Source organism: Bubalus bubalis, chromosome 5, assembly GCF_019923935.1.
Source record: "Bubalus bubalis isolate 160015118507 breed Murrah chromosome 5, NDDB_SH_1, whole genome shotgun sequence".
Classification (NCBI taxonomy): Eukaryota; Metazoa; Chordata; class Mammalia; order Artiodactyla; family Bovidae; genus Bubalus; species Bubalus bubalis.
The window spans coordinates 132121849-132189123 of NC_059161.1; the positions used below are offsets into that span (position 1 = coordinate 132121849).

Consider the following 67275-nt stretch of genomic DNA (forward strand, 5'->3'; position numbering starts at 1 on the left):
ACTCTTGGAGGAAATCATAGGTAGAATATTTTTCACATAAATCACATCATGATCTTTTTTGGTCCACCTTCTAGAGTAATGAAAATAAAAACAAAAATAAACAAATGAGACCTAATTAAACTTAAAACTTCTGCACAGAAAAGGAAACCATAAATAAAGCAAAAAGACAACCCACAGAATGGGAGAATATTTTCAAAAGAAGCAACCAACAAGGGATTAATCTTCATAATATATAAACAGCTCATGCAGCTCTATGTCAAAAAAACCCAACCCAATCAAAAACTGGGCAGATGCTCTAAATAGACATTTCTCCAAAGAAGACAGATAGATGGTCAAAAAGTACATGAAAAGATGCTCAACATCACTATCAGAGAAATGCAAATCAAAATTACAGTGAGGTATCACCTTACACCAGTCAGAAGGGCCATTAACATAATGTCTACAAACAAGTGTTGGCGAGGATGTGGGTGGGAATTCCCACTGTTGGTGGGAATGTAAACTGGTAGAACCACTATGGAGAACAGTGTGAAGGTTCCTTAAAAAAATAAAAATAGAACTACCATATGACCCAGCAATGCCACTGCCGGGCATACATCGGGAGAAATCCATAGTCTGAATCAACACGTGTGCCCCAGTGTTCACTGCAGAACTATTGACAACAGCCGGGACCTGGAAGCACCTAAAACCCATCAAAGAGGAGCAGAAGATGTGACACGTACATACAATGGGTATCACTCAGCCATAGAAAGAATGAAGTGATGTCGTTTGCAGTGACACGCATGCCCCTAGGGATGATCACACTAAGTGAAGTAAGACCGAGAAAGACAAATACTGGATGACATCGATTATATGTGGAATCTAAACAAGTGGTACAAATGAAGTTATTCACAAAACAGAGACAGAGTCACAGATGTAGAAAATAAACCTAGGGTTCCCAGGGGAGAACGGCGGAGGGGAGGAAATTGGGAGACGGAAACTGACATATACACGCTGGTTGTTGCTGTTGTTCAGTCGCTGAGTTGTGTCCGACTCTCTGTGACCCCATGGACTGCAGCACGCCAGGCTTCCCTGTCCATCACCAACTCCTGGAGCTTGCTCAAACTCATGTCCATTGAGTCGGTGATGCCATCCAACCATCTCATCCTCTGTCGTCCCCTTCTCCTGCCTTCAATCTTCCCCAGCATCAGGGTCTTTTCCAATGAGTCAGCTCTTTGCATTGGGTGGCCAAAAGATTGGAGCTTCAGCTTCAGCATCAGTCCTTCCAATGAATATTCAGGGTTGATTTCCTTTAGGATTGACTGGTTTGATCTCCTTGCTGTCAAGGGACTCTTAAGAATTTTCTCCAGCACCACAATTTTAAAGCATCGATTCTTCAGCACTCAGCCTTCTTTATGGTCCAGCTTTCACATCTGTACATGACTACTGGAAAAACCATAGCTTTGACTTTAACTGCTCCTAACTCTGTATGTCTCTAACTAAGTTTGCTTTTCTTCCCCCTAACTCTGTGGAGCTACACTTTGCACTGATTTTCCTTTCTGCTAAATACATCCTGTATCTGGTGTTTACCCTTATAATACTCTTCTGCTTGTAGTTACATATCAGAAAGAAGGCCACCAAGCCCCTAAACTGCCAGGCTCAATTGCTGGGTTACTGACTACTGATACCAGTTTGTGCTGTCTTTGAAACAATGCAAGAGGAAGATATCAAGATCCTAACACCTTTGTTCCTCATCACTGACTTCTGACTACAAGCCCTCATCTTCTATAAGCCCCTAGACACTTCAGGAACCAGAGATCAAATTGCCAACATCCGTTGGATCATCGAAAAAGCAAGAGAGTTCCAGAAAAACTTCTGCTTTATTGACTACGCCAAAGCCTTTGACTGTGTGGATCACAATAAACTGTGGGAAATTCTGAAGGAGATGGGAATACCAGATCACTTTACCTGCCTCCTGAGAAATCTGTATGCAGGTCAAGACGCAGCAGTTAGAACCAGATATGGAACAACAGACTGGTTCCAAATTGGGAAGGGAGTATGTCAAGGCTGCTTATTGTCACCCTGCTTACTTAACTTATATGCAGAGTACATCATGCAAAATGTCAGGCTGGATGAAGCACAAGCTGGAATCAAGATTTCCAGGAGAAATATCAATAACCTCAGATGTGCAAATGATATCAGCCTTATGGCAGAAAGCGAAGAAGAAATAAAGAGCCTCTTAAAGTGAAAGAGGAGAGTGAAAAAGTTGGCTTAAAACTTAACATTCAGAATACTAGGATCATGGCATAGATAGGGGAAACCATGGAAACAGTAAGAGACTTTATTTTGGGGAGCTCCATAATCACTGCAGATGGTGACTGCAGCCATGAAATTAAAAGATGCTTGCTCCTTAGGAGAAAAGCTATGACCAACCTAGACAGCATATTAAAAAACAGAGACATTACTTTGCCAACAAAGGCCTGTCTAGTCAAAACTATGGTTTTTCCAGTGGTCATGGATGGATGTGAGAGTTGGATTATAAAGAAAACTGAGCACCAAAGAATAGATGCTTTTGAACTGTAGAGTTGGAGAAGAGTCTTGAGAGTCCCTTGGACTGTAAGGAGATCAAACCAGTCAATCCTAAAGGAAATCAGTTCTGAATATTCATTGGAAGGACTGATGGTGAAGCTGAAGCTCCAGTCCTTTGACCACCTGATGCGAAGAACTGACTCATTTGCAAAGACCCTGATGCTGGGAAAGATTGAAGGCAGGAGCAGAAGGGGGCTACAGAGGATGAGATGGTTGGATGGCATCACCAACTTGATGGACTTGAGTTTGAGCAAGCTCCGGGAGATGGCGAAGGACAGGAAAGCCTGGCATGCTGCAGTCCATGGGGTGTCAAAGAGTCGGACATGACTGAGTGACTGAACTGAACTGGTTGAGCTCAGGCAGGATGGGAAACTATCAGGCAATCCTCCTTGAAGATCCCATTGTCATCTTCCCAGTGAGCAATTCTTTATATCCTGCTGCCCTGATTCCCTCACTCCCTGAGGAGATCTTCTACAACCCCCAGAGGTTATGGAGACTATTTACCTGGGTCAACTGGATCTGTCAGATAAACCTCTGAGCAATGCTGATTGGGACCTGTTTGGGCAGGAAGGTCAGAGATATGCAGGGTATGCAGGAGCAATGAAGAGAAGTGAAAGGCAAAGGAGAAAAAGAAAGATATAGCTATCTGAATGCGGAGTTGCAAAGAATACCAAGGAGAGATAAGAAAGCCTCCCCCAGTGATAAATGCAAAGAAATAGAGGAAAACAATAGAATGGGAAAGACTAGATCTCTTCAAGAAGATTAGAAATACCTAGGGAACATTTCATGCAAAGATGGCCACAATAAAGAACAGAAATGGTATGGACCTAACAGAAGCAGAAGATATTAAGAAGAGGTGGCAAGAACACAGAGCTGTGCAAAAAAGATCTTCAAGACCCAGATAACCATGATGGTATGATCACTCCCCTAGAGCCAGACATCCTGGAATGAGAAGTCAAGTGGGCCTTAGGAAGCATCACTATGAACAACGCTAGTAGAGGTGATGGAATTCCAGCTGAGCTATTTCAAATCCTCAAATATGATGCTGTGAAAGTGCTTCACTCAATATGCCAGCAAATTTGGAAGACTCAGCAGTGGCCACAGGACTGGAAACGGTCAGTTTTCATTTCAATCCCAAAGAAGGGCAATGCCAAAGAATGTTCAGACTACCTCACAATTATACTCATTTCACATGCTAGCAAGGTCATGCTCAAAATACTTCACACTAGGCTTCTACAGTATGTGAACCAAGAACTTCCAGATGTACAAGCTGGATTTAGAAAGGCAGAGGAACCAGAGATCAAATTGCCAACATCCACTGGATCATCAAAAAAGCAAGAGAGTTCCAGAAAAACATCTACTTCTGCTTCATTCAGTTCAGTTCAGTTCAGTCATGTCTGACTCTTTGTGACCCCATGGACTGCAGCATGCCAGGCTTCCCTGTCCATCACCAACTCCTGGAGCTTGCTCAAACTCATGTCCATTGAGTCGGTGATGCCATCCAACCATCTCATCCTCTGTTGTCCCCTTCTGTTCCTGCCTTCAGTCTTTCCCAGCATCAGGGTCTTTTCCAATGAGTCAGTTCTCCGCATCAGGTGGCCAAAGGATTGAAGCTTCAGCTTCAGCATCAGTCCCCCCAGTGAATATTCACGATTGATTTCCTTTAGGATTGACTGGTTTGATCTTGCAGTCCAAGGGACTCTCAAGAGTTTTCTCCAACACCACAGTTCAAAGCATCATTTCTTCAGTGCTCAGCCTTCTTTATAATCCAACTCTCACATCCATCCATGACCACTGGAAAAACCATAGCTTTGACTAGACAGGCATTTGTCAGCAAAGTGATGTCTCTGCTTTGTAATATGCTTTCTAGGTTGGTCATAGCTTTTCTTCCAAGGAGCAAGCGTCTTTTAATTTCATGGCTACAGTCACCATCTGCAGTGAATTTGGAGCCCCCCAAATAAAGTCTCTCAGTGTTTCCATTGTTTCCCCATCTATTTGCCTTGAAGTGATGGGGCTGGATGCCATGATCTTAGTTTTCTGAATGCTGAGTTTTAAGCCAACTTCTTACTTTTCTCTTTCACTTTCATCAAGAGGCTCTTTATTTCTTCTTTGCTCTCTGTCATAAGGGTGGTATCATCTGCATATCTGAGGTTATTGATATTTCTCCTGGCAATCTTGATTCCAGCTTGTGCTTATCCAGCCTGGCATTTTTGCATGATGTACTCTGCATATAAGTTAAATAAGCAGGGTGACAACATATAGCTTTGACTTACTCGTTTCCCAATTTGGAACCAACCTGTTGTTCCATGTCCAGTTCTAACTGTTGCTTCTTGACCTGCATACAGATTTCTCAGGAGGCAGGTAAGGTGGTTTAGTATTTCCATCTCTTGAAGAATTTTCCACAGTTTGTTGTGATCTACATAGTCAAAGGCTTTGGCGTAATCAATAAAGCAGAAGTAGACATTTTTCTGGAACTCTCTTGCTTTTTCAATGATCCAACGGATGTTGGCAATTTGATCTCTGGGTCATCTACCTTTTCTAAGTCCAGCTTGAACATCTGGAAGTTCACAGTTCACAAACTGCTTCATTGACTGTGCTAAAGCCTTTGGCTGTGTGGATCACAACAAGCTGTGAAGATGAAGAGTTGTGTAGCACTGTACCCCTACGTGCACAGCTGCCTCTGGGGAGTTTTCTCAGGGTTGATGGAGGGCCTTGAAGTAGCAGGTCTGTAAATGCAACTGAGAAGGGGTCCTGCTCCTTAGGAAAGAAAACAGGAACTAGTGGAAATGTAAAAGTCCCAGAGGCATTGGTGGGGAGCAGCAGGGAGACAGAAGTGTCCCTTGGGTGAGGACGTCAGCGGCCTGTGTCTCCAGTCCACTGCCATCCTGGTGTGGGAGGCAAGCGCCCGCTTCCCGCAGACCAGAGGAGGGGGCCTTGAGAGTTGGGTGTGTGTGTGTGGGTGGGACTAGGCTGGGGAGGACTCAGGAGGCTCCAGCCTCAGCCGATCTGACTGTGCTGCCTCTGGGGAGGGTCCCCAGCAAGATCCCAGAGGATCTTTGTCCATGTCCAGGGTCCAGGCCATTGCGGCTGGGAGACCAGGTTGCCCGGGTGGGAATGAGCCTGGGGCTCTCTTGGCCAACTTGTCACTTGGACCTCTTCCGTGGGGTGGCGCCCTAGAGACAGCAGAAATGGGGGATCTGCCTCCTGCCGCACTTTGGCCCTGGGAGGGAAGACAGCAGGTGGACAGCGTTTTCTGGAGTGGGAGGAGACAGGGTCCAGGGTTCACAGAGAGGAGCAGGAGGCCCATGTGTGCTGGGAGCCGGCATATTGCATATTGAGTGAGGATCTGTAATAGCTCAACTGGAATTCTATCACTGCCGGGAGCCAGCTTGAGGCACTCCGCCCATGACAAAGGTCATGAGGAAGGAGGCTCGGCATACGCAAAGGCGGGATCGAGCCTCAGGAGTCCCCCTGGAAATTCTCGAGCATCTACCCCCAAAACCAGAGTCTGCCTACTTTCTGCTTTGTGCTTTCACCTACACCTCTGACTTTATGGGGGGCTGTCTCTCACTACCTCTCTCTGAAAAAAGAGTTAGCTTACAGCTCCAGTTAATAATTCTTGGATGTGACAGTGTTTAACCTACAAACTCCTTTGGAAATCCTCTAGCCTGCCTGAATAGGTTTTTCTGGCCACATGTGATTGTTCAGAGCCTCCCAACTGTGAGAGGCAGGAGATGTTCTAAACTGCCTAAACACAGATTCCTTTGAGTAGTTAAAAGATTGATTAGAAAATGTATTGGTGAAGGGTTTTTCACTTGTTGGGCCAATGTTTGCTGCTAAGTCTCCATACTCCTTACCTACTGTGTCTTTGGCAGTGTATTGATTGATATAATGGGTGTATAGAAATGTAAAATGCCGCTTTGTCCAATGCTTTTTGGAAGGCTGGCGCCTGACTTTGGAATAATCACCTTTAGAGAAAGATAAGTTTCTTAAAATGTTAACAGGCCTCCGGGCCAGAAGATGATGTCAATCACCTGAACTTTTGCATATGATAAGTTTGCAGGAAGAAAGCCTGGCTTGCTGCATGACTCTACCCCTTCCCCCATTATCCTCTATGCATACCTTAAGGTATAAAAACTACTTTGGAAAATAAAGTGCGGGCCTTGTTCACTGAAACTTGGTCTCCCCATGTCACTATCTCTCCCAAATTCCAGCTGAGCGTCCATCTGGAGCGCGGATGTCCTCTGCGACCATTTATTTGCCTGGGCTTCTAAGACCCACTCGAGAAGGTGTCTAAGGCGGGGCACCTTCCGCTATTCGAGAGGGCGCCTGCGGCCTCCGTGGTCAGAGCTAACCTGGTGTCACGGGTTATATTGATTTTCCGCGTAAACCAAGCCACTCAGCTTCTTTTCTCCACTGAATTTTCCTACTGAGCTATCCTTATTTCAGCCGCTTTTCTCCACTGAATTTCCTCACTGAGCTATCCTTATTCTATTACTCTTTGTATCCTTAATTAAAGTGTAATTAAGCAGTTATTCCCTGACCCTCGCCTAGCCGTCTCTCCTTCGAATACCCCGGCAGGTGGCGCCCGAGACAGGGACTTCGAAGGTAAGCTCCCTGCAATTAGGGTCATCAGCCCTTTTTGCTCCCCCGTTCTCGGAACAACTGGGTCATCAGCTCTCTTGTTCCCCCACGGAGCAGTTTGGGTCATCAGCTCTACTGCTCCCCCCTCGAAACAGTTTGGGTCATCAGCCTTCTGTTTCCCCCCCGGGACAATCTGGGTCATCAGCCCCTATTGTCCTTCCAATGTTCGGGACGGCTAGGACCCCACTCAAGGGTGCCGCGGACCCCCCTGTAGGATAGACAGGGCTGAGGAGTGGGAAGTGTTGAAAGTGTTGAAGACTTAGAGAAAACGGTTTCTGAAGTTAAAAGGCCAAAGAAAAGCCTGATCTTTTAAAAGCTAAAAGCTTTATCTTCTATTATACTTAATTTTCTGACATGGGTAACACTGAAACTAACAATGGCAACTCTTTATACAAGTAATCTTCAAACTGATAAAGAGGCTACTGTTAATTTAGATACTTGGGTGAAGGTAAAAAACAACTAAAAACTTATGCTATAAATATGATTAAAAATGTTCTGGACCCTCGTCATGAGGCTGTGGGATAGCCTATGGGAGAGGCTATAGCGGTAGATGGTAGTGGGTCTCCACCTTCTGCGCAGATCATATTTTCTGCCATTGACAAAGGAAAGGAGGGAGACTGTGCTCTACCTCCCGAGGAAGGAGAGGGCTTACAGGACGCTGCGGCCGGGCGCCCTGGCGAGCCCCCTCCCCCTCTACACAAACCTTTAAAAATTTATCCAACAATTTCTGATTTAAGACAGCTACCCCACCTCCGCTTGCACCTCCCAGGGCCTAAAAATTCCCCAGTTTACATCCAAAGTCTCCCAGAGCATTGCCTAAAGCTGAAAAAGATAAAAAAGATTTTTTAAAACAAAGGAGCTTTTAAAGAATACACAATATACAGAGCCTGCTCATTGCAGAAAAACCCCTCGGGGGGCCTCACCCAAGCAAAAAAAAAAAAAAAAGTGAAAAAAAAAAAAAAGGGAAAGAAAATAGAAAAAGATCTAGAAAAAGAGCTAAAGAGTGAAAAGGAGAGGAACGGAAAAGGAAGGAATCAGGGAACGCATCAAGATAGAAAAAGGAAGTTAAAAAAGGAGATACAGAGAAAAAGATAGAAAAAAAAATTAAAGAAGAGAAGAGGGTAAAGAGAAAGAAATGAAGGAAAGAAGGGTAGCGAAAAAAGAAGGGTGAAAAAAAAGTGAGAAAGGCAGGAAGAGAGAGAGAAAGACAGTAAGAGACACTGTGACCAGGTGCCCTGGCGAGCTCCCTCCCGCTCTGCGCAAACCTTTAAAAAACAAAAAACTTATCCACCACTTTCTGATTTAAGGCCATCGCCGCCGCCTCCGTTTGCGCCTTCTAGGGCCCAAGAGTTCCCCACTTTGCCCCCAAAGCCTCTCAAAGTGTTGCCTAAGCCTGAGGAAGATAAAAAGTTTTTTAAACAGTGGAGCTTTTAAAACAAGACTGCATGCACAATATGCAGAGCGTGCTCCTTGGAGAAAACCCCCTCAGGGGGGGTCTCACCCAGGCTAAGAGAAAAACAGTAAGGGGATTTAACAACAATATTAACCCTTGACTAGCTGGTTACTCCAATTCCAATGGGAGTGGCTGGCCCCCTACCTGAGGGCATTGTAGGACTTGTGCTAGGGCGTAGCTCGATTTCTTAAAAAAAAAAAAAAAATAAATAAATAAAAAATAAAAAAGAGAGAAAAGAAAAATTTAGGTGGTGCATGGTGTAGTAGATTCCGATTATATTGGAGAAATTAAAGTTTTGATCTCGCAGCCTACCAAAACTGCAAATTAATAAAGGTCAAAGAATAACACAGTTTTTGCTTTTACCTTATCAGACAGGAAAAAATTTGACTTCTCAAGCTAAGAGCCACAGAACATTTAGATCTAGTGATCTAGCCTTTTGGGTGCAGGAAATTACAGCTCCAAGGCCTTTAAAAGATCTTTTAATTCAAGAAAGTAAAATCTCAGGGCTATTAGAAGCAGGAACAGACGTCTCTTAACATTGCTGGGAAAGACTGACCCAGCTCCTGGCCAACACATACTGAAAATGAGTTGGTGAGATTAGAAAAAGTGGTATGCAGGGTGGGAATGCTGTAGAAAAAAAAGGTGAGGGAGAGTTTAAAACCTTGAAGAGTAGTGAGTTCCCCGTTGCTGGAAGTATTCAAACAAAGATTAGATGGTTACTTGTCATCTAAAAAGCTATAGACCAGATTTAGTTTACAAAACGATAACTGGAGAAGCTTATAAAGATGTTGTACAACACCTCTTTACTTGCTTCTCATATTTAGGTGCCAAAAGTTTTAAAAATTGATAATGCCCATTTAAAGATTGTTTACTAACTTTAAATGATTTCCAAAAATTATTAGGGGTTATTAGGAGACAGTAATTGGATACACCCACATTTAAAACTGACTACTGCAGATTTAAAGCCTTTGTTTGATTACTTAAAAAGCGATCCTAATTCCAGTTCTAAGAAAAAGTTGACTAAATGAGACAGAGTCAGCTCTTGTTAAAGTAGATGAGACTTTAAATGATCAGTTAATTACAATTAATATTACTAAAAGATGAGATTAAATTATTCTTGCCAAAAAACATATACCTACAGGGTGCTTGTGACAAAAAGGCCCATTGGTTCCATCTACCAGTGACTCCAAGAAAAATAGTTTTATCTTATCCCAGCTCGGTGGCACAATTAATTATAAAAAGAGGGAAAAAGTGTAAAACTTTTTAGAAAACAAGTAACAAATATAGTAATTCCATTTAATAAGGATCAACTGCAAGTCTTTTACAAAATAGTGATGATTGGCAAGTTGCCCTGATAGATTTCAGGAGTCAAATTTTGTTTCATTTGCCCTCAAGCCCCCACAGTAGTTAAAAGTTCAAAAATGTTAGATTAGAAGTTTGAGGATACCTGTGAAACTTTCCAACCCTATGTAGTTCCTATGCTCCCCTTTACCCTATGGGGGAGGGGCGTGCTGTCTCAAATAGGAGATACTCAGAGAAGGGTTTTCTCAATTTCTTAGTCATCAACAGGCGATACAATTAACAATACTTTATATGTTGTTATAAATACATAATATAAATATATTTGCATAATTACAGTTTGCCTAATTAGGTATGGGTATAAATAAAATATAATAAAGGTATACCTAATTCTATTATAGATCTATACTTAATTAATTTGTATGCTATATATGCATATTATATATATACTGTATAATTAAATATATATTGCAGTAATATAATGTGTGAGTGGCTGATATTAATTGGTATAGATTGATGTGCTGTGATGGTATATGTTCTATATACCATATAATTATATATGTGTGACATGTATTATTGCAGTGCATTGGTTTGTGTTGGTTGGTATTAGCTGTGTACATGTTGTATTGCTGTAGTATATATATTAATTAATATATTAATTATAACGATTAATTCAAGTATATTGATTTATATATATGTCAATAAGTTGATACTTGTTGCCATATATAAATACATATATAAATACATTTTACATTTAGGTATATCTGTATACTAAAATGAGATAAAGAGGTTATACATTTATTATTTAAATTTATACAGAGACCTAAACTAAACATTAGACCTAAATTAACATATCTTTAAATTCATGTTGTTAAAATGTAAATTTTAAAAATTAAAAAATTAAATTGACAACTGCTTGACAATTCCTTTGCCATAAAACCCCCATAGGTGTAATTGGGGAAGCCAGACAAAAAATTGGTTTTATGGCAAAACGGCCCCCTAGAGTGGGTCCATCTTCCTGCTCAAACTAAAAAAGTAGCGGCTTCTTATCCAAGATTGATAGCTACTTTGATATTAAAGGAAAAAAGTGGAACATTGAATTATTTGGTAAAGAGCCATCAGAAATTGTAATTCCATATAATAAAGAACAACTTGATGTGCTTCTAATGTTTGATGAAAATTGGCAGATTGCTATAGGAAACTATTTTGGTCAAAATTTTTACATCATTTTCCTTCACATGTTTTGCTGAATTTTATATCCAGACATCCAGTTAATTTTCCTGTCAGATATAAACAATCTCCTGTTCCAAATGTTCAAATAGTTTTTACTGATGGGTCAGCAAATGGTAAAGCCTTCATAGTTACTAAAAATCACCAAAAAGTTTTAAAAACACAAAAAACTTCAGCTAAAAGAGCTGAAATAACAACAGTCATAGAGGCTTTTGCTATGTTTGCAGATGAGGAATTTAATCTTTACTCTGATTCTCAGTATGTGGTCAGGCTGTTTACACACATTGAGACTGCGGTCCTGCCTGAAAATAAAACTACCATATTTCATTTGTTAACTAAGTTACAGCAACAAATTTGGAAAAGAAATAAAATATTTTTCATTGGACATATTCGGGCTCATTCCAGATTGCCCGGCCCTTTAAATGCCTTTAATGATTTGGCTGACTTGTTAACCAGAAATACAGTGGCTACTGTGATTGAGGAGGCCAGAGCCTCTCACTCACTTCATCATCAATACGCTACTGCCTTAAGGTATCAATTCCAAATTCCCAGAGAGACTGCTCGAGAGATTGTGCATTCTTACTTACACTGCCCCACTGTTTATAATAGTCTACCTATGGGAGTTAATCCTCATGGTCTCAAACCTAACGTACTCTGACAAATAGATGTAACTCATGTTTCTTCATTTGGAAAACTGTCTTTTGTTCATGTAACTGTAAATACCTTTTCTCACGTTATTATTACAACTGCTTGTACCGGAGAGACAGGTAAAGATGTGATACAACATCTCTTTACTTGTTTTTCATATTTGGGCCTGCCAAAAGCTTTGAAAACTGACAATGCTCCTGCTTACACTTCTAAGTCTTTTCAGAAATTTTGTATAAAGTTTCAAATTAAACATAATACAGGCATCCCTTATTACCCACAGGGACAAGCCATTGTTGAAAGAGCACATCAAACATTAAAAATCCAAATTCAAAAACTAAAAGAAGGGGAGTTTAAGTATAGTTCTCCCCATCATATCTTGCAACATGCTCTTTTCGTAATAAATATTTTAAATACTGATTTCAGCCAGAACTATTGCAATGCTTCGTCATTGGTGCCTGGAGCAATTAAATGCAAAACCATTAGTCAAATGGAAGGCCCTCTCAGGACAATGGAAGGGTCCTGACCCATTATTAACTATCGGTCGAGGATGTGCTTATATTTTTCCACAGGATGCAGATTCTCCAATTTAGACAGGCTGATTCACCATGTTGCAGACCCCCAGACATCCAGTTCACCCATTGCTTCGATCACAAAAGAGGAGCCCGCCAGAAGGGGAGGCAAGATAAACATCGAGATCCCGGCGGGACCGACGGGGCTGCTGCAGCGCGAACTCCAACCAGAAAATAATTCTACTTATTCTGATTTGGCTTGTCTACCCTCTCCTTATGTTTTTCTCTTTACCAACGATTCTGGAAAACTTAATGTACATGTGACTTTAAACTGGTGGACCCAATGTAGTGACCTGTGAATAATGTATGCTCTCATCTTGTTTAAACCCTCAATATAATGTTTGCTCCTTTGTAGTGTTACAACGTCCACCTTATCTTATAATGTAACCACTTATTGATATAACTATAGTCTTGCTGTATTACAACAACTTCAGGATTTAATGCGATTGCGACGATTTGTGGGCTTACTTATTTTAGGAATATCAGCTTTAATAACCGCAATTACTTCTGTTACTGTGGCAGCAATATCATTGACTCAACAAGTGCATACTGCCCAATATGTTGATACCATGTCTAAAAATGTTTCACTAACTCTAACAACACAGGAAGCTATAGATAGGAAATTAGAGATGAGAGTAGACGCCTTAGAAGAGGCAATAATGCATATTGGGACTGATTTACAGGCTTTAAAAGTGAAAATGGCTTTGTCTTGCCACGCTGATTACCGGTGGATATGCGTGACATCTTTAAAGGTACATGAGACAGATTATGAATGGGAAAAAATCAAAAATCATATCTCAGGTGTTTGGAACAGCCCTGACATTGGCCTGGACTTAGGGAAACTTCATAATCAAATCTAGACCCTGAAACACTCTCGACTGGATTTTACCGTCGCTGGAGCAGCTAATGACTTTTTTCACACCTTCTCTAACTTTTATTTCAGGAAAAAACATTCTGTCTAATATCCTTGGATACATCGCTGCTGGTGCTTTAATTTTGCTTCTCATATTCATTCTTCCTTGTATTGTCAGGATTCTTCGGCAGAACATTCAGAAGCTCGCGACTGAGCTACATCTGGCTGTTTTAAGAAATAAAAAAGGGGGAGATGCTGGGAGCCGGCATATTGCATATTGAGTGAGGATCTGTAATAGCTCAACTGGAATTCTATCACTGCCGGGAGCCAGCTTGAGGCACTCCGCCCATGACAAAGGTCATGAGGAAGGAGGCTCGGCATACGCAAAGGCGGGATCGAGCCTCAGGAGTCCCCCTGGAAATTCTCGAGCATCTACCCCCAAAACCAGAGTCTGCCTACTTTCTGCTTTGTGCTTTCACCTACACCTCTGACTTTATGGGGGGCTGTCTCCCACTACCTCTCTCTGAAAAAAGAGTTAGCTTACAGCTCCAGTTAATAATTCTTGGATGTGACAGTGTTTAACCTACAAACTCCTTTGGAAATCCTCTAGCCTGCCTGAATAGGTTTTTCTGGCCACATGTGATTGTTCAGAGCCTCCCAACTGTGAGAGGCAGGAGATGTTCTAAACTGCCTAAACACAGATTCCTTTGAGTAGTTAAAAGATTGATTAGAAAATGTATTGGTGAAGGGTTTTTCACTTGTTGGGCCAATGTTTGCTGCTAAGTCTCCATACTCCTTACCTACTGTGTCTTTGGCAGTGTATTGATTGATATAATGGGTGTATAGAAATGTAAAATGCCGCTTTGTCCAATGCTTTTTGGAAGGCTGGCGCCTGACTTTGGAATAATCACCTTTAGAGAAAGATAAGTTTCTTAAAATGTTAACAGGCCTCCGGGCCAGAAGATGATGTCAATCACCTGAACTTTTGCATATGATAAGTTTGCAGGAAGAAAGCCTGGCTTGCTGCATGACTCTACCCCTTCCCCCATTATCCTCTATGCATACCTTAAGGTATAAAAACTACTTTGGAAAATAAAGTGCGGGCCTTGTTCACTGAAACTTGGTCTCCCCATGTCACTATCTCTCCCAAATTCCAGCTGAGCGTCCATCTGGAGCGCGGATGTCCTCTGCGACCATTTATTTGCCTGGGCTTCTAAGACCCACTCGAGAAGGTGTCTAAGGCGGGGCACCTTCCGCTATTCGAGAGGGCGCCTGCGGCCTCCGTGGTCAGAGCTAACCTGGTGTCACGGGTTATATTGATTTTCCGCGTAAACCAAGCCACTCAGCTTCTTTTCTCCACTGAATTTTCCTACTGAGCTATCCTTATTTCAGCCGCTTTTCTCCACTGAATTTCCTCACTGAGCTATCCTTATTCTATTACTCTTTGTATCCTTAATTAAAGTGTAATTAAGCAGTTATTCCCTGACCCTCGCCTAGCCGTCTCTCCTTCGAATACCCTGGATCAGCCGGGGCTGGTCCCCGGCACATGTGGACCTCAACTGAGGTTCTCCGCCCAAGACAGGGCAGAGTCAGCCCTGCCAACATCCAGGGTGTGGCTTCTCCACAGGACGTACTCAAAACCAAGGCCCAGAGTGGGGCTGAGTCTGAACAAAGTTCATAATCATAGACTTTCACACAACAAAGTGCATTTAGTAATATAAAGCTTATGAAAGCGACGTGTGTCGGAGGAAGCAAATTACCTGACGAGAAGCACAGTTCCACCATCCACGTGCTTGCTTGCGCAACCGCTCAGTCGTGTCTGACTCTTGGTGACCCCATGGACTGTGGCCCACCAGGCTCCTCTGTCCATGGGATTTTCCAGGTAAGGATACCGGGGTGGGTAGCCCTTTCCTCCTTCAGGGGATCTCCCCAACTCAGGGATTGAACCTGCATCTTCTGTGTCTCTTGCGTGAGCAGGTGGATTCTTTACGACTGTGCCACCTGGGAAGCCCCTCTACCATCCACAGGAAAATATAAATATCAAGTATTAAACCCACTCTGCTGGTATCTTACTGCATTTTTACTTGGTTGAGATAAAAATGTATACATGTTTACAGTTATGTCTTTTTCACTTAACAGTATGAGAAGCATTTTCTTATGTTGTCCTAAACTCTGGTTTGAAAGCACCATTTTTAATGGCTGCTTAAGCAGCATGTGGATACACCATGTTTGCTCAGGTACTGCTCTACTTTTTAATGTGCTTATTACTTATCCTTCTATCTGGCTGTACCAGGTCTTAGTTGGGGCATGCAGGATCTTTCATTTTTGTGGTGGCATAAAGGATTTTTAGTTTTGACATTTGGGTCAGGGGTCTAGTTCCCTGACCAGGGACGGAACTCAGGGCCCTTGCAATCAGAGTGTGGAGTTTTAGCCACTGGACCACCAGGGAAGCCCTTTCCCTATTATTGATCATCTAAAGGGGTTCTCATGCTGCCCTGGTGGCTCAGCTGGTAAAGAATCCGCCTGCAATGCAGGAGACCTGGGTTTGATCCCTGGGTTGGGAAGATCCCCTGGATAAGGGAAAGGCAGCCCACTCCAGTATTCTGGCCTGGAGAATTCCATGGACTGTATAGTCCATGGGGTTGCAAAGAGTCGGACATGACTAAGCGACTTTCACTTTCGAGTGGTCTATACTTTTTGCTCAAAGGACATATTAATGCATATTTTCAATATTTTGGATTTTTGTTAGGATAGTTTAGAAAAAGTTAATTGATGGACCAAAATATAAACACTTTTTTAGGCTTTAGATGCTTATTGCTGGACTGCTTTCCGAAGAGCCACACTGGTTTCCTCTCCAGGCAGGACTGGAGGAGATCTGCCCTCACCCTCTGTCCTTCACTGAGAGGAACGTCCGCGGTGGGCCAGGCCAGGGCTCCTCCTCCTGGCCCTCCCCCCGCAGGAGATGCTGCCTTTCCCACAGGGGCCTCAGGTGGAGGTGCCTGAGCAGCAAGGCTGCTGGATACAAGTTTCGTTTCCCCCAGACCCTTGGAAGGCGGGAATGAGAAGAGGCAGCGTCTCTGGAGTGTTGAAACTGGGAATGCCAAACGAAACCATGAGAGAGAGGGCAGCTTGCTGACGCTTGAAGTGACGTCTGAGTGGGGGACTAGTACGCTCTGACTGTCCTGAGCAGGTTGAGTCAGGGTTAGGGTCCTTCCACCTTCCTCCTAGGGCTTCCCCGGTGCCTCAGCGGTAAAGAATCCGTCTGCCAATGCAGGAGATGACGGTCCCATCCCTTGGTCGGGAAAATCCCCTGGGGAAGAAAAAATCCCCTTGCACTATTCTTGCATGGGAAATCCCACAGACAGAGGAGCCTGGTGGGCTACAGTTCAAGGTCACAAAGAGTTGGACACGACTTAGTGACTAAACAACAACGACCTCCCTCCTTAGGAAAAGTGACCACACTTCCCAGGCTTCCGTGCAGTAAGGTGTGGTGAGGTGACTAGCCAGGTGACTAACCACGGGCGGCCGGGATGCCCCTCCTTCATTTGCTCTCCTGGCTGTCTGCAATGTTGTGATGTCTGGGGCTTGAGCAGCCATTTGGAACCATGCAGTGGATCCATGTGCTTTCGGTGACCAACGAGTTACTAACCAGTCCTGGTAGCACTGCCTCCAGATGTCACTTGTGGGAGAGACAGGCATACAGGCTTGTTTAAGCTGCTACTTCGTGGGGTCTTCTGTCACACGAATAACACATTTGTCCAGACTCCTCCTCCAGTCTCACAGTTCTGTGCTGCCAGTTCCTTCTCTCGCCTTTGCCACCTCAGGGTTCGGTCCCTGCTGCCCTCACAGTCTGCCATGGGGTCCCCCAAACAGACACGTGGGCGGGGCCAGGTTATCCCGGTGGAACCGGGAGGAGCCCTCATCCGCGGGTCTGCTGCGTGGGTTCCCTGGGCTGCACAATGTGGTACTCCAACCTCCCGACCCCCGGCACACCCAAGCGGTCCCTGCTCTCCTCCAGCTGCCCCTGTGCTGCTCAGCATGTCCGCCTCTTCTCTCTCCTGACCCCCTGCCTTGCAGCTGCCAGAGCATGGACACCCTCCCTCCCTGTTGGGGGCAGTCCACCGTCCCCCAGGACAGTCTCCCTCAGGTGGCCCAGAGCTGCCTCCCGCTGCTGCCCTGACCACGGGTGGGGTACGGCCCCTCTCAGTCCTTCATTCCTGACCCCCCACCTCCTCCGGCTAGCAAGTGGCTCCAGGACCCCCGGGCTCCCCATCCTGGCCCTGGGGTGCACACAGCAGAGATTCTGGGTGGGGCAGACTGTTTTCTTTCTGGGGTCTGTCTCATCTTCCACCGTCCCGGCCCCACTTTCTCCTCCAAGGGACTGGACACTAGACTTGGAGGGTGGGAGGCTTGGTGCCCCAGAGCGGCCTGGGGACGGTGCGTCCAGGCGTCCTCAGGGAGAGTGAAGGGAGCAGGGAGCAGGGTTATTGGGAGCCGCTCCCCTCCCCCAAAGGATGCCGATCTAACACTTACGGCAGAGGAACGCCCCTCTGCAGGTGAGCTGGGAGCCTCCGGTGGGCGCCGGAGGCCCCGAAGGTGTCCCTGGCTCCGGGGCTTGGCGGAGGGGTGTGCCTTCCGGCCGGCGGGCACGGGCCGCTCCCGACGGCGGCACAGGGACCCGAGGACGAGGAGGGCGGGGAGAAGGGAGGGGTGAGTCCCACGCGGAAGTCAGGTAGGACCGCTGGGCGGCCTCCAAGCCACACTCGGGTTCCCAGCGGCGCTGGGGCTGCCTCGCCTCGGGACCCTCCGACCCTGAGCCCAGCGCGACCACCGGCATGCGGGTGAGTCCGCGCGAGGCCACGCCCGCCGGGACAGGCCCCGGCCTCCCGCCCCTCCCGCCTCCGTCCCCGTCCCCTGCAGAGCGGGAGGGGGCCGGCAGGGGGTCGTGACCCCCGTTCCCCCGGGGCTGGGGCAGGACGGAAGAAAGCGCTTGCCTCCTGCGCCGGGAGCCCCGGGGAGAGCGGGGTCAGGTGGGGGGCGTGGCCACCCCCGGGCGCTGAGCCTGGAGCCGGACCCCAGACCTCGCGGCTCCGTCCGGCGGGTAGGGGGCTGGGGAGACCCAGGGTGGCCGGCAGGGCCCTCCGCTCCTGGGGGTTCTGCCTGGGCCGGGGTGGGAGTCGCTGAAGGCTGCTGGATTCGGAATCTGGGGGCAGAGCAGGAGAGCGTCCGGGAGGACTTCCTCTCTTTCCTCCGCCAGGGACGAGGTCTCGAGGCCCGGGCAGCCGTGGGTGGCCGGGAGGAGACCCGAGCTGAGGTGGAGAGCGAAACCCGCCTCCCCGTCGCCCTCCTCCGGGCGCTCCCAGGTGTGGGCCAGGCAGGCGGCCTCGCACTCCGCCTCGGCCATTCCAGGGCTGTGGAGCCTTGGCAGCTGAGGCTGGTTCCCAGGCCAGCCCTGTGCTGGGGGGAAGGGAGCCTGGGGCTGGGGTTGGGGGGTGTGGAGGGAGCTAAGGCAAGAAAATCAGCCTTTGGGTAAAGACAGACACAGACAGCAGAGAGCTCCGCCCCGGCGGATCTGAGCATCTCCTTCCCCTGCCCAAATCCCTTCCATTTCCCACCCCCACCCCTGGCCCCAGCTGCAGTCCAAGTTCCACCGCTGCCTGTGCAGCCCTCTGGTCTCAGTTCAGTTCAGTCGTGTCCGACTCTGTGACCCCATGGACTGCAGCATGCCAGGCCTCCCTGTCCATCACCAACTCTCGGAGCTTGCTCAGACTCATGTCCTTTGAGTCGGTGATGCCATCCAACCATCTCAACTTCTGTCGTCCCCTTCTCCTCCCACCTTCAGTCTTTCCCAACATCAAGGTCTTTTCCAGTGAGTCAGTTCTTCACATCAGGTGGCCAAAGGATTGGAGTTTCAGCTTCAGCATCAGTCCTTCCAATGAATATTCAGGACTGATTTCCTTTAGGATTGACTGGTTGGATCTCCTTGCAGTCCAAGGGACTCTCAGGAGCCTTCTCCAACACCACAGTTCAAAAGGCCTCTGGTCTAGCTTCTGCTAACTGCTGATCTCACCTCCTGGTGGTTGCCCTCAAGCCCTTTATGCTTCTGCAGAGCTGAAGTGCTGAGCACCGAGGCTTTATGCTGTCAAGTCCCTGAGTCTCTGTAGCAGGTTCTTGGACACCAGCTGTGTGCTGCCCCTCAGGCCCTGTCCACACTACCAGGGCAAGCTCTGGGCTGCCTCCCCTGCCAAGCAGGTACCTGCCTCTCCAGGCCCGTGTCCACTCACGCTGGGCACTGCCCGTGACGGCTGCACTCACAGCAGGCCGCATCTGGGATGGATGGCCAGACAGACTTGTGATCTGACAAATGAGATGGATGGACAGTGGGAGGCATGGTGGGAAGGAGGGGCCCAAGGGGGGAGGGAGGCAGATGACAGGACTTGGAATCCAAGGGAGCTGGGACTTCCCTGGCGGCCCGGTGACTGGGACTTGGTGCTTCTGCTGCAGGGTGCATAGGTTTGATCCCTGGTCAGGGAGGTGAGATCCTACATGTTTCATGGTGTGGCCCCTGAACGATGAGGAACCAGAGCCAGGTTGGGGGATCGCACGTGTGGGTAGACCTCTCCACGTCTGAGCTTGGTGCTGGGGTGGGCGGTCCCTTTGCTGAGTGATGAAACCACTGCTTGCTGGTAGGGCCTAGCCAGGGGGCCGTGGGTGCTGGCTGGGCTGTGGTGTGACCCTAAGCCTGAGGCGGGCTGTGGATGGTGCGGGGAGGCCCCTGCCTGCTGCGTGTGGCTGGGGTGACGTCGTGTGCTCCAGGTAGGCTGCCCGGCCAGAAGGGTCGGGAGCTGGGGGGCAGGCACACCTGCACAGCAGTCCCTGTGCCCTGCTGGGACCTGCAAGCTGCCTGGGGATAGACAGACAGAGTGTGGATCCCCAGGCCTGGCCCCCACACCTGGGCTGGTCTCCCGGGGAGCTGCAGCCTCTAAAGAACTCAAGCAGGCAGTGGGTGGGTCGACTGGGGCTCTGGCCTGGACTCAGTCCTGGGCCTGGCCCACTGGGTGCGTGGCCTGCAGGGAGTGGGGGCTGGAAGCTCCAAGGGAGGACAACGGAGAGCCGGGTGCCTGGAACCTCCCCCATCCATGTGCGCAGACTTGCTGGGAACCTGCACATGGGTGGGGCTGGGACCCCCAAGGCCAAGCGGGCCCGGGGAGCCTCTGACCCTGCCTGGGGTCTGGGAGCCTGATGGGCACACGTGGCTTCCTGGAGGTGGGGCCTGGTGGACGGGGACAGCAGAACCCCCAGATAGCTCACCTCAGGTGCACCAAGCAGTCAGGTTGGCTGGAGGTGGGGGTGACTTTAGGGGAGCCTGGTTCTAATCCGTGAAGGCCTCTCTCCCTGGAGGACAGGTGGGCAATGGACAGCCTGATCCTGGAGCCTGGGGCCCAGGCAGCTGGCCTGGGGATGGGGCCGCTGGGCACAGAGCATGCGGGCACCAGACGTCCGGACGTCGAGTGTGGGGTGGCTTGACAGGATGGGGCAGGGGACTTAGGCCTGGCTACTGCTGCTCCTGTGCCTGCCGGCCCTTTCCCTGGGGGGACCAGGTCATGACTGGGGTGGGGCTGTGTCCCAGTGATGGGGGACAGTGCCTGTGGGACCCCTCTGGTCCAGGTCACACAGCAGCCTCCTGGGAAGGCTGACTCCCCTTTTCCAAGAGGCTCTGGGTAACGCCCCAAAGTCATGTGATGTCTCTGGGGAAAGACAGCTGCCCCAGCCTCATTTCTGGGTCCACTTGAGGGTTAGCCTCCCGCTGCTGCCTTTGGGAGTCCCTCGGGGATGGTCCTCCCCAGGCTCCCTCCTCCTGTCTGGATCCCTGTGCTGTCCCTCCCCACCCGGGGACCCTGTCTCCCCACCCAGGTACCCTGTCTTCCCACCAAGGTACCCTGTCTTCCCGCCCTGGGGACCCCATCTCCTCACTCAGGTACCCCATCTCCCCACCCCAGGTACCCTATCTTCCCGCCCCCGGGACCCCGTCTCCCCAGCTGGGACCCCGTTTTTCCGCTGCTGGTCCTGCCCACTCTTCAGCCTCAGGCTCACGTGAGGTAGCCTCTCTTTTCAGCCTCTGTGGGCCTGCCGGCGAGGGACCCTCAGAGGGTCATCCTGCAGGGGGTCCAGGCCCAGCAAGCGTAGGCCTCCTCCTGGGTCCGAGGTCGAGTACGTGAGGACCCATTTCACTCACGAATTTGTCTCACATGATGCTTCGCTCCTACAGTGGGCAAGTCACAGGACTGGCTGCTGGTGACAGAAATGCGCCAGCGTCCTTCGTCCCCATCTACGTGAGACCTGACTCCCTTTGCTGAGACAGGCCCCCAGGAAAGCGGGACAGAGGGCCAGGCAGGGGCTGCACCGGGGCACAAAGACCCCGGCATCCCGTGCCCTGGAGTCGGCCATTTTGTGGCTGAGACAGAGGGGAGAGAGGGGGCAGACCCAGGCCTGGTTCTGGACCCAGTAGTTCTGGGTGTGTCTGGGGGTGGGGAGTTGGGGTCGAGTCCTGGATTTAGTGAAACAAAATAAAAAACAGGTCCTTAGTAAGCTGAATTTCACACACACAACAGTATTTTTTTTTTTTAGTATAGGTTATGTCCCGTGCAATAATTGGGACATACTTATACTGAATGGTATTTATTGTTTATCTGAAATTCAAATGTGATGGGTGGCCTCCGTTTTCTCTGGCAGCCCTCAAGAGCGGACTGGCTGGAGCAGTCCAGTGAGGCTTTCTGGAGGAGGCAGGAATGTGCAGGGAGGAGAAGGGGAGCGGCGGGGGGAGCCTCAGGGCAGGGGCTGGCCAGGACGCTGGGCAGCTGCGATGCCTGGGGGGGGGGGGGGCGGATTGCAGGCTTGTGAGCCGGGCGGGGCTGCCCAGGGGCTGGCGGCGGGCCCGCGGTGGGATGGGGAGCCACCAGGCCCTTCAAGGAAGGCAGGGGGCTCCAGCTGACACAGCTCTCAGTGCCCCCAGGCCCTCATCCCAGGCTTCCTGTCAGCTCCCCGGGGAGCTGCTGACAGGGACACGGCTGGGGGCCTCTCACTGGGCACATGGGCTGGTCAGCCCTTTGCCGGGGCTGCAGGATGCTACCCGCGTTGCGTCAAGCCCCCCAAGGCTGGGAGATGTGGGTTCTTGCCTGAGGGCACAAAGCCTCAGCCCCTGCTGGGCGCTTGGCTCTGGAGGCGGTGTCTTTCCCCTGCCTCGGCCCCTGGGGCTCCCCCTGATGACCCACCTGCCTGCCTGCCCTGGTCCCCCATCTCCTGTGTCCCCCACTCTCTTCAGCCCAGTGGCTCTTCCAGAGAAGGGGCCCTGGGTCACTTTGTCTTAAGCCCTCCTAGCCTGTTGTCTGCTCTTTGGGAATCAGTGAGGCCTTAAGACACCCCTCCCACCTGGATGCCAGTCCCAGCATTTTCCACTCCCCTACTCCTGTGTGTGCTTAGCCGCTCGGACCCTGTGCGGCCCCATGGACTGCAGCCCACCAGGCTCTTCTTCCCATGGATTTCCCAGGCAAGAATACTGGAGTGGGTTGTCATTTCCTCCTCCCGGGGACCTTCCCGACCCAGGGGTGGAGCCCACGTCTCCTGCATTGGCAGGCAGGTTCTTTACCACTGTGCCACTTGGGAAGCCCCCGACTGCTACTTGTGCAGTTTTTGCAAATCTGTAAGTTTTCCTAAAGTGTCACAAAGACAGTGCAGGGCCTGCCGTGCCTGTTGCCTGGGGCACTGGTGCAGGTGAAGAGCCTGACTCGGCCTGGACTCACGTCACCGGCTTTTCCGAGTGTATCATGCAGGCCCCCCACGGCATCATCGCCGCATCCCCACGGCCCCTCCCATCTGTGATGGCCTCTCCGTCCCCCTTGTCCTTGGCTGCCTGACTCCGGGGTCTGCTCGCTGGGGCTCTCCTCCTGCTGGGATGGGGCCGTGGGCTTTCGGGACCACGAGCTGCTGCGTGCCATCGCCTGGGCTGTCATCTCCCAGGTTGCGGGCCTCTGCCAGGGTCTCCTCTGCAAAGTGACTTGTTTTCTGTTTCATACTTTCCTTGTTAGTCGCTGAGTCCAGGCCACCCTCAACAGGGAGGATTTCACCTCCCGGAGGGAGGAGCATAGAAGGACGTGTGTTCGTTAGGGAAAGTGAAAGTGAATGTGTTAGCCACTTGGTCGTGTCCGACTCTTTGCCACCCCATGGACTGTAGCCCACCAGGCTTCTCTGTCCATGGGGTTTCCCAGACGAGAATACTGGAGTGGGTTTGCGTTTCCTTTTCCAGCGGGTCTTCCTCACCCAGGAATCCGCCCACGCCCCTGCGTCTCCTGCGTTGGCAGGTAGATTCCTTACCGCTAGTGGCGCCTGGGAAGAAACTGATGAGAGTTTGGATTATTCACACAATTCTGGTATGAAATGTGCTAGTGTGAGCACCTTTGTCTGACTCCAAAGGGGGCCAGGGGGCAGGTCTGCGAGGTTTCTCAAACGCAGGCGCCAAGGCGCGCACAACAGCAGCACATGGGGGTCCTGCTGAGTCACCCTGGCTTTTTTTTTCCACATAGCTTATTTTCAATATTATGATTTTCAGGTGATGTACAGTATTATGTCACATTCAATATTTTATAGATCACCAGGTTTTTTTTGGTCGCAGTGTGCTTGCAGCGTCTCAGTTCCCTGACCAGGGACTGAACCTGGGCCCCGGCAGGGAAAGCGCCGAGTCCTAACCACTAGGCTGCCGTGAACTCCCACACCTGGATGGTTCACACTGTCTGACTGTAAAATGTTTGCTGCCAAATGGGTGGACGGCGATGCCTCCTTGGTCACCTAGCCTGCATTTTCCAAACGGTTTCACGTTCGCGTTCCATGTTTTCACCTTCTGGGTGCTCCTCTTCTGTGAAGTGTCCATTTGCATCTTTGGCCCATTTTCACTGCGCTGCCTGCCTTTTCTTATGAATTCAGGGTGCTCTTTGTATGTTTCCAAACAAACCTTTGCCAGCCATTTGTGCTGCATGCACGTGGCCCCACCAGAAACCATCCCTTTGGTGCCAGAGCACCCAGCCTGGGAGGTGCTCTATTGTGGCAACGAGTGCCAGCCTCTGTTCCGCATGTGCTTCACCCCCAGGGAGAAGAGAGTCTCCGGATCCTGGTGCCGACGGAAGGTGAGAGCCTTCCACTGATGGACATCAATACTTGTGAGGTGAGCCTACGTGAGCCCCTCCTGGGCTTGGTCCCACTCCCCCACGCCCTGCACCCGGCCTGCTCTGGTTGCCAGCCCTGGGCCCCATGCCTCTTTCCTCTAGACTGAGGCCCCTGAGCTATGGGACTATGTCTTTGTGGTCGATCGTCGCACCCAGAGAAACCCTCGGCAGGTCCAGCGGCAGCGGCAGTTTCTGGAAGAGCTTGAGAACCAGGGCTTTCGCTACAAGGTGGGAGGGCTGAGGGCCCTGCCTGGGTGCAGCAGTCACAGGGGGCTGGGTGGGTCCCAGGAAGGAGTCTGGGGAGGTTGCCTGTGGCCTCATGCCAGAGTTGGAGGGGACAGACTGTTGGCCTTGGATGAAGGGGGAGGGTCCCAAGGTGGAGCAGAGGGTCCCACGCTGCCCCCAACCCTCAGGCAATGGAGGACCAGGAGAAGGAGTTCTTCGGGATCCGAGCTAACAATAGCATGTTTGACCGGTACTGGAGACTTACGGAGACCGAGGACACTGTCCCCAGAGGGGAGCTGTCCAGGCCAACTTCCATCCGAGCCACCAATAGGTGAGAGGCTGGCCCACGGCAGAGCCAGGTGGACCCCTGCCCACCTACATGGTGGTCCAGACAGGCAGCAAGGCTCCCAGGTGTGGTCCTGGGGCAGAGGGCACAGGGGGCAACCATCTGTGCCTTACTTACCATGCCTGTAATACTGGAAAATGTGCTTGAAGGTTACATCTGTGACTGTGTCCCCAGATGCAGACCAGAAGCCAGCCTTAAAGGGCGGGTGGCATTTGGAGAGGCTGGGAGGACTCTCCCGGTTGTCCCTCCTGGGTTCTGAGGTCGTCTCCCTGGATTCAGTCTCCACTTCTTTTCTCCAGACTGAATGCCCTTCTCTGGACATCTGTCCCTGCCTCCCAGGCACCCCACACCTCCTCTCTCTCTCTAGGAACCTGCTTCTCCCCACTCTGATCCTTTAGCCCACCAAGCCAGTCCACCTGCCCTCCCCACACCCTGCCTCCAACACCTTCCTGGTCCTAGCCCCAGCCCTCTGAACTCACCTGGGGCCAGTCAGGGAGGTCAACAAAGAACACTCTGGGAGTCTGGATATGAGGCAATGGAGGGGGGCTTCCTGGGAGCTCAGAACTGGCTGGTTTAGGAGGACACATGCGTAGAGGCACCTTGTTGGGGCCTGGAAGGAGCAGGCTGTGGGGAGGGCCCTGGGACACTTGGGAGGCTGTGTCTCATAGGAGATGTTCCAGAGGAGCAGGATCAGATGTCTGGATGTGCCACCTCCTGGCTGTGTGGCCTTGGCCAAGTTACCCTCTCTGAGTTTCAGTCTTCCATAGGCAAAATGGCTCACAGGGGTGTAAAGAGGATTTATTTGTGCACATAAAGGGTGTGCTCTGAACATGTTGGGGCTCCAGGTGGGAGGTGTGATTGGAGGTGGGGAATCCTGGATGAAGCTGGACGGCTGATTGTAGGGCTGAGCATGGAGCCCTGGGACGAGAGAGACCACCCTGAGGGCGGCCCACCTTGCAACCACGGTACAGCTGAACCCTGGGAGGATTCGAGGAGCTGTACTCCCAGATGAGTCCTGGATTCTGAGCTCTGGTCAGGCAGTCCCAGCTAGTGGTCTGGGGGCTCTGCCAGGTTGAAGAGGGGCCTGGAACCTGGCCAGATAGAGGACCCTCCTGAACCAGCTCTTGTGTTCTAGAATCCGAATTGTCGACTTTGTCCTGAACAGCAAGATGGCAGCGGGTGGTAAGGACTGGATGGGCAGGTGGCCTGTGCTGCAGCCCTCCAGGAGGGGCGTCGCATGGGGAGAACGGGACAGGGTCCTCCCTCATCCCCGCCCCTTCTGACCCAAGAACCCCTCTGACCACCAGACACGCTCCAGGATTTGGTGAAGGATGGGGTCTTTGAGGCCGGGTTCCCCCTGCACAAGGTGAGGGGTGGGCTGGCTGGGAGAGGCCCTGAGGGCAGGACTTGAGGCAGGAAGCTCCCACTGTGTCTCACCTGTGCCCAGGGGGAGGAACACCTAAAGAAGAAATGGGCCCGGTGGAGAAGCATGTTCCAAAGGCAGCCAATTAGTGATATCAGGTACTACTGCCCTCGCGGACACACCTGTGCCCCCCGCAGGCAGGCTGCCCCTCTGTAGATACACCCATGCCTGCAGCAAACAGCTGTCTGGCGAACCATTTAGACATACATTTAGGTGCCCTCGGTACACTCCTTGCCCCCAGCATGGCAAGCTTCACCCAGGCGTTGGCCGTCACCCCTGGTGGGAGTGGCCCTGACGGGACGCTGTGCCCGTAGGGACTACTTTGGAGAGAAAGTGGCCCTGTACTTCGCCTGGCTCGGCTGGTACACTTACATGCTGGTGCCCGCCGCAGTGATAGGCCTCATCGTCTTCCTGAGCGGGTTTTCCCAATTCGAAGCCAGCCAGATAAGGTGGGCGGGGCCAGGGAAGGGGCGGGACTGAAGCTGATGGTGGGCGGAGTCAGGGAAGGGGTGGGCCTGAAACAGGGTGGGTGGGGTCATGGAAGGGGCGTATCTGAAGCTGATGGTGGGGCAGAGTCAGGGAAGGGGCGGGACTGAAGCTGAGGGTAGGCGGAGTCAGGAAAGGGGCGGGCTTGAAGCTTAGGGTGGGTGGGGCCAGAGAAGGGGCGGGACTGAAGCTGAGGGTGGGCGGAGTCAGAGAAGGGGCGGTCCAGGGAGGGGCCCCTCCAGGGTCCACAGGAAAGCCCGGCGGCCAACTCGGTCCCTGCGCCCTCAGCAAGGAGATCTGCAAGGCCCACGACATCTACATGTGCCCTCGCGGAGATCACAACCGCAGGTTCCAGCGGCTCTCAGACACGTGCGCCTATGCCAAGGTTTGCGCGGGGGGGGGTGCCCAGCGGGTCCTCCCGGGGAAGGGGAAGCCTGGGCCGGGGGTTGGGGGGAAGGCCACCCCAGCCCAACGTGCCCCTCCCTCTAGCTCACCCACCTCTTTGACAACGAGGGCACTGTGCTGTTCGCCATCTTCATGGCGCTGTGGGGTGAGTCGCGCGGACCTGGGGCCCCCTGAGCAACACAGGTAGACACGTCCCTGAGGCCTCTGCTTTCTGGCGCAGCCACCGTGTTCCTGGAGCTGTGGAAGCGGGAACGAGCCCGAGTGGTCCTGCAGTGGGAGCTGTACGGGTGGGACGAGGACCAGGTGAGGCCGACGGGCGGCTGGCTCGGGCCCTGAGAGGCTGCTGAGTCCGAGGGGTTCCGTGTCCAAGGGCTTCCCGTCGAAGGTTCCCATGTCCAAGGGTTTCCTGTGTCCGAGGGGGTGTCCGTATCCAAGGGCTTCCTGCTTCAAAGTTTCCTGTGTCCGAAGGGGTTCCGTGTCCGAGGGGTTCCGTGTCTGAGTGGGTTCAGTGTCCAAGGGGTTCTTGTGTCTGAGGGGGTCCTCTGTCGGAGGGAGGTTCCCAGGCCCCAGGGGGTTCTGCGTCTGAGGCAATTCCGGCATCTGAGGCCAGTTGGGTGCCTTCCACAGGAGGAAATGGCTCTGGGGCTCCTAAGCTGCCCGGACTACCAGCCGCGGCTGTACCAGCACTCCTACCTGCGGAGCACCGTCATCCTTCTCCTGTCACTCTTGATGGTACTCCTGGGCTCCCGTGGCTGGGCTGGAGAGCAGCTGGGGCAGTTCCCTGAGCCCTGTCCATCCTGCCTCCACCCCAGATCTGCCTCATGATCGGCATGGCCCACGTCCTGGTGGTCTACCGAGTCCTAGCTGCTGCCCTCTTCAACTCGGCCCTGCCTTTCTTGGGGGAGCAGGTGACCACGGCTGTGGTGGTGAGCGGGGCCCTGGTTCACTATGTGATCATCCTCATCATGACCAAGGTAGGGGTCGGGGCAGGGGAGGGTGCGGGGCAGGGTGCGGCTCCGCCCAGGTCCAAGGTGAGCCCTATCTCCCCTCCTACAGATCAACAAATATGTGGCCCTGAAGCTTTGTGACTTTGGTGAGAGACTGGCTTCTCGGGGAGAGGATTCAGGGTGGAGGTCTTGGAACCCTGGGGTGGGGAAATGGGGCCCACAAGAGGCCAGAGCATCCTGCCTGGGAGACAGGTGAGGGTCCCAGGTGACCCCAAGTTTTTAGGATATGGACAGGCTGGGCGTGGGCTGTCATTGGGGGGAGAGATGAGGGAAGGATGGCCCCACATCTCATTCCAGAGAAACCCAGGACCTTTTCAGAGCGAGAGAGCAAGTTCACTATCAAGTTCTTCACTCTGCAGTTTTTTGCTCACTTCTCCTCCCTTATCTACATTGCCTTCATCCTGGGCAGGTAAGGGCCACCGGCTCTCACATGCCTCCCTCTAACTTCTTTCTCCCACCTTGGAAATGGAAACACATGTTCTTTTTAATTTTTAAAATGAATCAAGCTCAAAACACGTGGAAACCTAATACAGAAATGTGTGAAAGAAGTGCACAGTCTACCCCCAACTGTCCAGTTCACGTCCCCAGAGATGACACTGTTTGTTGCATCTCCCCAGATATTTTTACACATCTAAGCTCACACAGACACACCTATCTTAAAATTCTTATGTGTTTGTTTCGGCTGTGCTGTGCCTTTGTTGCTGTGCACATGTGCTGATCTGAGGCTACTCTCGAGTTGCTGGTGAGGGCTTCTCCTTGCTGTGGCTCCTGTCGCAGGGCGTGGGCTCCAGGCACATGGGCTCAGGAGTCGCGGTGCACCGGCTTCATTGCCGTGGTGGCGTGTGGAATCTGCCTGCACCAGGGATTGAAACTGTGTCCCCTGCGTCGGCAGGCAGATTCTCAACCACTGTGCCACCAGGGAAGTCCCAGATACACCTGTTGACATAAGTGGTTTGTCACATAAATTATCCTCTCTGCCTTACCCTGAAAGCACACAATAGGTATCTTCCATGTCCGCAAGGGTGGTGAGGCTTTGTTTTTAAAACCATACATGAGCATTCCTTTGAGAGATGTTCTTGAATTTATTTAACCACATCAGTTGGTGGACATTTGGGTTAATTCCAGTTTTGAGCTTTGTAAGTAAAGTGGCAGTGGGCATCTCATATACCAGGCACAGGCACACACTTGCTCTCACCTTCCAAATTAGTGAAGTTAACATTTTGATTCAATCAACAGACATTTTCTTGTCTTTTCAGAAGAAAATAATTGCTCCATGTGGTCTCTGTGTTTGCTCAACTTTTTTAAGTTGCATTGTTGTCGTTCAGGCGCTAAGTCATGTGCGATTCTTTGTGATCCCCATGGACTGCAGTGTGCCAGTCTCCCTGTCCTTCACCACCTCCTGGGGTTTGCTCAGACTCATTAACCCCGAACTCTCTAGTGGAACTTTGAAAACAGAAAACCCCTCCCAGTTCATTCAAAGACATCGTGAGGTCCTTGGAGAGGCCTTCCGTCTGTCCCCGTCTCCGGGCTCTGCTTGGCCTTCCCATCCTGGTGAGCCCATCCCCCTCTGCTAGGGAGGACCCCAAGTTTTCCAGTGGCTTCCTGAGAAAGGGTGCGCAGGAGATGATCCGTGCTGAGTTCCTCTGTATTGAGGACCTGACCGAGCGACTGCTAGAGACAGGATGCTAAGTTGGATGTGGTTTTCCTCAGACTCGAGGGATAGCTTTGTTGGCTTCCAGTGTTCCGTCCCACGGACCTGACGGCAACGCGACTCCGACTCTCTGCATCTTCTCACTATCCTCCATCTCCGGAAACTTCTTAGCAGTGTGACTCGGTGGCTCTTTCTCACTGCACGTTGCTGCAGTACTTCATGCCTCTGTCTTCCACACCAGCATCTCTGTCTCTACTGGACGGCCTCCACCACCACACAGACGTGCCCGCATCTCCCTTTCAAACGCCCTTCTCCCTGTCGTGCCCAGTTCCTGGCATCCCCAGCCCATGCTTCTCCCGCCCCACACCAGGGCCACCTCTGGCCACTGACTGCTGCCCTTCTCCTGGCCTCTAAAGAGCACTTGACCCAGAACCCTGGTCCCTCAGACCCCGCTCTTGCCTTGCTCCCTCTGCTTCTGCCCTGCCCTGTCTCAACTCCTGTGCTGGCCAGGTATGCAGAATCCATGCTGATCAAGTGGAAAGAAATTACCCGGTGCTCGCTGGGCCTGGAGCCTCAGGTCCTTCCGTTTTAGTGATTTTCTGATGTGTCTGATAGCCCCCTCCTTTGGTTCCCTCTCTTCCCGTCTGGGAAATTCTTTTTGTTTGAAAATCAGATCTTCTGAATTGATCATCCAATTTTCTTTGCTTTTTCCTTCCATCCTTGTCCCAGTTTCTCAGAATTTTTCTTTGAACGCATTACTTTTGCTTATGTTCTTAATTTCAGAGCACTCCTTTCGATGTTTCAGGGTCTTTACAGCCTCCTCTTCGTGTTACCTGGACACCAGGGTTTCTCTTGTCTGAGAACGTGGCCTCTTTTCCTGCTACTCTGCGTTGCTTCTGTTCCTTGCAAGTGTTTTATGCTCTTTGTTGATTGGTCTCTGATTCTGGTGTTAGAGACCGTCCTTAGACGTCTTTTATTCCTGGACACATGTCTTTAATTGAGAAAGGCATGTGCCAGTGTGCTCTGGACCACGTGTCTCCTGGTGGGGCCTTTTGTTCTGTCTGTACCCGAAGGGGAATCCCTGGTGTCCTGCCTGGAGGAAGGAGGATGCCTTTGGTATGCTGGGAGCCCAGCTGGGGGAGGGACAGCGTGGGGTCTCGGTGTCCATTGGCTCAATCCTGAGATCTGAGTCTTTGGTTGTTCAACCTCCTGGAAGTGTCTCTGTCTTTTCGCTTGTGTCGGGGGATTAGAGGTCAGATAGGAGGCCCAGGGGTTCAGCCAGGCCTGCATCCCATCCAGCGGGTGCCCCCGCCCACCAGAGGGGCCCAAGTCCTGGGTGCTCCGGGCGAGGTGGGGCTGCCGGCTGCTCGGATGTCAGCCCCGCAGGTTCGATCCAGCAGGATGTGTCGACTGGGCTGCAGGCCTCTTCAGTTCCCTCCCAGCTCTGAGGTGATGCCTGGCCGGGGGTGTCGGCAGCCAGCCATTTCAATTGAAAGTTGGGAGTGCACGTTCATGTGGAGATGAGCATTGCTAAAGCAACCTCCAGAAACCCTGAGGTGATTCACAGAGACACTCGCTCTGTGTGTGTGCATACCCCCTGCTGATCTGACGAACAGAGGCTTCTCATCTTTCAAGGTGCCTTATTAAAACCTATTAGTGAGAATCCAGCTTCTTCCCAGATATTTATTGGTCATTAAATTTGTTTCTATAAACTGTTCATATCATCTGAGCATCTTCATAATCTCAAGATCAAATGGATTCTCTTTTGACGTTATCAGTTTCTTAAAATCATGTCATATTTTACTTTGCTTCTTATTTGACCATTTCTTTGTCGTAGAGCTCTTTATTTTTCCCGTTGTTTCCAGCTGCCTTTTCCCCCTTGCGTGTCTATGGCAAACTGCTTGTTGCATGGAGTCCCTTTGTCCATGGGACCCTCCTTGGGAGCCCTGCCTTCTCCCACACTGGCCTGGTTGCTCTCAGCGCCTCCTGTACATCTGTCTTCTTGGGACTTGGGTTAGGACCATCATTTCCTGATTCCCAAGCCTCCTGCTTTCTTGATTTTTGCTTTCATTTATTCTGAGAAGGTATATTGGAAAGGTAAATTTTCTGAATTCTTTTATGTCTCAAGGTGTCATGGTCTACCCTGGCACATGATTGATATGGCTGGGTAGAGAAGTCTAACTTCAAAACAGTTTTCCCTTCTAGAACTTCAAAGACATTGCTCCTTTGTCTTTGAACATGCAAAATGGATGATGAGAAGTATGCAGAAAATCTGATTTTTGTTTTTTCCTAGTTGACCTAGATTTTTTCCCTCTGGTAGAGGGATCTTCTGTTTAAAATTAGGGTCTTCTCTTTAAGAAGGGGGACACTCGGGGTGAGTCTTTTCTTCCTGCACTGTGCTGGGCAGTTGTTGACACCTTCCGATGAAAAAATCATGTCCTGCTTAAGCTCACTAAATTTTTTTCTTTTTAATCTCAGATTTTTTAAAAAAACCTCCCCTTGCTTCCTCTTTATGCGAGTCCTGGTCCTCGCGGGCTGTCCCCTGTGCGTCTGCCTTTTTCTCTCATATCGTCCATCTCTCTGTCTCACCTCCTCACGCGTCTGCCTTTTTCTCTCATGTCGTCCGTCTCTCTGTCTCACACTCCTCACGCGTCTGCCTTTTTTTCTCATGTCGTCCGTCTCTGTCTCACAATCCTCATCTAGGAAGGTCCTTTCACTTTGTCTTTTTTGCCTTCTGTTGTTTTCTTCTAAGAATTTTAAGACAAAGTCTTAATTTTTAAGAGATTTTTGGTCTTTTATTACCCTTATAGTGTCCTTTTCTTGTTTCCATAGACACAGTACTTTCTTGAAGATATCAATGTTCTTTTTCCCCTTAAGTTTTTTTCTTTTAAGTATTTGTTTGGCTGCATCACGTCTTCGTTGCGGCCTGTGGGATCTAGTACCCTGACCAGGGATTGAGCCTGAGTCCCCGGGACTGGGGGCTCAGTCCTAGCCGCTGGGCCACCAGAGAAATCCCATTTCCTTTCCTCATCTCATTTCCTAAAGGGTCCATCTTCCTGTTCCTTTACCACAGTCTTTCTCTGTTATACAGCTGCTTTTCCTCACGGCTGAAGATTTGCAGCCCTCCACTGACTTTGGATAATGAAGGACTCAATTGATTTTCCCTGGCAGGATGGAATATGTCTTTATAATAATAACTCATGTCATGGATGCTCACACATTCTATTCTAAGTCATGTTTGTCATCTCTAATCCGCACAACAGCCCTACGAGGTAGGGACTCTAAACCCCATTTCACAGATGGGTTGACGGAGAAGTTACGAAGCTCTCAGGGTGACATAGTCAGCAGGCGGAGGAGCAGATGAGGCCCGACTCGGTTCCTCCTGTGTGCCGTCCCTGCACGCTGTGCTTCCGGGTGAGGAGGTGAAAGCCTAGGCGATCTCTCGTGTTCCTGTGAAGGCAGTTTACAATATTTTTAAACACTCAGATCTTTGATCCACAGGAACTGGTTCTGCTGCAAGGGGCACGGGAGGGAAGCTTGTTTTGTTTCCAAGTGACAGCCAGCTGTCCCCAAACCATCTGCTGACTGTTCCATCACCACCACCACCTTCTGCACACACCAAGTCCCATCATTTGCCTGAATGTTTCGCTCTTTCTGTGAATTCTGATCATTTTAGTCTAGTATTTTACTGTGTAATTATTACTCTGTTATGCTTTACTATCAGATAGGACTAGCATTAATTTTCTTTTTCTCTTCTTTTTCACTTTTCCTTTTTTGTAGTTATTTACATGTTCATTCTTCTAGGTGAACTTTAATTTTTGTGAAACTCCATCAAAATTCTGTGGGATTTACCTTAGGATTGCAGGGAAATTATACATTCTTTTAGGGAGAACCGGCATACATACTGTATTAATTTTCTTTTACCACAATTTAGTAGCTTTAAACAATACACATTATGGACAGTTCTAGAGGCCGAGTCCAAAAAGGGTCTTGCTGGACTAAAGTCAAGGTGTCAGCAGGGCTGCGTTCTGTCTGGAGACCCTCGGGGAGAATCCACACTGCTGTTTTTTTCAGCTGCTAGACGCTGCCTGATTCCATGGCTCCTGGTCCCTTCCTCCTGTGTCTGCAAAGCCAGGGGTATCAGGCTGAGCCCCGTTCATTTTGTCATGTCTCCGACTCTCCTCTTTCCTCATTTAAGGACTCTGGTGATTAAAATGGGCACACCTAGATCACCCAGGATTCTCTGTCCATTTTAAGGTCAGCTGATTGGCAACCTTAATGCTGCCATGTCATATAACATAAGCCAGGAATCATGATGTGGACGTCCTTGGGGGGCCTGTCGTTCTATCTGTCTCAAGCATGCAATCCTAATTTTTTGTATCAAAGAACAAGGCTTCTCTATTCAAGTCTTGTTTTGATGTTCTTTAGCTGTCATGTGAGCTCTGATCTCAGTTCCGTCGCTCAGTCGTGTCCAACTCTTAGTGATCCCATGGACTGCAGCACGCCAGGCTACCCCGTCCATCACCAACCTCCAGAGCTTGCTCAAACTCATGCCCATCAAGTTGGTGATGCCATCCAAGCATCTCGTCCTCTGTAGTCCCCTTCTCCTCCTGCCTTCAGTCTTGCCCAGCATCATTTTCTTTTCTAATGAGTCAGCTCTTCGCATCAGGTGGCCAAAGTATTAGAGTCTCAGCTTCAGCATCAGTCCTTCCGATGAATATTCAGGACTGATTTCCTTTAGCATTGACTGGTTGGATCTCCTTGTAGTCCGAGGGACTCTCAAGAGTTTTCTCCAATAACACAGTTCAAAAGCATCAATTCTTCAGCACTCAGCTTTCTTTATAGTCCAACTCTCACATCCATACATGACAGTTGGAAAAACCATAGCCTTGACTAGACGGACCTTTGTCAGCAAAGTAATGTCTCTGCTTTTTAATATGCTGTCTAGTTTGGTCATAGCTTTTCTTCCAAGGAGCAAGCATCTTTTAATTTCATGGCTGCAGTCACCCTCTGCAGTGATTTTAGAGCCCCCCAAATAAAGTCTGTCACTGTTTCCATTGTTTCCCCATCTGTTTGCCATGAAGTGATGGGACCAGATGCCATGATCTTAGTTTTCTGAATGTTGAGTTTTAAGCCAACTTTTTCACTCTCCTCTTTCACTTTCATCAAGACGCTCTTTAGTTCTTCTTCGCTTTCTGTGTCATCTGTATATCTGAGGTTATGGATATTTCTCCTGGCAATCTTGACTCCAGCTTGTGCTTCATCCAGCCCAGCATTTTGCGTGATGTACTCTGTATAGAAGTTAAATAAGCAGGGTGACAATATATAGCCTTGACATTTTTCTTTCCCAGTTTGGAACCAGTCTGTTGTTCCATGTCCAGTTCTAACTGTTGCTTCTTGACTGGCATACACATTTCTCAGGAGACAGGTCAGGTGGTCTGGTATTCCCATCTCTTGAATTTTCCATAGTTCATTGTAATCCACACAGTCAAAGTCTTTGGTGTAGTCAATAAAGTAGAAGTAGATGTTTTTCTAAGTAGAATTAGATGTTTTTCTGGAATTCTCTTGCTTTTTTGATGATCCAACAGATGTTTGCAATTTGTTCTCTGGTTCCTCTGCCTTTTCTAAAACCAGCTTGAACATCTGGAAGTTCATGGTTCACATATTGTTGAAGCCTGGCTTGGAGAATTTTGAGCATTACTTTGCAAGCGTGTGAGATGAGTGCAGTTGTGCGGTAGTTTGAACATGCTTTGGCATCGCCTTTCTTTGATTGGAATGAAAACTGACCTTTTTGAGTCCTGTGGCCACTGCTGAGTTTTCCCAATGTGTTGGCATACTGAGTGCAGCAGTTTCACAGCATCATCTTTGAGGAGTTGAAATAGCTCAACTGGAATTCCATCACCTCCAGTAGCTTTGTTTGTAGTGATGCTTCCTAAGGCCCTCTTGACTTTACAGTCCAGGATGTCTGGCTCTAGGTGAGTGATCACACCACCTATCACGACGTTATCTGGATCATGAAGATCTTTTTTGTACAGTTCTTCTGTGTATTCTTGCCACCTCTTCTTAATATCTTCTGCTTCTGTTGGGTCCATACCATTTCTGTCCTTTATTTTGCCCATCTTTGCATGAAATGTTCCCTTGGTATGTCTAATTTTCTTGAAGAGATCTAGTCTTTCCCATTCTATTGTTTTCCTCTATTTCTTTGCATTGATCACTGGGGGAGGCTTTCTTATCTCTCCTTGCTATTCTTTGGAACTCTGCATTCAGATGGGTATGTCTTTCCTTTTTCCCTTTGCCTTTCGCTTCTCTTTTCTCAGCTATTTTTAAGGCCTCTTCAGACAACCATTTTGCCATTTTGCATTTCTTTTTCTTGGGGATGGTCTTGATCACTGCCTCCTGTACAATGTCACGACCCTCCGTCCACAGCTCTCCAAGCACTCTGTCTGTCAGAGCTAATCCCTGGCATCTGTTTCTCACTTCCACTGTGTAATCGTAAGGGGTTTGATTTAGGTCAGACCTGAATGGATTAGGTGGCTCAGACAGTAAAGCGTCTGTCTACAATGTGGGAGACCCAGGTTCGATCCCTGGGTCGGGAAGACCCCCTGGAGAAGGAAATGGCAATCCACTCCAGTACTACTGCCTGGAAAATCCCATGGACAGAGGAGCCTGGTAGGCTACAGTCCAGGGGGTTGCAGAGTTGGACACGACTGAGCGAATGTTATTCTTACCCTTGAATGGTCTAGTGGTTTGTGTGTGCAAGCATGTGCCCACAGGCGTGTCTGGGCACAAGGCTCACATCCGGCCGCTGCTCACCTGTGGGGCAGGTCTGCTTCCTTCCCCTCCAGGGCCCATTGCGCCCCAATTCCCACTCTTGTCCTGCCACCTCCCTCAGCCTGGCTGTCCTTCACAGGATCAACGGTCACCCCGGGAAGACGGTGCGCCTGGCGGGGCTGTGGAAGCTGGAGGAGGTCAGCCTGTCCCGGGTGCCCTACTGCCCTCTTCCCGCACTGCCCCCTCTCCTGGCCTCTCCCAGTGCCCCATGCGCGTGCGCACCTCCCACGCTTATCCCTGCAGTGCCACCTCAGCGGCTGCATGATGGACCTGTTCGTGCAGATGGCCATCATCATGGGTCTGAAGCAAACGCTCAGCAACTGCGTGGAGTATCTGAAGCCGTGAGCACCCCCTCCCCTCCGGGCGCCGCCCACCGCAGGGAGTCCGGAACCGCAGGACGCCCCGCCCCCCCCCCCACGCCAGCCCCGCTGCTCCTCCCCGTTCTCCCCCCGGGTTCTCCTGCCCCTAGGTGGCTGGCGCACAAGTATCGCTCCTTGCGGGCCCCGTCTCAGGACCCCGAGCTGGGCCTCTGGCAGCGCAACTATCGGCTGAACCCAGTCTACACCTTCAGCCTGTTCAACGAGTTCATGGAGATGAGTACGTGGGGTGGGGCTGGCGGCCGAGGGGCTGGCGGAGGGGCTGGCGAGGACGCGCAGGGTGACCGCCCCCGCCCGCAGTGATCCAGTACGGCTTCACCACCATCTTCGTGGCTGCCTTCCCGCTGGCCCCGCTGCTCGCGCTCTTCAGCAACCTCGTGGAGATCCGCCTGGACGCCATCAAGATGGTCCGGCTGCAGCGGCGCCTGGTGCCACGCAAGGCCAAGGACATCGGTCAGGGGCCGGCCAGGAGCGGGGCGGCCAGCGCGCCAGTCTCCCTGGAACCCCAGCTCTAAGCCTTGGGGGGCAAGAGGGGTCCTCACCCCGCGGTGGCCCCCAGCCCTTCCCAGGGTCTGCCTGGGTTGGGGGTTGAGCCCAGGCCCCAAGAAGAGGAGGGGCTGGCATGCCCCCACTGCCCCCCATCCCCAGTCGGGGAACTGGGAAGCAGGTGCAAAAAGGCTGGACTCTCAGAGCAGGAAGCTGGGGGAGAGATGTCCAGCAGCTGGGGGCAGGGACTCGGTCATCTCGGCTGGCCTTGCCGGGGCGGATGGGGTCAGGGATGAAGCAAGGAGATGGAGTACTGGACAAGGCAGCAGGAGAGAGGAAGGCCTCTGTCCCAGGACCAGTAAGGGGGTCTGCCCCTGCCCTGGGTGGGGGAACCTAGGAGGCAGAGCAGGCCTGGGGGGCAGCTGAAAGGTTCAGGCATAACATGGGGGATGGAGACCTGGGCCCCTCCCTGTCCATGTCAAGAAGCAGGGTGCAGGAGAGTGGCGTTTGCCCTCTGCTGGCCTTGGCCCAGACTGTCCTCATCGGGGGCCCGGCAGTCTCCACAGGCATAAGTGTGACAAAGCCCTTGGCCATCCGGGCTCCCAGCCTTGGGGAATCAATGGGGCCAGGGGAGGAGGCTCGTAGGCAGACCAGGCCTCTTTCCCTCCTGCGGCCCAGGGACCTGGCTGCAGGTGCTGGAGGTCATCGGTGTGCTGGCGGTCATTGCCAATGGGATGGTCATCGCCTTCACGTCCGAGTTCATCCCCCGCGTGGTGTACAAGTACCGCTATGGCCCCTGCCGGAGAGGGGCCCAGTCTGAAGTCGAGTAAGGGGATGCTGCCATACAGCCCTGGAGGGTCTCAGACTGTCCAGAGGCCCCTGCAAAACTGGCCCCACTCCAGGGGAGCCCAGGGCAGGGCTTGATGCTCCCAGTTTCTCCTGGGGTGGTCTGCTCCCGCCCTGTGCCGACCTAGAGACCCTGGGTGGAGGCTGGGAATGCGGACTGGACCCTAGGAGGGCATTAATGTCCCAGAGCTAGCCATCTTCTGAGCAAGCGCTATGGGAACAGCTCCCCTTCCGAAGTCAGACGCTTTGTAGGGTCTGCACACTGTCCTCATCCAGCTCTTCCAGCCCTGTGGGGGACTGGGTCTCCAGGGGTCTCTCCCAAGAAGGCTCCCCCAGCCCCTGCGAGTCCCTTCAGCCTCCCTGAGGGCCCGTCTCCCATGTACAGAGGTGGAGGAGAGGGTCTGCACTGTGGCCCACCCTGATGGCCCCCACCACATTGGGCCAGATTCGAGCCAGCACCCCGGAAGCCTGAGGGGCCACACCAAGCTCCTGTCCTCTGCCCACAGCTGCTTCACCGGCTATGTCAACCACAGCCTGTCTGTGTTCTACACCAAAGACTTCCAGGATCCTGCCGAAATCGAGGGCTGGGAGAATGTGACCGAGTGCAGGTTTGGACCCCCACCCCCTGCGAGCACCCTTTGAACTCCTGACCCCTGACCTCATCTGCTCCCCACCCCAGGTACCGGGACTATTTCTCTGCTCAGGACTCCAACTTCTCAGAGCAGCAGTGGTTCCTCCTGGCAATCCGCCTGGCCTTCCTCATCCTCTTCGAGGTGAGTCAGCACGGCAGGGACCCTGGAGTGGGGCAGCTCTCTGACCCTTGGCGCCCCTGTGCAGCCCTCCTGACCTCCCCTCTCTGCCGTCCCCAGCACGTGGCTTTATGCATCAAGCTCATTGCGGCCTGGTTCGTACCCGACGTCCCACAGTCGGTGAAGAACGAAGTCCTGAAGAAGAAGTACCAGAGACTGGAGCAAAAAAGGTGGAGAGGCGGGGCTGGCTGGGAGCGGGGAGGGCTGGGGTGGAACCACTCAACCCGTTTCCTGCCTCCAGCTGCAGCCCCAAGAGCACAGACGTGTAGGGGACCCGGAGCAGGTGGTGCCCGGAGCCCACGACTCCGGAGCTGCCACCACCGCCTCCCGCCCCAGCCTGGCTGGCTGTGTGTGGGGAACTTTAAGAAGACCCAAGTGTGTGGGGGGGCCCTGGGAGCCCCTGTGTGTTTGGGGTGTCTGCGAACTGCACCCTTGTCCGTGGTCTGTGAGGCCTGTTCCATGTGTTAGGTCTCAGGCTTGGTACTGCCTGACTTGAACTCTCAGTGGCTCCTGCCGGCCCTAGAAGGGGAGGGCGGGCAGGGCAGAGGCTCCTGCGCAGCCACAGTGCAGGGGGGCTGGCCTCTTTCCTGGGCTGCCCTCTGACTTCTGGGCCCCAGATCTTGCCCCACCCCCTGGCTCCCTTCAACCAGCAGAATTTTCTATAATAAAATAAAAATTTTCTGTAGATTTCTGGGTCTCTCTGATGGATTATGTCTGCCCTCAGGGCTAGCAAGTTTATACTCAAATCCTTTCACATGCTAGCAAGGTTATGTTCAAGATCCTTCAAGCTAGACTTCAGCAGTACATGAACTGAGAACTGCCAGATGTACAAGCTGGGTTTTAAAGAAACAGCGGAACCAGAAATCAAATTGCCATTTGTTGGGTCATTAAGAAAGCAAGAGCCTTCCAGAAAAACATCTACTTCTGCTTCACTGACTACGCTAAAACCTTTGACTGTGTGGATCACAACAAACTGGAAAATCATTAATGAGATGGAAGTACCAGACCACTGTACCTGCCTCCTGAGAAATCTGTATGTAGGTCAAAAAGCAACAGTTAGAACCAGACATACAACTGACTGGTTCAAAAGTGGGAAAGGATTCTATCTAGGCTGTATACCATCACCCTGTTTATTTAACTTATATGCAGAGTACGTCATGCAGAATGCCGAGCTGGAATCAAGATTGCCGGGAGAAAAATTAGCAACCTAAGATATGCAGATGATACCACTTAAATGGCAGAAAGCAAAGAGGAACTAAAGAGCCTCTTCCTGAAGGTGAAAGAGGAGAATGAAAAAAACTGACTTGAAACTCAACATTCAAAGAACAATGGCATCCAGTCCCATCACTTCATGGCAAATAAAAGAGGAAAAAGTGGAAACCGTGGCAGATTGTATTTTCTGGGGCTCCAAAATCACTGCGGATGGTGACTGCAGCCATGGAATTAAAAGATGCTTGTTCTGTGGAAGGAAAGCTATGGTAAACCTAGAACAGAGTATTAAAAAGCAGAGACATTACTTTGCCCACAAAGGTCCACACAGTCAAAGCAATGGTTTTTCCAGTAGTCATGTATGGATGTGAATTGGACCATACAGAAGACTGAGCACTGAGGAAGTGATGCTTTCAAATTGTGGTTCTGGAGAAGACTCTTGGATTGCAAGGAGGTCACACCAGTCAATCCTAAAGGAAATCAACCCTAATCACACCAGTCAATCCTAAAGGAAATCAACCCTAAATGTTTGTTGGAAGGACTGTTGCTGAAGCTGAAAATCCAATACTTTGGCCACTTGATGCGAAGAGCTGACTCATTGAAAAAGACTGGTGCTGGGAAAGATTGAAGGCAGGAGGAGAAGGCAGCAGATGATGACATGGTTAGATAGCGTCACTGACTCAATGGACAGGTATTTGAACAAATTCTGGGAGATAGTGAAGGACTGGGGAGCCTGACTTGTGCTGCAGTCCATGACGTAGAAAAGCGTGGGACCTGACTTATCGACTGAACAATAACAGGGTTAGCTGGGAAACTGAGGTCCAGATGGGGAAAGGCCTGGAATGCAGTAACCTCCTGCTCTCCTCTGGTTTTCCGTGGGCTTCCATGGAAAAGTGAGGAGTGCCTGCACCTATCAGGGGCAAGGGTCAAGGCAGGAGTTAAGGCAGGCTTCCTGGAGGAAGAGGAAGAGGTTGGGCAGGGGGCCAGAACTGCCGCAGGTGCCCCTGGGGGCGGCGGAATTTCCGAGGAGTCTCTGGGGCACCAAGGCAGTCCGGGCTGGTTGGGCCGGTTTGGCCTCTGCCCCTAGGCCCGGCGGCCGCGACTCCACGGGGCTGAGCGCGGGACATTCTTGAACACCAACCAGCCTGCGGGCGCAAAGCGAAACTCTAGGGTCCGCCCTCGCCCCGGCCGCTGGGCGGGGCCGCACCTGCCGCCGTCGCTGGGGCTGTCGCCGCTGCGCACCTGGCCCAGGTGAGCCGCTCCGCCCTCGCGGCCGCGCGAGCCTCGAGTCTGGGCCGCAGGTGAGTGGAGATCGCTGCTCCTGTAGGCGGAAGTGCGTGGCGGTTTTCGGGTCCCAGGAGCCAGGACCGAGCCTGGAGCCTAGGGGTGCCGAGGCTCCTCTTGGCCCGCGGAGCCTCTGGCCTGTGACCGGTGCGGTTCCGCAGGAAGCGACTCGGGGCCGGGCCCGCTGCGCGCGTCGCCGGAGCTTACCTGAGGCCTGGCCCCTCGGGGTTGCGGGGGCGAGGGCAGCTCTTCCCGCTCCGCCCGCGGCCCTTGGCCAGAAAAGGGAAAAGGAGCACCACGGCGAGCGGAGCCCAGGCCCGAGGCCTCCCAGGGCGCCGCTGGCCGGGAAGCCTGCTGGCGCCGCCGCGCACCTGTCTCCGGGCGGAGCTACCTCCGGCCGCCCAGCCCCGCGAGCCCGCCCCCCGCGCCCTCCAACCGCGCGTGCCCCGCCTCGCCCGGCTCACCGCAGCCAGAGGACCGGGTATGGAGGCCGGCCCACCCTGCGGAAGGCGGGGAGTGCGAAGTCGGGGGCGCGGGGCGCAGCAGGGGCCTCTCGGCTGGCTGGCGGGGCCGCAGCGCTTTGTGCGGGTTCTTTCCTTCGGGAGAGACGTTAGGGAAGGAAGCACGCTCCAGGCGCAGAGGGCCGCCTGTCCCAGATGAGGGGGTCGCTCAGACCCTCTGGGTGCCAAGCAGCCGGCTAGACGGCAGAGCGTGGGGACAGGGGGCGGGCGCGGGCCGGGCCTCCGGGCCGACGTGGAGCCCGGGGAAGGCGGAGCACCCGCGCGAGGCCGGGCTTTCTAGGAACCGCAGGGCGCGCGGCCGAGCGCGGTGGGCGGTGCAGGGGGCGGCCTCCGGCTCCGCGGGCTGTTCTCTGGAGCGCCTGAGGCGCGTGGGTTTCTTTTCGCTCTGGGGAGGGGGCCTGAGGGACGCGGCGGGGAGGCCGGCCGTGAGCGGAAGCGGCAGGGCGCCCAGTCGAGGGTGTGAGGTGGTGACACCGGCCGGCTTGTGGGGCGGCAGGCAACCTGGCAGGAGCTCTGGGAGGCAGCAAGGCTGGTGGGGACACCAGGGACTACCTAGTTCTTTGCCTCCTCCTGGGTGCTTCTGGGCAGGTCGCTGACCGCCGGAGCCCATTAGCCTGTCCATCAGGTGCTTATGTTGCTCACTCAGCCTCAGGGCCCACCGGGGAGCTGCGGCTTAGTGGGGAGGCGCCCAGGCAGGGTCTATGGGACCTGAGACCAAGATGCACCATTATCCAAAGGCCCTGAGGGCCACGGGGTTGGGGTGTTTGAGCAAGGCGCCTTGGAAAGGGTCAGATTAAGGATGTAGGATGAGAATGCTCCAAGGGAAGGCCCTACCCCAGTGGTGAGGGCAGGGACAGGGGCCACTAAGGACCCTGCCTGATTTCCATGAGCAGCGCCATCAGCCACCAGTGCTGGGCTGAGAGTGCCAGGTCAGTCTAGGATGAGGGTGCAGAGGAATCTGTGGTGACCTCAGGCTGCCCCCGACCTGGGCTCAGATCTGGGAGCCTCGCTGAGGCCTCCTGACTGCTTTCTTATGTAGAAAAGGGGGCTAAGGTCCACGTGATAACCCAAGCCCCTTGTAACTGCTCACCGTTTGGGGGCTACACCTCAGAGGTGGCCAGGGTGGGGCCCAGAGAGCCCTGCTCAAGGTTCCGTCATTGGCGAGAGTTTCCACGGGAGCCGCACCACCCCCAGCAGGTCAGAGATGCTTGCTGGGGCCAGGGGAGCTACACGGAGCCTGCCCTCTCCAGGTCCCGGGACCACAGGGCTGTCCGGGAAGCAGGCCATGCTGCCCGGCTCCTCGTTGGTGTGCAGGACAGGCCTGAGTGGGGGTCTGCTGGCCAGGACCCCCACGTATCACCGTGGGTCCCGGCCTTCTAGACCTAGCTTGAGAAGGGAAGGCCCGGGCCGTGGTGGACTGGGGCGGGCCCCGGAGGAAGGAGCCGCTTGACTCAGAGTTACAGGAAGACTGGGGCAGGCGGGGCTGGCGGGGAGAACCACCAACTGCCCGCCAGCCCGCCGGGGAGGGGTGCCTGGGTGGGGTTTAGGTTTAGCAGAGGATGTGACTGCAAAGCCAGGAAGCTACGGGGAAACTTCTGATTAAAACACACAAACAAGAGCCGGGTCCTCGCCATGCTCAGCGATGCATCCGGGGCTGCGGTGCTGCTTTAGGCTGGGCCGGGGGCCCAGCTGAGCAAAGCGATCGCACCCAAGCTCGAGCCAATGACCTCAGTGACGGGCATCCCCTCCTCAGGAGGAAAGAGCTGGAGCCAGGTGACTTCATGCCTTCCCTGCTTAGCGTGAGTCTGCGTCCCTGTCCTCAGATGCCTTTCCCGGCCTGAGGCCTGTCCTCAAAATCAGGGCTGTGTGAGGGGAGGCCTGCAGAGCATGCAGCTTGTGTGTGCACGTGTGTGCGTGGGGCAAGTGTGACTGAGAGAGGGTGAGGGGTGATGGGAGGCCGAGGGTGGGCGTGAGGAGCAGTGTGTGTGGTGTGGGGTGTACACAGATGCTCTTGGCGGTGTGCCCTGGGGAACTTGGCAAGTGTGTGCTGTGTGCCAGGTGTGTGGACCGCCATAGCGTCAGGCATGTGGGGAGTGTGCACATGTGCACGGGGGCCAAGCGTGTAGGCACGAGTGGTGCGCAGGGGCTGGGGGTGCAGCACAGAGGCTGTGCGGAGGAGAGGGAATGTCACAGCGGGGCCACTGGGCACGGTGTGCAGGGGGGCATCTGCCACCTGGCCTTAACTTCCAGGAGGCTCCGAGGGTGACTTTCCAGGGGTCAGAGGTGTGTCAGCGTGTGGAGGCCAAGGGGCCATGACTGGAGTTGCCCTGGACCTTCTGCTCTGGGCTGGGGGTGCGAGCTGCCCAGGCCCTCACAGCCCTCGTGGCTGGTTCTTCTGCTTCAGGGACCTCCCAGGCTACCCTCCACTCCAGATGGCTCTTGGCAGGACCCTCTGCCCCCGCCCGCTGGGAGGGAGCCTGTGCTTCACCCGTTTGTGAGGAAGTCCCAGCCCAGCCAAGGCAGGGGCTCCAGCCGACCCTGGGTCCACATTGGGTCCCCCCCCCGTGCAGAAGGAGTCGGGGGAGCTCATCCCCGCAAAGCCTCACGGGCCCTGTGGGCAGGGAGGGGGCCTGAAGGAGGCCAGTGCGTCCACTCACAGGGAGGAGGGAGAGGACTGGATGCCTAGTGAGAACCTGCCTGGTGCCAGGGAGCAGGTGCCCGAGGCCCGGGAGCCAGGAGGCTGTCCTCGAAGGCTCTGAAGCTCGGGCTTCACTATCCCGCCCGCAGCCCAGGTCACTATGGAGCTTTCTGTGTCGAGAAGTGTGTATGTGTCGCTGCTGCCGTCTGGCGGGCGGTGGTCCTGCCCTGCGTGGAGAGAAAGGCCGCCTGTGGGTCGGTGGGGGTTTGCCTTGGGGAACCGACGGACAATGCGGACGAAAGTCTGTGGTCTGAAGATGACAAATGCACTGGACCTGGAAGGAGGCTGCCCCCGAGACCAGCCTGAGCCCCGCGTCCCCTTCTGTGTCGACACCTTGGCCTCGAGTGCTTTGCTCTTGCTGCATCCAGGCTGGGAGTGAGGCCCAGTCAGGCTGCCGGGCACTCACGACCCCCAGCCCCTCGGAGCCTCAATACAGGCTGAGTCCGGCCGTACATAGCCCCCGTCTGTATGTGGCAGCCTTGTCCCCGAGGACCTGGGAACCAGGCCAGCTCCTGGGCTCAGGAAGGGTGCCAGGGGTGCTGCCCACCCCGGGCCATCAGGTGTCCCTGGGGCAAACGAAGTTCAGTCCAGGCCATGCCCGGTGCTCTGTGGCTTCGGCAAGACAGCTGGGGCAGAGGCAGTGCTTCCGAGGCCAGAGTTACACGTTAACTCATCCTGTTCTTGTTTAACTTGCTCCTGGGGATGGCGGCAGCCTCTGACCCGTCCTGGCGCCCTGACTGACCAGCCACAAGGACAGAGAGTGAATCTTGCTCAGCCCTTGGGGGATCAGTCTGCTCGGCCAAGGAGCCCCGTGGCGCTGTGGGTAGCACCAGTGTCCAGCCTGCCTCGAGGAGGCCCCGGCCAGACCATGGCAGGTAGACGGTCAGAGAGGGGTGGGCACGGGCTCCACTCCACCTCCTGCCCCAGGCTGGCTCCACACTGCAGTGTGGTTAAGATGGGCCCTCCCCATCTCCTGCTCATGGGGGGTCAGTAAAGCCCAGGGATACTGGGAGTGGGCACCGGTGGGGGCCACTGGGGATCGGGTGGGTAGATGTGGGCTACTGGGAGACCTCACTGCCAAGATGATGGCTTTCTTCTCTGACTGCCGGCTTGGGCTTATCACCCCAATTTAAAGACAAGGAAGTTCAGGTCTCAGGGAGGTGAGAATGCTTGCCCATGGCCAGAAATAGAGGGTCCTGGAACTCTAACTTTCTACCAGGTTGAAGGTGCTGGCATGTCCAACCCAAGTCTCCCAAATCAGCACTGTCCAGCTGAGGGGCCAGGGCCTGACGTCCCAGAGTGGGCCACAGGTGCACACAGAGCACGTGTGCTGGCTCCTGTCCTGGGCACACAGGCGGCTAGGTGGGTCCTGCTGGGCTGGCGTGGGGGTGGACCTCAGCCATGACTCTGCCCTCCACACTGACATCCTCTCTGAGGACAGCGCAGGCAGAACACGTAAGAACTAGCCGCTGCTGGGAGAAGACGTGCCAAGGGCCAGGCCCTGTCCCCCTGGGACTTGTGGGTGGACACGGTGTGGTTACCGAGCAGCACGTGCCACTGGCCCCCGTGGCATTTTCCTGGCCCACCGACCATCTGTGCACAGTGGGAGGCTGGCATCACAGGCACAGGCAACCCACTGGGTCCTCTTTCTGCAGGAGCCTGCGACAAGGCCCCTGACTTCCTGTCCCCGTCTGGAAACCAGGTCCTGGGGCTTGCCCTGGGCAGCGTGGTCACACTGAACTGCACAGCCTTGGTGGTCTCGGGGCCCCACTGCCCCCTGCCCTCAGTACAGTGGCTGAAAGGTGGGCTGCTGCTGAGCAATGGAAGCCTCTATGACCTCCATGAGGACTCCTGGTAAGAGATGAGGTGTCCAGGGTCAGGTGACATGCTGGATATACCCACAGCCAGGGGCCTCTCTGACCTACACTCTGGTCTATAATCACTTGAACATGGGCTGGGGAGTGACTGGCCAGACACGACATGGGCAGAGTGCCACTCTGGATGCAGACTAAGTCAGTGACTACAGGGACAGATGGCCCCTCTAGACACTCACCTTGTAGACCACCCAGGGCCATGGGTGCCAGCAGAGTGCTACGGCCTGAATTTACTCATTGACTGCTGGGCCAAGCCTGGGATCTGAGTACTTCCAAGACCCGGACCCAGGATCAGGGTGATGTCCCAAAAGAGATCCATACCCTCTTCATGTTCTGGCCATTTCTCTTAGCTTACGGTCTAGGGACTGCCAGGAAGCCCAAATCTGCAGCCTCTTTGGGTGAGTCCCAGACAACTGGGGCTCTGGGGCATCCAGTGATGCTCTCGGGCCCCAGGTGAGGGGGTGGGGCCTGGTCTCCCCAGGGTCAAGACCAACTGGTCAGAGGTGCTTGTGTCCAGTGTCCTGGGGATCAACCTGACCAGACCTGAGGACTTCGGGACCTTCACCTGCTCCATCTGGAACGTCAGCTCCTCTTCCTTCACTCTTTGGAGAGCTGGTGAGGGGGTGCACTGGGGTACAAGGTAGGAGGGAGCCCTGGGGAGACTTGCGGCTCAGAGGATGCTGGGGTGGCTCAGACAGCGGCTCTGTCCCCAGGGCTGGCGGGACATGTGGCCGCGGTGCTGGCCTCGCTCTTGGCCCTGCTGGCCCTGCTCCTGGTGGCGCTGCTGTACGTGAAGTGTCGGCTCAACGTGCTGCTCTGGTACCAAGACAAGTATGGGGAGGTGGAGATGAACGGTGCGTGGGGCCCGGACGTGGGGGAAGGGGGCCTCACTAGGCTCAGCTCTGCAGGTGGGGGTGAAGAGGCATCTGTCCCTAGAGGGCTCTGGAAGAGGGGTGTCCCTGTGCAGCCCAGGAGGGCATTGGGCGGGCAGAAGGGGGTCACGGTACCCTGGTTCCAGGCCTCTACCCGGAATCCTGTGCTGAGGACGAATCCAGGCGGTGCTTGAGCCGGGATCTGCTGAGTCTCATCTGGGGGGCTTGCCTGGCTTCCCTGGCACAGGGGGGGAGGTTTAGGGGACCCTGAAGGTGGCTGGTCCAGGCCGGGAAAGCGGCCGCACTGACCCGCCGCTGTCCGCAGACGGGAAGCTCTACGACGCCTACATCTCCTACAGCAACAGCCCTGAGGACAGGAAGTTCGTGAACTTCATCCTGAAGCCGCAGTTGGAGCGGCACCGTGGCTACAAGCTCTTTCTGGACGACCGCGACCTCCTGCCGCGCGCGGGTACCGGCGCCCCACCCCTTTCCGCTTGGGCCCCGCCCCCGCTGGTCACAGACCCGGCTTCCAAGGCCCCGCCCCTCAGGTCCTCCTCGGCCCAGGCCCCGCCCCTCCAAGGGCCCCGCCCCGTCGAGCCCTCCGCCCCTTTCCACTGGGCCCCGCCCCTGTCCCGGTGCTCGCCCCGCCCCCGCTGGTCACAGACCCCGCCTTCCAAGGCCCCGCCCCTCAAGTCTTCCTCGGCCCCAGGCCCCTCCCCACCGCGCCTCGGGCTCCGGCCCCTCCCAGGGCCCCGCCCCTCCAGGGCCCAGTCTGTGCTGCCCCCGCTGATGCCCGGGTCCTGCAGAGCCGTCGGCAGACCTGCTGGTGAACCTGAGCCGCTGCCGGCGACTTGTGCTGGTGTTGTCGGATGCCTTCCTGGGCCGGGCCTGGTGCAGTCACAGCTTCCGGTGGGTCCCGCGCTGGGCTGGGTGGGCCTCAGCCGTGCCCGCTCTGACTGTGCCGCCCTCGCAGGGAGGGCCTGTGCCGGCTGCTGGAGCTCACGCGCAGACCCATCTTCATCACCTTCGAGGGCCAGCGGCGCGACCCCGCGCACCCTGCACTGCGCTTGCTGCGCCAGCACCGCCACCTGGTGACCCTGCTGCTCTGGAAGCCCGGCTCTGTGGTGCGGGGCGGTGGGGGGCGGGGGTGCTGTGCACGGGACCCCGTGAGTGGAGGCTCCGTGGCCAGCTGCCCAGAGGAGTGGGCTTTTGGGGGGCGAGGAGGCCAGGGTCTTTATGTGTTGGCACCACCCCCCCAAACCCCATTCATGTGTTCACACACGTTAACTGCCCCACCTTGCCTCCAGACGCCTTCCTCCGATTTTTGGAAAGAGCTACGGTTGGCGCTGCCACGGAAGGTGCAGTACAGGTCGATGGAGGGAGACCCCCAGACCCGGCTGCAGGACGACAAGGACCCCATGCTGATTGTGCGAGGCCGGTTCCCAGAGGGTCGGACCCTCGACCCCGAGCTGGACCCCGACCCTGAGGGGGACCTGGGTAGGCTCACCAGCCCCACCCCTGACCCCGAGAAGCTCACCCTGAGTTGGAGGGAGGCTGCAGAAGGTGAAGGAGCCCCTGAAGGGGCCCAGGTGGTGGGGACCGGCTTTGACTTCCAGCGCCTCCCACTGCCTCTTTCCATAGAGGCGGTTGGACCCGGGGCCTGGGGACCACAAGTGCCATCAGGCGGCAGGGGCAGCAGGGAGTGGCCTGGCAGAAGGCAGGCAGTGTGCAGCCCAGCCTGAGGCCTGGCGGTGCCCCTCCGCAGGTGTACGAGGGCCTGTCTTTGGGGAGCCACCAGCTCTACCACAGGCAAGTGCGGTCTCGCTCGGAGAGGGCCAAGGCAGTCAGGTGGATGTGTCAGACCTTGGCTCCCGAAACTACAGCGCCCGCACGGACTTCTACTGCCTGGTGTCAGAGGACGACGTGTAGCCCCGCCCCCTGGAGCACTGGGTTCTACTGCCTGGTATCAGAGGACAACGTGTAGCCCTGCCCCCTGGAGCACTGGGGTTACCGGGGTGCCGGGGGCAGGGCTGGGTGTTTTTAGTCCCACACAGCAGGACCTGTCTTCTTGCAGTCCTGGGACCTCAGGGAAAGAGAGTGGACCCAGCCCCAGCTGTCCGCCTCGTGCTAGAAATAAAGACCTTTTGAATCCCACCCGAGTCTCAGCCTCTCCCCTGGGGCAGGAAGCGGGTGTGCAGTGTCCTGGGCGGAAGGCCCCTCACTTCCATCCTGGGCCCTCCAGGGCCCTGGTTGGTGTTCAGTTGCTCAGTCGTGTCTGAATCTGCAACCCCATGGACTGCAGCATGCCAGCCTCTCCTGTCCTTCACTGTCTCCCGGAGCTTGCTCAAATTCATGTCCATCGTGGTGATACCGTCCAACCATCTCATTCTCTGTCACCCGTCTGCCCTCAATCTTTCCCAGCACCAGGGTCTTTTCTAAGGAGATGGCTCTTTGCATCAGGTGGCCAGAGCACTGGAGCTTTAGCACCCAGGGCCCTGGACCCTGCCCTTGTCTCGCCTCGTGGCCACCTGGCCGGCACGCCTGGCTGCCCCCTCCAACGCTGCCCCTCCGCCCCATGCCAGCTCAGGCACCTCTTTCAGCGCCCTCCTCAGGCCTCCCTGCCCCGGGACGTGACTGCTTCCAGTCCCACCGTGAGCCGGACGGCCCTGGGGGCAGGCCCCTTATAGACTGCAGGTGCTGAGCTTTGCGTTAAAGTCTGTTGTAAAATATCTGTGGGAGCGTCACGACCAAGTGGCCTGACTTGGTGGGATGGGGAGGAGTCCCAGAGCTCCTGGACCCCAAGCCTCAGACAGTATGAGTGAAGCTGTCAGGGCACCCCCAGGGCGGGGCAAGGTAGAGAGACACTGGGGTGCAGGTGCCACGTGAGCACAACCCAGCAGGGGGCACTGAAGTCCGCAGTGGGCACACTGGCCCAGAAGAGGTCATTCCTCTGCACACGTGTCTCATTCAGCTCGAGGCCGCCTCTGCCGTCCTCCTCCGCCCTCTGCCGGCTCTCCTGCTGTTGGGACGCTCCCTCCCCCGGTCCTGTGTCCCCTGACCAGAGAGATCTGTGCATGGGCCCGGGGGGAGTGTCCTCAGGGGCAAGCACGGCTGTGCTTGGGGACACTATTGCATCCTTGGACCTGACCCCAGACCTGACCAGCCAAGGAAACACGAGGGACTGTGTTCACGGCCACCTTTATTCCCACTGCTGGCTGTCCCAAGGCACCGCGGGGCCACAGCCAGCACCACCGCTTCCAGTGTGACCTGGCCACCACCCCACGCATCAGGGCAGCCTCCAGCCCTGCCCCCCCATGCCCCGCAGAAGCCAATTCCCCAGCTGCAAGCCCCTGATCCCCTCCCCCATGGCCCAGGCCTTCACGTTGCATGTGGACAGGGCTCCAGTGAGAGGCCCCTGGGCCATCCTCAACCTTCTCCTCCAGGCCGGCTGGTGAGCAGCCCTGAGCTGAGCCCTTCCCAGGACGCTGGGTCACATCGCGTTCTCCTTCTCCAGGAAGGCTTCGCCTACGGCCCCAGGAAGTCCTCCTTCCGGTAGCCCTTCTGCAATGGAGAGGGGACCCCGAGTCAGGGCTGTGCTGCCCGCGTCCAGTGTGCTGGCAGCAGGCCCCGGTCGTCCAGGCCTCCTGCGCAACGTGGCTCCCCGTCCCTTCCTGTCCCTCCCTCCCTGTCCCTCCCTGCTGTACTTCCCTCCCTGTCCCTCCCTGTCCCTCCATCCCTGTCCCTCCCTGCCGTCCCTCCCTCCCTGTCCCTCCCTGCCATCCCGCCTCCGTGCCCCACACTTGCAGCCCCGCCTGCCCTGGGCCACGGGAACGTACCGCCCGGAAGTCTCGGTGCAGCTTGTTGTACTGCCACAGGTTGGCCAAGAGGCTAGAGGCCGCCCGGGAGGACTTCTCACTGTCAGGGCTGGGGGGTGGGGGGCAGGGGTCAGCGGGGTGACAGGCGCGGCCGGAAGGCAGGGGCAGCGGGGGGGCAGGGTGGGCATGGGGTTTGGGCCCTGACCTGTCCCGCTTCTTCTTGATGAAGACCAGCTTGCGGAGCCCGTCGAAGTAGAGCAGGTCCCGGGCGGCCACGGGACTGGCCACCACGAGGTTGTTGAGGACAGCTATGATGTTTATCAGCACGTCGGCTGGAGGAGACTTCTCACCCACGCTGCCGGGCAGCTTCTCGATCAGGTGACTCACCAGCTTGGTGGCTGCCAGGAGGTCGGGGAGGTGGGTCTCCACCGCCCTTCCCCCCGCCGCGCCCTTGACACCTGCCGTCCCCTGCTCCCCCAGGGAGCTGGCGCGCCTGCCTGTCCACTGACCCCAGCCTCCCAGAAGCTGGCCCCAGGGCAGCAGTAAAGGCAGAATCCAGGCGAGCGCCTGGTCCACAGGGGAGGTGGAACCCAGGCTGTGGGACGGCCGGACTCACACATCTCATCCTTGTTCCTGGCGTTGCGGGACAGGTTTCGGATGAGGCCCGTCAGTGAGCGCAGCTGGTGGTGGTCAGCGGTCCGAACTCGGTCCAGCAGCGGGTTCAGTATGCGCTCCTGCTCCAGAGCCAGCCGGCTCAGCACCCCCGCCCACTGCCGGCAGGAGGAGGGCGGTGAGTGAGGTGCTTGGTGCCCCGAGCTGCCCGCGGGTCAGGCCCTGCCAGCCCAGACCTCCTGGCTCCTCCCTCAAGTCTGGCGCAGAACCCACGTCCTCAGGAGCCGAGGCCCGTGCCGTCTGGGGCGCTGACCCCCTGCCCCTGCTGCCGCTCAGCGGCCCCTGCCTTCCCGTCCTGCCCGGCCTGGCCCCACCGCCTCACCCTGCGGTCCCCTGCGGTGATGTTCTGCAGCGCCCCGGCTGCCGCCTCGGTCGTGTGCCGGTTGAGCTCACAGCGCTGCAGCAGCCGGTTGTACAGCCCCACGATCTGGGGGCTCCACAGCCACTCGAGGCCCTTGGGGTCCTTAGACACCTCAGCAAAGGTAAGCGCGTCGGCCGTGAGGGGCAGCTGGGCAGGAGGGCACGGAGGGTCAGCTGAGGTCGCCCGGGACCACTGCATCTGCCCGCCCGCCCCAGTCTGGGCCCACCTCTCGGAGCCGCCGGCTCTGTGGAGTGAAGCAGCCCACCGCCTCGCCTGGGGGTACCCCCATGTCCTGGCGGCCCCGGCCCTCCAGCCGCTGAAGGGCCGAGGGCGGCATCTCGTCGTACAGGCGGTAGGACAGGTTCCTCAGCACGCACACGGCGTTCTCCACACTCTGTGGATGGAGGGGGCCGCGGTCAGGGCGGGCTGGCGCCCCCGGGGCCCCCGGGCCCAGGCCGACCCTCACCTTATCCTCACACTTGCCCACGTCCAGGGCATGGTTGATGTAGGTGACCAGGGCGTCCACCAGCCCGTGGCACTCACGCATTTTCTGGCGAGTGGCCTGGGAGGCAGAGCTGAGGTTCCTGCGGGTGGAGACAGGTGAGAGGCCCGCACAGGGACCCCAGGCAGAGCCACCCCACAGCGAGCTGAACCCGAGGCTGAGCTCCTGGGCCCCGATTCCCTCCCCGCCGCACGCTGGGCCCGCCCCCAGCACCTCCTGCTCCTGGTCCCTGTTGGACACTGTTGCTCCCACGCTTTTGCACGCCTACCCCCATCCACTCCTCAAACCGTCCGGGGTGGGGGCAGGTTAGAAATGTCAGATCAAGTCCCTGATTTAAAGAAACCTGAGCCTGCAGTCTGTTGACATCTGGCTGGGGGGAGGACACCTGGTTACCCACTCCACTCGTGGGTCAGCACCTCTGCCTTGCTGGATCTGTCCACTTCCTCCAGTGCCCCGTCCCCCGCAACCCAGTGGCTCTGCCTTGTCCCTCAGACCTCAGGGTCCCAAGGCCGCCTGGCGCACCTGAGGAAGCCGGTGGCGTTGTAGAATATCTCGGCTTCAGAGGCGTTCTGCTGGATGAGGGGCGGCCCGCCCGCCCCCGACAGGGGGCTCAGCACCAGATCTGTGAGCTGCTCCAGCGTGTCCCGGGCCAGGCGGTCCTTCAGGTGGTCGCTGGAGGACAGGTTCCACAGGATCCCTGTGGTGGGTGGGCCGCGGTCGTGGTCAGGGACCACCTCTGGGGACCTCCGAGGCCTCTGGCCCCTCTGTCTTCCTCAGGTGGTAGGGAGGAGGCTCCTGACCTCTCCCTGCAGGGCACTGCCAGCCTCACCCACCAGCCTTCCTGGGGACAGCCTGGGTGTGACCCAGAGTGTCACAGGGCTGCGGTAGGGCAGAGAGGACGACCCTTGGGGACGTGAGCCCTGGGGTGGAGGCTGGCTCTAAAGAGACGTGCCAAGGAATGGCTGTGGGGGCCGAGGGAAGAGGCGGTGGGAGGTGCGGGAGTGGGGTGGGAGAGGGGCAGGGTAGCGGGTGGGGACCAGGCCACCTGTGACGTTCTTGCGGAGCTCATCGTCCTGCTCCCGCAGTGCCCGCAGCAGCTCGAAGATGCCGTTCTCCTCCACCAGGGCCAGCTTGTTGTCCGCGTTGTCATAGACGAGGTTGCGCATGGCGCCTGTGGCGTGGCGCTGCACTTCCTGGTTGGCGTGGTTGAAGAGCTTCACCAGCCTGGGCACAGCCTGCAGGCTGCGGGCCTGCGGGCACAGGCATGCGGGTGTTAACAAGCGTGCACACGATGGATGGGTATGTGCAGAGGTGTGCAGGTGTGCGCAAAGGTGTCCAGATGTAGGCGGGTTATGCATTAAAAGATGTGGACGTACATGTGCAAATGTTTGCAGAGGTGTGCAGGTGTATACAGTGATAGGCGTGTGTGTCGTCTATATTCAGGTGTGTGCAGAGGTGTGCAGGTGTATACAGTGATAGACGTGTGTGTCGTCTATATTCAGGTGTGTGCAGAGGTGTGCGGGTGTATACAGTGATAGGCGTGTGTGTCGTCTATATCCAGGTGTGTGCAGAGGTGTGCGGGTGTATACAGTGATAGGCGTGTGTGTCGTCTATATCCAGGTGTGCGCAGAGGTGTGCAGGTGTATACAGTGATAGGCGTGTGTGTCGTCTATATCCAGGTGTGCGCAGAGGTGTGCGGGTGTATACAGTGATAGGCGTGTGTGTCGTCTATATCCAGGTGTGCGCAGAGGTGTGCGGGTGTATACAGTGATAGGCGTGTGTGTCGTCTATATCCAGGTGTGCGCAGAGGTGTGCGGGTGTATACAGTGATAGGCGTGTGTGTCGTCTATATCCAGGTGTGCGCAGAGGTGTGCGGGTGTATACAGTGATAGGCGTGTGTGTCGTCTATATCCAGGTGTGTGCAGAGGTGTGCAGGTGTAGGCAGTGATAGGCGTGTGTGTCGTCTATATCCAGGTGTGTGCAGAGGTGTACAGGTGTATACAGTGATAGGCGTGTGTGTCTATATCCAGGTGTGTGCAGAGGTGTGCAGGTGTAGGCAGTGATAGGCGTGTGTGTCGTCTATATCCAGGTGTGCGCAGAGGTGTGCAGGTGTAGGCAGTGATAGGCGTGTGTGTCTATATCCAGGTGTGTGCAGAGGTGTGCGGGTGTATACAGTGATAGGCGTGTGTGTCTATATCCAGGTGTGCGCAGAGGTGTGCGGGTGTCAGCGTGTGTATTTGGACATGTGTAAGTGCAGCCCTCCCACCCTGCCTGTGCTGGGCATGCTCTGGGTAGGCCCAGGTCTGCCCAGTCAGTTTGGGGGTCAGCGCGGGTGGTCAGGGAGCAGAGGACAGTGGACGCGGGCCGGGGGCGTAGTCGGCGGGGACGCCACCTGCTTCTTGGCGGCTGTGTCGCTGTAGCACTTGTGCTGGATGTAGGCAGCTCCCAGCACCTGCAGGTTGGGATCTGAGGCCATGAGGTACTTGACTGCTGAGGGCAGGTCGATGTCATCGAATCTGCAGAGACAAGAGCCGGGTTAGGCTGATCTGAGGATGGACTGGGGTTGTGGCAGAGGCTACCCCCGCAAACCCGGCCCAGCTCACCCGCTGCTGAGCCTCTGTAGAGTGCGGTGGCCGCCGTAGCTGTCCAGCCCGCGCATGTCCGGCAGGTGGCCCGAGTCACCGAGGCTGAGGCTGCGCACAGAGGGTGCGCGGGTCACGGACTCCAGGACGCCCCCGGGCCCGCCCCCAGCCACTGCACGGCTGCGGTGGCTGCTTTGGAACCGCTGCAGGGTCCGCATGGCAGGAGCACGGATGGTCCGGCTGGGCGGTCCCTCGGTAGCCTCCGGCCAGTCCAGGCCCCCAGCCCGGCTAGAGCTGGAGCTGGCCCGGCGCTCGTAGGCAAAGGCCCTGTAGGAGGACGTGGCCGCCGGCTCCAGCTGCTCAGACACCACGCTGTATCGGTCGTCCGGGCCCCCGGCCCCCAGCCTCAGCGAGCGCAGGGACAAGGTGTCGTAATCTGCCCGGCTGCCTGCCCCACCACGCTCGTGGAAGGACACAGGCCGGGCGGGCACCGGTGCAGCGGGCGGGGTACCCCGGTACCCTGCAGCCCCAAAGGCACCACCCCCGTTGTGGACGGAGCTTAGCCTCCGACTGGAGCTCAGGTCCACGGCCGAGCGGGAAGACCAGGAGGCAGGGCTGTAGGTGGGCTTGGCGATGGGCCGGAAGGTCTGTGGGGCAGGGAGGGGAGGGGACGGCAGTGAGGGGGCATGGGGGCTCAGCGGGCCCCTCCTCCCGACCGCGGAGCCCAGCCCTCCTCGGAACCTCCGCCTCAGGAGTCTGGGCTAGAGGGGCGTCACTCACCGAGGTTTCCCCGCCCAGGCCCTGGGAGCGAGAGCTGAAGCCAGCCTGCAAGGTGTGGTACTGAGCCCTGGATGCACCTGTAGACGGGGCAGGGGCGGCACAGCCCGCTGGGGCGACAGCAGGTGCTGGCCTCCCGCCTCCCCTCCACCCTGAGGCTGGCGGGGCGGCGCCTCGTCACCCCTCCCACAGCCCCCCGCCTCCCAGGGGGGACAGACGCGCTCACCCTGCTGACCTCCTGGCAGCCTGGGGAGTGTGCCCGGCCCCCTTGCCCAGAAAGCCGCACGGCCCCTGCGGGCCTGGCCTGCGCCCTTGGCCACACAATGGTGGCACCGCACTGCTTAGGGACGCGCTGTGTCCGGGGGTTAGGCCCCCGACCCACCTGGCAGGGCATCCCCAACCCTGGCACACACAAGCCCAGGGCACAGGCGCCAGCCAGACTGCATGGTGAGTGGAAAGGGAGGGTGGGCGGAGGGCGGAGGGAAGGGGGAAGCCTGGACCGCCAGAACGTGGCGGGTGGGTGAACAGACTGGCACATGAGTGCGAATCTAGGCCAGGAGAATGGAGGGACGCTGAAGGCACAACTAAACGGGCATGCGGATGGACAGGCAGGCGGCAAGAGCTGAGAACACCCTGAGAGGAGCGGAGCAAAGGTCACACCAGGCAGCACCGCGGGAGCCCGGCTGCGGTGGCTTCACCTGCTGGGCAGGGCCTTTGGATGGGGAAGGGGTTCCTGAGTCCCACCCGCCCAAGGCCAAGGTAGAGAAACTGGGCGGAAGGGACTCAGGGCAGGGGTGAAGGGGAGGGGGCCCCCTCCCAGCCTCTGGCTCAGCTAGGTCTGGGGGGACTCCCCGAACTGGCAGACCCGCCCTGGTTAATGAGGCTTCTGGGCAGGGGCTATTAACCCTTTGATGCCAGGGAGGCTCAGTCTGGGGGGACACACCCCCAGCCTGGGGACCTTACCCCCACCCCAAAATTATAATCCTCTTCCCCCTAATTGCCAGGGTGGCTGGGGTGGTAATTAACCCCTCCCTGCTCCCTCCTCTACCCCATGACCCTTGGGCATCCAGCTGGGCCACCAGCAAGGCTGAGAGGCCCAGGCTGGGGAGGACGCAGGAACCCGGCGGCCCCTACGCTGATTGACCCACATCTCCCAACCGGCACTGGAGGCCAGTACTGGGAAGGGCCCTCGAGCATCTGTCACTGGGGCTTGACCCTGACATCCCACAGGCTCTTCTTCGCGCCTGACCTTGGTGCCTGCTGCTGCGGCCTGGCAAGACGGGATGACATTTCCAGAAGCTCCCTGAGCTCGCTGCAACACTCATGCATATGCATGCCCAGTGGAGCTGGGTCTCTACACGCAGGGGGCTGCCTGGCCCCGAGGGCGTTCCCCGCGGGCTCTTCTCAGCGGGAGTATCTGGGTCACTCTGGCAGGCCCTCCACCCCCCTGCCCCACAATCCCGCAGGGAGACCCTGGCACCGACAGGCGGTGGCTCTCCTCCAGGAGCTCCAGACTCCGCCCCTCACCGTCCTGTCTGCTCGTTCCCAAGGGGCCAGGGGTGGACGATAGAGTCTGGGCGTCTGTGTCTCTGTGTGTCTGTGTCTCTGGGGGACTGTGTATGTCCGTGTGTCTCTGAGACTGCGTGTGAGCCCGTGGGATGCGGGACGTGTGCGTGTCCTGGCCTTGCCGACCGAGATGGGCCCAGCCGGCTGGCCGGCCATGTGCCACTTCTCCCATGTCTGGCTGGGGCAGGGGGCTCAGGGCACAGGGGGCAGGTGGGGCCCACCCTGGCTCACGCTGAGGACCCCAGGGTCCCTGCTGGGAGGTAGAGGCCACACCCATGGCGTCTCCCACGCCTGGCGGGGCGGGGCGGTGACTCAAGGCGGCTCAGGTGAGTCAGGGAGCTGAACCCGGAGTCGCCCCACTGCGGCTTCCAGCCTTGGCACCACCACGCCCCTGGGGCCACCCCCACCTGCCGCCCTCCGGTGCCCACCTGGCCCGCATCTGCCTACCTCTGGCCGCCTCGGCTGCCCCGTCGGGCTCAGCGGGCCCATTGTGCCGTGGCTGCTGGCCCAGCTGCAGCAGGCGCGCGCGGACCTGCTCCTGGACGCGGGCCGCCCTCAGCCGCTCTGCCTCCGGCCCCTCGGCACCCCGGCGGTCCAGCTGCAGATCCGAGGGCAGCGCCAGGGAGCACACGCCCGCCTCGGGCTGCAGGGCGGAGAGCAGGAAGTTACCGTCCTGCATGGCGGCGGGCACGGGGCAGTCGGCCTGGCTTGGGCCCCGTCGCCACCTCAAGCCCGAGCTGTCTCGCCGTCTCTTCCCGCGCGGCCCTGTCCCTGAAGTCCCCTCCCCTCTGGCCTCGCCCAGGGCTGGCTCAGAGGCCGACACCGCCCAGCCCTGAGCTCAGCGAGGGGCGGGGACACCTGGGCCAGGTGGGAGGGCGGGGCTGCTCAAGGTGGAATTCGGGCGGAAGAGCGGCCCTGGGCGTCTCCCTGCCTTCCGCCCATCCCGGGACGGGCAGCAGGGGTCTGGTCTGTGCCTTTGTCCCCTGCCTGTAAAGGCCACAGCTGCTCCTTTGGGCCTACTGTCCCCAGCGCTGGGAAAGGTCCCAGGGTGGCCACCTCGGGGAGTCAGGGCCAGGGCCCTCCCTGCCTGGGGAACCGGGTGCTCTGGGAAACTCCGAGGACCAGGCAGCCAACCTGAGGCCTGTGGGAGGCCTAGCAGGGTTCAGGCACCAAGGGACAGAGTTGAGGATTGAAGGCTTGGGGTGGAGCTTCTGGGTGAAGAGGGCTCAACAGGGTCCTTGTCCAAGTCCTTGGTGCCCAAGAGACCCCAGAAGCAGGAGGCTAGATGGGCCCACCGCAGGCTCATGACCCTCCAGATATCCATCCCATAGACCCCGGAAGTCACCCCTAACCCCCTCCTCTGCAGAGGCCTCCGAAGGGCTGGCTGGGCCCTCTCTGATCCCCTCCCAGGCTTCTGCCCCCCAGGCTGTGGGGGTGGGAGGCAGTTCCCAACACATGAGTCAGGGCTCAGCTCAGTGGGGGCAGGCAGGGCTGCCCCGAGGGGTTGACTCAGAGGGGCCCTCCTGCCCGGGCTGGGGACGCAGGGAGGAACTGGCAGTCCAGGCCAGCAGGGACCCGGAGGGCTGGAGCTGCATGGACAGGGGCGGCCCAGGAGTCAGAGCAGGAGTGAGAGCCCGGCAGAGCGGGGCTTGCCCCAAAGTCTCCCTGGAGCGTCCCCACCAGCCAGACCGCCTGCTCCAAGGCCTCCTGGGGAGGCTTGGCTGGGATCCGGGACAGGCCCCTGGTGGGCTGAGTGAGGCGAGGGCTGAGCCCAGGAGGGCTGGGGGGCAGGGGCCCAGCGGCTTCGTGTTCTTCCTGGGTTCCCCTCACAGAGTCACTGTGGGCCCACCCTCACCGGCCTTCCTTCCTGTGGGACACCCTTACCCTGGGCACTGGGTCCCTGAAGGCAGGGGACATGGTCCCAGGTGGGAATGGTGGCTGGGGGCAGTGGCCTGGGGGTGAGGTGGGGTCGGGTCGGGAGGCAGCCCTAGGGGTGAGGTCAGTGCTGGGGAGGAGACTGGGGAGGGAGGCAAAAGTCAGTGTCAGGGGTGAGAGGGGTTGAGGAGGGTCTCTGGGAAGGTCCAGGTGATGCCTGGGGTGGAGCCGCTGGGCAGAGGGGATGCACAGGGTGGGTGACCTACCCTGCTGGCGGTCCGGAGACTGCTGGCCTCGGGGCTCACCCCAGAGACGGCTGCTGTGAGCTGAGGAGTCCTGGGCTGCATCCCGGGCCCAGCACTTCTGCTGGGGCCTCGCTGTGGGCCAGGACTGCGGGGGCACCAGGAGGGCGGGGTGGGAACGCTTGCACGCCCAGCCAGCTCATCAGACCGGTTGCTTCCCTGGGAGTCGTGTTTTGTGTGGAAAAATCCCGGGAGACAAGTTCGTGCGGCACTGAGTGCGCTTGGAGGAAGTCGCCTGGCACGGGCCTGGGGCCCGCCCTGCACTCATCCACCTGGGGCCCAGCCCACCAGGCCGCACACCTGGGAAAGCCAGCCTCCGGGGTGGACTGCAGGTGGGGGTCAGGCAGACACCCCCATGGCCTAGTCTTCCAAGCCTGCAGGGTCCCCAGGGCCAGTTCCCTAGAGCTTGCCCCTCCTCTTGGCAGGGAGGGCTGCAGGTGGCCCCAGGCTGTGCCAAGCCTCCTGGGGACCTGTGCGCCCTCCCACCACCCACCTTGGGTCTCTGCCCTTTGGGACTCCCTGTCCAGGGAAAGCCTGGGGACCCAAGGGAGCTTCCTCTAACCGCTGCAGGGCCCGAGGGACCTGCTGTGGCTTAAACCTGTCCCCCCTCAAGCTCAGAGCCCTGACCGCACCGCTGGGACCAGCCTTCTGTTCCTGAGAGTCCCCCCTCTCTCTGGAGCGAGTGCATGGGGGAGACAGCATAAGGATGATTGGTGCCAGCTTGATGGGTCTTCCTGGAGGAGGGCATCCCTAGCGGGCGGGGTGGGGGTGGGGGGAGATTAGAAAACCTGGGAATATGCGTTGGAGATCCCAGGACCTGAAGGCCTGGAAGGGTGAGGGATGCTCTTACTTGAGAGGTGGGTGGTGGGGGAGCCTGGACTCTGCCCTGGAGGGTGTGAGGGAAGGGTGTGAGGGCCCAAGGGGCAGGCTAGCATTTACAGTATGGACTGCCTGGGCTGAGAGGTCGGGTTGGGGCGACTACCGGTGGAGGGGACCCCGAGGTTGGGGATGAGTAGGGGCGGGCTGGAAGGAGGACCCTTTGCTGGCTTTGCTGCGCTCACTGAGAAGGGGGAAAGGGCTGCAGGGTGTGTGCAGGCAGAGCTGGAGTAGGTACAGAGGGCCCGGCACCCCACTCGGTCGAGAGCCTGGAGGAGGGCGGAAATGGGGAGAAAAGGTGAGGACGCAGACAGCAAAATCATATTAACAAGACTCAGGAGCGCGCTGGAGCGCAGAGAAGTTTAGATCGCACGGGCGGCACAGCCTGCGGCGCGGGGCCGGGGCCGGGTGAGGCGCTCACCGGCGCGGGCACAGCGCAGGGCGGAGGGCGGTGGGCGGGCGCGGGGAGACACCGGGCTTGCTGCTCGCGCTCCGGCCCGCGCGTCCCGGCGCTTCCTGTCCGGGAACTCGCGCCCAGGCTCGAGAACCTTCCAGCGTCCGACGGCTGGGTTCCCGCCAAGTCCAGCTCCGGGCCGCCTCCGCCACGACGCCTACCCGGCGCAGCGCTTGTCCCTCCGGGGCGGCACGCTCCGCGCCCCCTGGCGGGAAGGTCGCTGCGGGGACCCCCCCCCCCCCACCCCTCGCCAAAGCCTCTTCTCAGCCTCCCATCCGGCGGGCTGGTTCTGAGCTCTTCCCAGGTGTGTGACGGAGACGGACAGAGCGGTCCACACGCAGTGATGCCGGTCAGGACGGTGGGGCAGCCGAGCGCCTCTGGGACAGAGAGGGGAGCCTTGCAGGGCCCCAAAGAGGACCCAGAAGGGAACTGGGGGCCGGAGCTCATGGGTGGGGGACGAGTGCGGGGCATCCTTTGGGTGCTCCAGCGGGGGAGGAGGAGAGTGAGCTGACTGAAGGGAGGCTGGGGAGGCGGTGGCTGGTGCCCGGGTGGCCTGGACCCGGAGGAGGCCCCCGGGGGGCAGGGAGGGTGGAGGGAAGTCTGTGAACCCCGATGCTTCTTCTGGCAGGAGGCCCGCGCCGGGTCCCACGGAGACGCCGGGCACCGCCCACAGGTGCCGGTTTCCGAGAGTGGTCGGTGCTTTGCTCACAGCCTGTTCTCTGTCCTCTCAGGAGCCCCAGCCGGCCGAGCTGGGAGCACTCCATTTTACAGCCCGGGAAACAGGCTCCGCAGGCTAAATAGGTTCCCAGGAGTTACAGAGCTAGTCAGGGTGTGTGGAAAGGTCGCCCTGAGCAACAGCAGGCTGGGCTGGGCTTGGGCACCCGTGGGTGGGGTCTCGTAGAACCCCCGTAGTCCCTTAGCGAGGGCTGGGCCACCTTCTCCACGGGGTTGAGCCAGGGTTTGTTTGCCTTCTCCTGGTGTTCAGCTTCAGCCTTGTCCTGAAAGGGGTTCCTGCCCTCTGGGCCACCTGGGCAGCTCTTCGCTCTCACCATCTGGATCCGGTGCCGGGGCCCCCAGGCCCGGTGTCGCCTTTCTGCTTGAACAGCATCAGGGCTGGGTTGCCTGTCAGCCTCCAGCTCCCTTTCCTGCAGGTCCTGTGCCCTGGGGGTCAGTCGGAGCTGGTCCAGCCCAGGGGAGGACGCTGTGTGCCTGCCTGGTGCCTGCAGGGGCCTGCAGCTCCAAGGCCTATGACTTCCTGTGCACACGTACGGTCAATTTTTTGTTTTAAACTTTCGACAGTGGCCTGTGTTTTCTTTCCTTCAGGAACGTTTTCTTCCGCTGTGTCACTGAGGTGTCTTTTCTCCTTCGTTTCCTGTCTGTTCCGTCTGTGCTCCAGGATCCCTTGTCTCCTCACAGTCTCCTTCAGCTGTCCTTCCCCATCCCCTTTTGTGTGCATCTCTCAAACTTGTCTTCTGTGTTCCTGACTGGGTTTTAACAATAGCTGTTCCTATTCTTTGAAACTCCTAAAGTGGCTTTCATCACTGTAACGATTTTATTTTTCTCATCTGTTGTTTTCCCCATGTATTGTCAGATAGTTTTAATTTTCTTTGTTTCTGTCACTGATTTTTTAAAGGAGACTTTCTTTTTTAGAGCAAGTTTTAGGTTCACAGCAGAACTGAGAGGAAGGTAGAGAGCACCCCCATCTGCCCCTGCCCCCACCAGGCACAGCTCCCCAGCTGTTGCATCGGCGGGCACGTTTCTTGCAGTCGATGATCCTGCACTGAGAAGCCGTCGTCACCCGGAACTCCTGGCTCACATCAGGCTTCATCCTGGTGCTTTACACGCTGGGGGTTTAGACAAGTTCACAGTGACGTGCACCCGTCATCACAGTCCCGTGCAGAGTACGGCCGCCGCCCTGAGCACCCTCCGCTCCGCCGGTTCATCTCTCCCTGCCCCTCCCCCAGCCTCTGGCAGCCACTGATCTTTATGTTTTCTTTGCAGTTTTGCCATTTCCAGAATGTCACAGGTTGGAATGTCACAGTATGTGGCCTTTTCTCGTTTGTTTCTTTCACTTAGTTATACGCGCTGAAGTTTCCTTCGTGTCTCGTTGTGGCCTGACAGCTCATTTCTTTTTACATGACTAATATTCCATTGTCCAATGTACCACAGTTTCTTCATCCATTCACCTATTGAAGGACATCTTGGTTGTTTCCAGGTTTGGGCAATTATGAATAAAGCTGCTATAAACACCCTTTGCAGGCTTTTGTGTGGACATGTTTTCAGCTCCTTTGGGTAAATACCCAGGGGCATGGCTGCTGAGCGCATGGTGAGAGTGCAGTTTGTAAGAAGCCGCCCCGCTGTCTCCACGCAGCTGCGCTGTGTGCACCCCCACCCGTGCTGGATGTGAGCTCCTGCTGCGCCTGATGTCCTCGCTGCACTTGGTCCTGGATTTTGGCCATTCCAGTAGGTGCAAAGTGATATCTCATTGTTTTAAAATGTGCATTTCTCTAAGCACGCAGTGCCTCTTTTCATGTGCTCAGATGCCATTTGCATATCTTCTCGGCTGAAGGGTCTGTTAAGATTGTCTGCTCATGTTTCATTTGGGTCACTCATTTTCTTGTTGGGTTTTAAGAGTTCTTTCTGTATTTTTGAATAACAGTCCTTTGTCAGATATGGCCTTTGCAAATATCTTTTTCATAGTCTGTGACTTATCTTCTTATTCTTTTGGTGCTGTCTTTTGCAGAACAGTTTTTCATTCTAATGAAGTTCTGTGTGACAGCTGAAAGTGAAAAGTGAAAGTCACTCAGTCGTGTCTGACTCTTTGCGAGCCCATGGACTGTAGCCTGCCAGGCTCCTCTGTCCTGGGATTCTCCAGGCCAGAATACTAGAGGGATCAAACCCAGGTCTCCAGCACTGCAGGTGGATTCTTTCCCGTCTGAGCCATCAGGGAAGCCCTTCTTTGTTTTATTTTTGGCTGGCCTGGGTCTTCACCGCACAGGCTTTTCTCTGGTTGCAGGGTGCGGGCTTCTTACCGCAGTGCCTTCTCTCGTTGTGGAGCGCGGTCTCTAGAAGTGCCAGCTTCAGTGGTTGCAGCTCCCAGGCTCCAGAGAGCAGGCTGAACGACCGTGGCACGTGGGCTTGGTTGCTATGTGGCACATGGGATCTTCCCAGATCAGGGATCAAACTCCAGGTGGATTCTTTGCCACTGAGCCACCAGGGAAGTCCTCAATTGTTTCTTTTATGGGTCAGCCTTTCGTGTTGTATCTACAACATCACCACACCCAAGGTCATCTAGGTTTTCTCCTGCACTGTCTTCTAGAAATTTCATAGTTTTGTGTTTTGCATTTAGGTCTGTGAGTCACCTGGTGTTAATTTTTCTTGTCCAGTTGTCCCAGCACCGTTTGTTGAAAAGACCACCTTTGCTCCACTGTACTGCCTGTGCTTCTTTGTCAAAGATCAGTTGACTGCATTTACATGCGTGTTAAGTCACTTCAGTCTTGTCCAGTTCTTTATGACAAGAATACTGGAGTGGGTGACCATGCCCTCCTCTGGGGGAATCTTCCTACCCAGGGATCAGACCCGCATCTCTCGTGTCTCCTGCATTGGCACGCAGGTTCTTTACCGCTGGTGCCACCTGGGAAGCCCTGGCTGCTTCTATGTGGCTCTGTTTCCAAGTTCTCTCTTCTGTCCCACTGATCTGTCTATAATCTTTTGCCAGTACTACACTGTCTTGATTGCTGCAGCTTTATAGGAGGGCTTGAAGTTGGATGCTCTCAGTCCTTCAAGTTTATTCTTCTCCTTGAATATTATGTTGGTTATTCTGTCTTTTACCTCTCCAGGAAAGAATCAGTTAGTTGATTGGTGGGATATTGTTTTTTAAATAATTGGAGGAGAAGCTGCGCTTATCTGACTCTGGTAACAGAGCAGTTTCACTTACTTATTTAGCTGTGCTGAGGCTTCATTGTGCCATGCTGGATCTTTCTCTGCAGCGCATGGACCCTAGTTATGCTGCACGGGCTCAGTAGCTGCGCTGCCTGGGCTGGCTTAGTTGCCCCACCACACATGAGATCTTAGTTCCCTGACCAGGGATTGAACCCACATCCCCTGCATTAAGAGCTGGGCTTGTAACCACTGGACCAGCAGGGAAGTCCCGGTTGGTGGGGCTTTGATTAGAATTGTATCAAATCTACAGAGATCACATTGGGAAAAACACATTGTGACCGTACTGAGTCTTCTGGTCCATGAACATGGACTGTCTCTCCATTGATTCAGGTCTTTTCTTTCGTCACAGTCTTGCAGTTTTCTTCATATAGATCTTATATATGTTTTGTTAGATTTTTACCTGGGTATTTATTTATTTTTGGGGGTGCTAATGTAAATGCTATTTATTGTGTTTTAAATTTCAAATTTCAAATAGTTCATTGCTAGTATATAGGAAAGCAACTGACTTTTGTAATTAACCTTGTATCCTGCAACCTTGCTATAATTGATTATTAGTTCCAGGAGTGTCTCTCTTTTTCTTCTAGGCTAATTCTTTTGGATTTTATACATATATGAGTATGTCATCTGCAAACTAAAACAATTGTATTTCTTCTTCCTCAATCTGTAAACCTTTTATTTCCTTTCCTTGTCTTACTGCATTAACTAGTTCTTCCAGTATAATATTGAAAAGAACTGATGAGAAGGATTGAACATTGATTTCTAAAAATTTGCTCAAATGTCAACACTGACATACACCCTCCCCTCCCCTGTGTCCTTGGCAGACTCGCCACCACCTCAGGGCTTTGCTGGGATGTCAGTGTCCCAGACTTTTCCTGACCGCTATTTACCATGGCAGCCTCACTCAGACTCACTGTTCTTTTTCCTGGCTTTATTTTTCTCTACAGCAGCTGCCACGCTAGTACACTAGACATCTCTTGGCTGTGGCCATCGTCTGCTCCCCCTCACCCTTCGCTGGAATGTAAAGTCTGCAAGGCAGGGCTTCGTGTCTGTCTCATTCACCAGCGTCAGTACCTGGCACATAGCGAGTACTCAGTAGTTGTTGGAATGGGCTAGTAAATCATGGGATGTATGTGTTCTAGATTAGATGAGTGTCTGAAATGTTTTTTTTTCTGCTTCCAGAGGTAATTATTTTTCTGATGTACATGCTTCCCCTGGCTGTTACATTCCCTCTCCCCCTTTGGCAAAGTGATTGAGGAGGCCTTACAAATAGTTGAGAAAAGAAGAGAAGTGAAAGTCAAAGGAGAAAAGCAAAGATACACCCATCAGAATGCAGAGTTCCAAAGAATAGCAAGGAGAGATAAGAAAGCCTTCCTAAGTGAACAATGGAAAGAAATATAGGAAAACAATTGAATGGGAAAGACTAGAGATCTATTCAAGAAAATTAGAGATACCAAGGGAACATTTCATATAAAGATGGGCACACACACAAAAAAGATGGGCACAATAAAGGACAGAAACATTCTAACAGAAGCAGAAGATATTAAGAAGAGGTGGCAAGAATCCACAGAAGAACTATACAAAAAAGATCTTCAGTACCCAAATAATCATGATGGTGTGACCACTCACCTAGAGCCAGACATCCTGGAGTGTGAAGTCAAGTGGGCCTTAGGAAGCATCACTATGAACAAAGCTAGTGGAGATGGTGGAATTCCAGCAGAGCTATT

At 55.3% G+C, this 67275-nt stretch overlaps 3 protein-coding genes across 19 annotated transcripts; 2 read left to right on the plus strand and 1 right to left on the minus strand.

Annotated features, from left to right (window-relative positions):
• Positions 1-17961: 17961 nt before the first annotated feature.
• ANO9 (anoctamin 9) lies at positions 17962-40056 on the plus strand. 13 transcript variants are annotated; one of them, XM_044943917.2, is made up of 24 exons: positions 23543-23688; positions 24402-24476; positions 24580-24705; positions 24891-25033; positions 26184-26230; positions 26356-26414; positions 26496-26569; positions 26786-26920; positions 27246-27342; positions 27447-27507; positions 27583-27665; positions 27990-28094; positions 28175-28336; positions 28419-28455; positions 28667-28778; positions 36931-36988; positions 37095-37192; positions 37321-37448; positions 37529-37681; positions 38393-38540; positions 39067-39168; positions 39240-39333; positions 39430-39539; positions 39611-40056. In XM_044943917.2, exons 1-24 carry the CDS (start codon positions 23659-23661, stop codon positions 39636-39638), a joined length of 2265 nt encoding a protein of 754 aa, XP_044799852.2. In that variant the 5' UTR covers positions 23543-23658; the 3' UTR covers positions 39639-40056. The 13 variants fall into 13 exon arrangements, 12 of the variants coding, with proteins under 12 accessions (XP_044799845.2, XP_044799849.2, XP_044799856.2 ...); XM_044943910.2 differs by lacking the exon at positions 23543-23688 and adding an exon at positions 17962-18102 and having other exon boundaries at positions 28419-28561; positions 37095-37448; XM_044943909.2 differs by having other exon boundaries at positions 23541-23688; positions 28419-28561; positions 37095-37448.
• A 1200-nt stretch (positions 40057-41256) lies between these two features.
• Positions 41257-49981, plus strand: SIGIRR (single Ig and TIR domain containing). Of its 5 annotated transcripts, none has more exons than XM_044943926.1 (10): positions 41257-41879; positions 45794-45956; positions 46737-46935; positions 47437-47570; positions 47669-47809; positions 48153-48296; positions 48634-48736; positions 48801-48951; positions 49135-49324; positions 49593-49981. In XM_044943926.1, exons 2-10 carry the CDS (start codon positions 45950-45952, stop codon positions 49754-49756), a joined length of 1233 nt encoding a protein of 410 aa, XP_044799861.1. In that variant the 5' UTR covers positions 41257-41879; positions 45794-45949; the 3' UTR covers positions 49757-49981. The 5 variants fall into 5 exon arrangements, with proteins under 5 accessions (XP_044799861.1, XP_044799862.1, XP_006046988.1 ...); XM_044943927.1 differs by lacking the exon at positions 41257-41879 and adding an exon at positions 42217-42343; XM_006046926.3 differs by lacking the exon at positions 41257-41879 and adding an exon at positions 43948-44156 and having other exon boundaries at positions 48801-48918.
• A 1265-nt stretch (positions 49982-51246) lies between these two features.
• Positions 51247-60399, minus strand: PKP3 (plakophilin 3). The gene is made up of 14 exons (XM_006046920.3): positions 60244-60399; positions 58550-58745; positions 56540-56616; positions 55781-56406; positions 55570-55693; positions 54223-54427; positions 53700-53874; positions 53142-53259; positions 52902-53069; positions 52637-52822; positions 52259-52412; positions 51848-52040; positions 51664-51751; positions 51247-51388 (listed from the first exon to the last, which is right to left on the minus strand). The coding sequence occupies exons 1-14, from the start codon at positions 60322-60324 to the stop codon at positions 51353-51355; spliced, it is 2427 nt and encodes an 808-aa protein (XP_006046982.3). The 5' UTR covers positions 60325-60399; the 3' UTR covers positions 51247-51352.
• Positions 60400-67275: the final 6876 nt, after the last annotated feature.

Excerpts from the sequence above, each read along its gene's own strand:
- ANO9 (XM_044943909.2), top strand. The coding sequence starts at position 23,659 with ATGAGAGTTTGGATTATTCACACAATTCTG. Across the intron at positions 24,477-24,579 it reads TGGACATCAATACTTGTGAG|ACTGAGGCCCCTGAGCTATG; the intron begins GTGAGCCTACGT and ends TCTTTCCTCTAG. Across the intron at positions 36,989-37,094 it reads GGCTGTGGAAGCTGGAGGAG|TGCCACCTCAGCGGCTGCAT; the intron begins GTCAGCCTGTCC and ends TTATCCCTGCAG.
- SIGIRR (XM_006046925.3), top strand. The coding sequence starts at position 44,106 with ATGACCTCAGTGACGGGCATCCCCTCCTCAGGAGGAAAGAGCTGGAGC. Across the intron at positions 45,957-46,736 it reads CCCCGGCCAGACCATGGCAG|GAGCCTGCGACAAGGCCCCT; the intron begins GTAGACGGTCAG and ends CTCTTTCTGCAG. Across the intron at positions 48,952-49,134 it reads TCTGGAAGCCCGGCTCTGTG|ACGCCTTCCTCCGATTTTTG; the intron begins GTGCGGGGCGGT and ends CCTTGCCTCCAG.
- PKP3 (XM_006046920.3), bottom strand. The coding sequence starts at position 60,324 with ATGCAGCCCAGGACTCCTCAGCTCACAGCAGCCGTCTCTGGGGTGAGC. Across the intron at positions 52,413-52,636 it reads TCACCGCAGGGGACCGCAGG|TGGGCGGGGGTGCTGAGCCG; the intron begins GTGAGGCGGTGG and ends TCCTGCCGGCAG. Across the intron at positions 51,389-51,663 it reads TGCACCGAGACTTCCGGGCG|AAGGGCTACCGGAAGGAGGA; the intron begins GTACGTTCCCGT and ends TCTCCATTGCAG.